The sequence below is a fragment of the Oncorhynchus mykiss genome, chromosome 9 (genome assembly GCF_057628025.1).
Source record: "Oncorhynchus mykiss isolate SJ-2025 chromosome 9, ASM5762802v1, whole genome shotgun sequence".
NCBI lineage: Eukaryota > Metazoa > Chordata > Actinopteri > Salmoniformes > Salmonidae > Oncorhynchus > Oncorhynchus mykiss.
Genome location: NC_143030.1, coordinates 11,037,830 through 11,109,918, shown reverse-complemented (window position 1 = coordinate 11,109,918; position 72,089 = coordinate 11,037,830). Strand labels below are relative to the sequence as shown.

Here is a 72,089-nt window from a genome sequence, read left to right as displayed (position 1 = left end):
CAGCAGCACTGTGAGTAGGTGTGGAGCCCCAGTCTGGGGCAGGAGGACCCAGAGACCAAACAGATTAAAGAGGAACAGGAGGAAGTCAGGACGAGTTAGGAGGAAGAGCAGCTTCAAGGGGTGGAGGCTGATATCATATAGTTCATATTCACTCCTTCCTGTGTGTGTGAATGTGAATGTGATCAGGAGGAACCATTTCAGTCCTTGACTCTTCCCCAAACCCAGACTGTGGAGAACAGAGAGAGTGACTCTAAACCATTGGATCTCAAACCTTTTGGCACTGTGACCCACAGTGCCAAAAGTGCCAGGGTTTTGACATTCCCTGTGACCTTCCATATAATTCATACAGCCACAGCTCAGCCGTAAGCAGCAACCCAGTTGGACTTGACAGCAGACCACCATTAGATCCCAACCCCACATCAGATTCCAACCCATCAATGGGGGAACACTGTTCCCGAATCCAGCATCACATCTAGACAATCTCACCGCTGCAGTGTCGGTGGTGAAACGTTTCCTCTGAGTGCTCACTATCAGAGACATGTAGCTCTCACACAGAAGAAGAAACTCGGCGAACTCTACAATCACCTGTAAACTGAAGGCCTCATGTCCGACTCTGTCATGGTGGTAAACCCTGAACCCTGCCCTGTTTGTGGAAAGACCTTCAAACAAAAAGGACATCTGTCCAGACACATGAGTATTCACACAGGAGAGAAATCATTTTACTGTGGTGACTGTGGGAAAAGCTTCAGTCTCAGGGGTAACCTAACCAGGCATAAGCTGACTCACACAGGAGAGAAACCTTTTAGATGTGGCGACTGTGGGAAAAGCTTCAGTCTCAGGGGTAACCTAACCAGGCATAAGCTGACTCACACAGGAGAGAAACCTTTTATCTGTGGTGACTGTGGGAAAAGCTTCAATCAGAAGGAGAACCTAACCAGGCACAAACTGACTCATACAGGAGAGAAACCATTTAGCTGTGGTGACTGTGGGAAAAGTTTCAGTCTCAAGGGGAACCAAATGAAGCATAAACTGATTCACACAGGAGAGAAAGCATTTAGCTGTGGTGACTGTGACAAACGCTTCAATCAGAAAGGGGACCTAAGGAGGCACAAACTAATTCACACTGGAGATAAACAACATGGCTGCTCAGTCTGTGGGAAAAGATTCATTCAGAAGACTAATCTGCTGAGGCATGTGGATAAAGTCCACAAAGGAAGAAAACAGGACAGAAACTGAAAGAGAGAAGAACATTAGGACAAAGAGATTGTCTGTCAGGTTAGTGAATAAAAAGGCAGGATGTGGACAAATCTCTTAGGAATCAACAGCGATATGGCCCTCATCAAATATGCAGACGACATGGCTCTGGTTGGTTGCTTGCCTGGAGGTCAAGTCCATCTCCAGCTACTCCCAGTTCATTGAATGCCTCTTGATGTGGTTTGACAGTAGTTTTCTTGACCTCAACGTCACCAGGAATAAAAAACTGTGCCTTGGAGGAAAGAAAGCTGGGAAATGGAAGCCCTTCTCTGGAGCTTGTCACCGTGTAAGGATGTGGAGCAAGTCACACATATTAAATACTTGGGGACAATTTTCGACCACAAACTTAGCTTCCAGTAAAACATTCCCTCATCTACAAAAAGGCAAGGCAGCTTATTTCCCTACTTAAGAAACAATTCAGTTTTAATGCAAGCAACACACTGATCATGGTGTACAAATCCCCGATCGAGTGTTCTCAATTACAACATCCCCTTCGGGTATGGGAACCTCTCAGTGAGAAACAGGAGTTAACTGGCACAAGTTGTCCCAGGCCAGCAAAACTGCTGCAGTAAACGGCCACAACTCCAAGAACTGTAAACACAAAGCATCACAAGGAAAACTGCAAGCATCCTTCCAAATGCTGCCGTCAGGTCGGAGACGACAGGTGGAACTCACAAAGAAGAAAGTGTATCCCCTCTGCAGTGACAATCCTTATTAAGACTGATGAACGGACATGTGAATGTTTGTGAATTTGAATTTGACCGCTTCACGTCAAAGTAGAAAAAAATAACCAGCCATGTATCTATCGTAATTTAAGAGAAATCGTACAATGTACAATTGGTGATGTTCAAAAAAATGTTTTTTTCCCCCAAAAAAGTTACAGATCCACTTGCAGCGTGTTCAGACAAATATTTTTTTAAGTGGGTTTCGGAGGTCTGCGAGATTTCTGTGATTTTCTGAAATAACACACAATAATTCAACCCTCTGTAAATAAGTCCGTTCTTAACATAAAGACTTAAAACTCAATATTCTATAAGAGCCTACCCCAAGGAGGATATGTGTTCCCTTTCAGCTTCCTGTGTCAACGGGAAGTACCTTAAAATGGTGTCTTAGTGGCTGTTTTGAAGGGTTAAAAAGGTCAGATCTTTTCAAAACTTTATATGTGTGATTAGGCAACCCTCATGAACTGTAAATCAGTCATTTCCCCCAACAGATGTAAAAGAAAAGCTCTCACACACACACACACACACACACACACCCACACACACACACACACACACACACACACACACACACACACACACACACACACACACACACACACACACACAGAGAGAGAGCAAGGATGGAGTGACACAGTGCGAGGTGTAAAGACACACAGAACCTGCAATGGCATTACCATAATCTCTAGGCTGTGCCGAGTTCAACGAGATGCCCCGCTTGACCGTAGCTTGCTCGGTCTGAGCTCAGCGACCATGAAAAAAGTAGGCCCATAATGAAGTCTGGCCCTACATTTCAGGTGCTTTTGGGTGACAGAGGGAGAACATTTAGGGTTAGAAGCACAATTTGACTGCAGGAACATTCCTGAGGTCCTCCCGATCTATGCATGCCTAACCTTGACCATGTGGCATTAACCTATATATCCATTCAAATACCCCTCTGTATACCCCTCCATATACCCCTCCCTATAGCCCTCTATATACCCCTCTATATACCCATTCATATCACCCTCTATATACACATTCATATAGCCCTCTATATACCCCTCTATTAAAGTGACTAGGCACAGGATAGGCAATAGACAGTATAGGAAGGGTTAAAGTGACTAGGCACAGGATAGGTAATAGACAGTAGCAGCAACGTATGTGGGTGTGTAGCGAGTGTGAAAGTGCGTGTGTTGGGGCGTCTGAGTAGAGTCCAGTGTGTGGGTAGAGTCCAGTGTGTGGGTAGAGTCCAGTGTGTGGGTAGAGTCCAGTGTGTGGGTAGAGTAAGTGTGTGGGTAGAATCCAGTGTGGGTAGAGTCCAGTATGTGGGTAGAGTCCAGTGTGTGGGTAGAGTCCAGTGTGTGGGTAGAGAGTCAGTGTGTGGGTAGAGTCAGTGTGTGGGTAGAGTCCAGTGTGTGGGTAGAGTCCAGTGTGTGGGTAGAGTCCAGTGTGTGGGTAGAATCCAGTGTGGGTAGAATCCAGTGTGGGTAGAGTCCAGTGTCTGGGTAGAGTCCAGTGTGGGTAGAGTCCAGTATGTGGGTAGAGTCCAGTAGGTGGGTAGAGTCCAGTGTGTGGGTAGAATCCAGTGTGGGTAGAGTCCAGTATGTGGGTAGAGTCCAGTGTGGGTAGAGTCCAGTGTGGGTAGAGTCAGTGTGTGGGTAGAGTCCAGTGTGGGTAGAGTCAGTGTGTGGGTAGAGTCAGTGTGTGTAGAGTCCAGTGTGTGGGTAGAGTCAGTGTGTGTAGAGTCCAGTGTGTTTAGAGTCCAGTGTGTGGGTAGAGTCCAGTGTGTGGGTAGAGTCCAGTGTGTGGGTAGAGTCCAGTGTGTGGGTAGAGTCCAGTGTGTGGGTAGAGTCCAGTGTGGGTAGAGTCCAGTGTGTGGGTAGAGTCCAGTGTGGGTAGAGTCCAGTGTGTGGGTAGAGTCCAGTGTGTGGGTAGAGTCCAGTGTGGGTAGAGTCCAGTGTGTGGGTAGAGTCCAGTGTGTGGGTAGAGTCCAGTGTGGGTAGAGACCAGTGTGTGGGTAGAGTCCAGTGTGTGGGTAGAGTCCAGTGTGTGGGTAGAGTCCAGTGTGTGGGTAGAGTCCAGTGTGTGTGTAGAATCCAGTGTGTGGGTAGAGTCCAGTGTGTGGGTAGAGTCCAGTGTGTGGGTAGAGTCCAGTGTGTGGGTAGAGTCCAGTGTGTGGGTAGAGTCCAGTGTGGGTAGAGTCCAGTGTGTGGGTAGAGTCCAGTGTGGGTAGAGTCCAGTGTGTGGGTAGAGTCCAGTGTGTGGGTAGAGTCCAGTGTGGGTAGAGTCCAGTGTGTGGGTAGAGTCCAGTGTGTGGGTAGAGTCCAGTGTGGGTAGAGACCAGTGTGTGGGTAGAGTCCAGTGTGTGGGTAGAGTCCAGTGTGTGGGTAGAGTCCAGTGTGTGGGTAGAGTCCAGTGTGTGGGTAGAGTCCAGTGTGTGTGTAGAGTCCAGTGTGTGGGTAGAGTCCAGTGTGTGGGTAGAGTCCAGTGTGGGTAGAATCCAGTGTGTGGGTAGAGTCCAGTGTGTGGGTAGAGTCCAGTGTGGGTAGAGTCCAGTGTGGGTAGAGTCCAGTGTGTGGGTAGAGTCCAGTGTGTGGGTAGAGTCCAGTGTGTGGGTAGAGTCCAGTGTGGGTAGAGTCCAGTGTGTGGGTAGAGTCCAGTGTGTGGGTAGAGTCCAGTGTGTGGGTAGAGTCCAGTGTATGGCTACACCATGGTGCTACCCTACAGAGTGCTGTTGAGGCTACTGTAGACCTTCATTGAAAAACAGTGTGTTTTAATCAATTATTTGGTGACGTTAATATTTTTTGTATAGTTTTATCTAAAAAGGATAACTTTTTTAATGTTTCACAATTTTCATTTTTCTGAAATTCACCTAGGAGGATGGTTCTCCCCTTTCTCCTCTGAGAAGCCTCTGCTGATGTTAATCATATGCCATGGCTGTCTCAGTCACCAGATCTCAAACCAATTGAACACTTCTGGGAGATTCTGGAGCAGCGCATGAGACAGCGATTTCCAACACAAAATAATGGAATAATTATTTAATATATAACTGGGCAAGTCAGTTAAGAACAAATTCTTATTTACAATTACGGCCTACCGGCACAGGGGCAGAAGGACAGGTTTTTACCTTGTCAGCTTGGGGATTTGATCCACCAACCTTTCAGTTACTGGCCTAACGCTCTAACGCTCTAACCTCTAGGCTACTTGATGCCCCACAATCCTGCCAAGAGGGTTCCAAACACTTGTAGAATCTCTGCCAAGAGGGTTCCAAACACTTGTAGAATCTCTGCCAAGAGGGTTCCAAACACTTGTAGAATCTCTGCCAAGAGGGTTCCAAACACTTGTAGAATCTCTGCCAAGAGGGTTCCAAACACTTGTAGAATCTCTGCCAAGAGGGTTCCAAACACTTGTAGAATCTCTGCCAAGAGGGTTCCAAACACTTGTAGAATCTCTGCCAAGAGGGTTCCAAACACTTGTAGAATCTCTGCCAAGAGGGTTCCAAACACTTGTAGAATCTCTGCCAAGAGGGTTCCAAACACTTGTAGAATCTCTGCCAAGGTGCATTGAAGCTGTTCTTGCTCAACGCCCTATTAAGACATTTTATGTTGGTGTTTCCTTTATTTTTGCAGTTACCTGTAATTTCTATAACGAAAAAGAAGAAGAATCTTTGTGTTCTTAGATCGTAATTATAGTTGATATGGTGCTCTTCCATGTCCAAGGTCTGTGGCATTGATGAATAAATAATATAATTTTTACTTTAAGTCAGATGTTTATATGTTATGTATAACCTCGTCCCCAGCCTTGAATTGCTGGCGTATAGAGCCTTGTGACACTGTGGGACAGTTTGGAATTTAGGGGGTGTGGATCTACTGAGTGACATGCTAATCAATTCCGATTCTGAGCGAATCACACGACTATGAGGTGCGGCTCTAAATCGAGGCGGTAGAGGGACAGTTGCATTAAATGGGACTTTATATGTGAAAACTATTTCTAAGATGCGCACTTCCGGATTTTCCGAACTCACTTCATGTTTAAATCACTTGAAACTCCCCAATGGGAATAAATGAATAGTGAACAAACGATGGGAACCATTTCTGTGTTTGACCACTTTCAATCAATAGAATAAAATAAGATGAGTAAAAAAAAAAAGAAGATGGGTATCGGAATACAAACGTCAACAACATTCAACAATAACAAAAAGTTAATTTTGAGTATGAGTATGAGTATGATTTGACCGCTTATGACAACATCACTGTGGCACAATATTGTAGGAAGCTCACAGGTCTGTTGTTCAAAGTCTGTGGATGTTTTCACGTCATTAGGAGCAGGAATGTGCCGGTTGTTTTTGAAGTCTCTCAGGGGTGATGACAGAATGTTCTGACTGATGTTACATGCATATAAAGAAATCTTTCTTTCCACCCGTCTTCTCATCCATTTCCACCTAATGCTGCTCGTTCATAGTATTGGTTGAATATTTGGGGAAATAACGATATACATTTGAATCCCGATGAGTGCATTTCAAAATATATATATAAATGCAAACTCTGTTTAAGTGAGCAACAGTGTTTTTCCAGTCCCAATTCAATATCATTCTTCATAATATCCTCTTGATAACTGCATTCTCTGGTTTTGCGCACGCTGTCACATCAGTCCCAAGCAAGTACTGTTGTCAGGAGTGTTACAATGTGTTGTCTTTCCATTCAGTTCATACAAGAAATTAACATCTTAGATCACCCTATTACGTATTCTAAACACCCCCCCCCCCCCCCCCCCCCCCATGTAGTTATCTATTTCCATTATCACTTGTCTGTACCTCGAAGTAAAACCCGTGGTTGTATACATAAATAATATTGATACATTTCAAATATACTTTCAAGAAAACATCTCCTTGCATTTTTGTCCAAGATTATTTATCATAAATTCTGTCCTATAATGGTGCTCATTCATTATTATTCATGTAATGCTGTATAGAGTAATGATATACAGACGACTCCTCATGATGAATTGAGATAACCCTATACTTATGAACACCACTGTCTGTCAACATGTAGTTATCGTTTCTCTTTACCACTAGTCTGTAGGCTGTTTTGCACAGTATTAAACTCCCATTCAGCTGGCGGCGCTGTTGTGCGTTCCCAAGTGTGCCACCCACTAGAGCGAAGGAGTTTTTAAAAAATCCTTGACTTAAACACGGAAGTAGGATTGGAAACGAGTTTACATTACAAACACATACTGACTGAACTGAATAGGCTACACAAAGCTAATTTGTCTGAAAATGTCTGAACTACAATTGTTGCGTGTGTTTTTGAATGATCGTTTAACGGCGGCTGCTGTGGAGATTTTCGGGGCAGTTGAGAAAACGGTAGTGGAGTACCAGGAGGAGAATGATCGGCTACGGAGAATGCTGCGGATCACACCGGAGATACAACTATGTAAAATAGGTAAGACTCAGTGGCTGTCGGTGCCATTTAAGATGAGGGAGGACTATTATTGGGATTTATGCGCATTGGCTTATTTCTGTTACAGCATATTGGATGACTCATTCATATTCCATTCACCCAGCTCAATGTAACATCGATATGTTTTAGCTACTACATAATACTCAAATGTCACCTATACCCATCATGAGGTTGCTACAACCTAGCCTATGAATGAATGGAAGTTGACAAAATAGGTGCACACAGATCTAGAGAAAAAAATTGAGGCGACACGTGGACAGACAGTGACACATAAAATACGACCTTGCCTGCATCTACCTTATCTAGGTTGTAATCATTAGTCCAACAGTTGAAAACGAGAGTTTCTATTGGGCAAATTCAGTTAAGTTTATCCTTGTTCCATTTAAGAAACGTTTTTCAACCGAGTCGGCGGAATGAATAAACTGTTGATCACACACAAACACTGTTTACTTTCATAACAGCCACATACAAACAGCTCGTGGTATTCCTTCTCGCAACTATGAGCTCTCCTCCTCTCACCTTTTCCCTTCGCTTGTGGACTTCAATGCACAACACCAGCTTTCTGTGACCAGGTGAGAAAAACCTTACCAAGCCAAACCATCATATCATAGCCTCTACACACAGCCTTCATCGTTGTCACCTTATTATAACGTCATTGTCAACTTTACTAATAGAACTAACACGTTAGTAAACCTGCTACCATCATACAATATAGTGTACAGTCATTAAGCATTTTAGCAGTTACTCCGGCGGGCCCCGGTGGCAATACATTCGTAAAACCAAAAGCTTACCTTCACTTGGAAGAGTTCCTGTATTGGAAAGCCATAGCCAGCTAGCTAACATAGCATCCTTCTCTGTTGGATAGCCATAGCCAGCTAGCTAACATAGCATCCCTCTGTTTGAGCCAGGTGTTTGAGTAGACTAAACTAGCTAGCAACATTAGCAAGCTATGTAACTGAAGTTAAATAAATAAATAATGAAATATAGCTAGCTCTCTCTCTCTTGCTTCTCCATTTAAGAAAATAATTTGTTAAAAACTGTTAAACTACTGTCTCTCTCTCTCTTTGAGTCAACTATTCACCACATTTTATGCACTGCAGTGCTAGCTAGCTGTAGCTTATGCTTTTAGTACTAGATTCATTCTCTTATCCTTAGACTGGGTGGACATGTCAATTCATGCTGCAGAACTCTGATAGGTCAGAGGACGTCCTCCGGAAGTTGTCACAATTACTGTGTAATTATATGGAATAGGGTGAGAACCATGAGCCTCCTAGGTTTTGTATTGAAGTCAATGTACCCAGGGGAGGACGGAAGCCAGCTGTCCTCCGGCTACACCATGCTGAGGCTACTGTAGACCTTCATTGCAAAACAGTGTGTTTATATCAATTATTTGGTGACGTAAATATATTTAGTATAGTTTTATATAAAAAGGATAACTTTTTAAATGTTTCACCATTTTTATTTTTATGAAATTCACTGAGGAGGACGGCCTTATAATAGGTTAGTATGGGCTCCCGAGTGGCGCAGCGGTCTAAGGCACTGCATCTCAGTGCTAGAAGCATCACTACAGGCCCTGGTTCGATTCTAGGCTGTATCACAACCCGGCCGTGATTGGGAATCCCATAGGGCGGCGCACAATTGGCCCAGCATTGTCCAGGTTTGGCCGGGGTAGGCAGTCCTTGTAAAATAAGAATTTGTTCTTAACGGACTTGCCTAGTTAAATTCAGGTTGAATACAATAAAGTATGTAAATCTACTGGTACGTATATAATTCTGCTCAATTAGTAAACTGGTTAGGCAAATAGAGATCACCATTTAACAACAAAAAATGTAATCATTTGTTTTTTAATGTTTCTAACGCTCATTTATCTACCTAGCTAGCTAAACAACTAATTGCTCTCTCTCCATTTATTTATCTTTATAAATAATATATACGGCAATTCGGCTTTAAGCTGTGTAGCCTTTAAGATAAAATGAACCAATAAACAATTCATATGTATGATTAAATTGTGGTCTGTGTCATGCAATTTGAAATGGCTAGCTGAGAGAACTCGACTCCACCATATATACATCAGTTGTGTTGAGTGCTGGCGGAGTCTACCTCCGATTACGTCGTCACTTACTGTATCAGTCCAAACTGTAAACATTTCCGTTCTTTAATGCCTTGTACCTGTGTTTGACCTCGTACCTGTGTTTGACCTCGTACCTCGTGTTTGACCTCGTACCTCGTGTTTGACCTCGTACCTCGTGTTTGACCTCGTACCTCGTGTTTGACCTGTGTTTGACCTCGTACCTGTGTTTGACCTCGTACCTGTGTTTGACCTCGTACCTGTGTAACTGTGTTATTTTTCTTTGTGTGCTTTAATCCGTAGTTCAAACGTTAATAAATGTATAATAAATATAGTTAAGACCACCATTATGTGGTTTAAAAATCTTGGAATGTAATCATTTCAAAGAAGAAGCATTTTTAGATTTGACATTCAATTAAATGCATGAAGTCCCACCAAAATGTCTGAATTCCATGGATTTTCTTATTATACAATTGTTTACGTGTAATTGTTGACCTTTTATCAATTTTAACTACTTTTTGCTACTGTATAGATGACCTCTGCTCCTCCTCTCCTTCCCTCCAGACTCACTGCAGCTGTCTGTCTCTGTCTCTGAAGAGGACGTTCCCCCTGAGCAGCAGCATTGTGAGCAGGAGTGGAGCCCCAGTCTGGGACAGAAGGACCCAGAGATCACACTGATTAAAGAAGAACAGGAGGAACTCAGGACCAGTGAGGAGGAAGAACAGCTTCAAGGACTCTTTGATACGAATTACTCCATATTCACTACTTCCTGTTTGAAAAATGAATGTGATCAGAAGGACCCACTTCCGTCCTTGACTCTTCCCCAAAACCAGACTGTGGATAACAGAGAGCGTGAATCTGAACCAGTGGATCCTAAACCTTTTGGCACTGTGACCCACCTAAGGGGTCTGGACATTCCCTGTTACCCTCCAGATAATCAGAACAATGCCTCCAGCTACAGTACAGCCATAAGCAGCGACCCAGTAGAACTTGACAGTAGTCTACCATTTGATCTCAACCCACCATTCGGGGAACTCTCTTCCAAACTCAGCACCACATCTAGAATAACTCACCACTGCCGTGACTGTGGTGAAATGTTTGCTCTGAAAGCTGACCTGCAGAGACATGTGACTCTCCCCAAGAAGAGACCCTGCGAATGCAGCTTCTGCAAAAAACGCTACAACTCCACCTGTAAACTGAAGGCCCATGTCCGACTCTGTCATGGTGGGAAACTCTGCACCTGCCCCTTTTGTGGCAAGACCTTCAAACAAAAAGGACATCTGTCCACTCACATGAGAATCCACACAGGAGAGAAACCATTTACCTGTGGTTACTGTGGGAAGAGCTTTATTCAGAAGGGGGACCTAAGGAGGCATATACTGACTCACACAGGAAAGAAACCATTTAGCTGTGGTTACTGTGGTAAAGGCTTCATTCGCAAAGAGCACCTAACTGCACATGTACGGACTCACACTGGAGAGTAATCATATGGCTACTTACATGGTCTGTGGTAAAAATATTAATTCAGAAGGTAAACCTGCTGACGCATGTGAAAAACAGAATGAAAACGCAAAGGAGAAAGAAAATTAGGACAAAGATCTCCTATCAGAAGATGGGGATTAAAATGGAGGATGTGAACAACACTCTTAGGAAAGCAAAGAAAGACAGGACAAAGATCTCCTATCAGAAGATGGGGAATAAAAAGGGAGGATGTGAACAACACTCTTAGAAAAGCAAAGCTACTCTGGATCATTCCTGCTGTGGGTTTCAGATAAATAGATACGTGATGGATTTACTTTAGTAAAATGTTTTGTGTAAATAAAGTTTGATGTCAATTAAAACATTTGATAATGAACAAACCATAGTGCCTGTATCATGGGAATCTCACAGATCTGCTGTTCAGAGTCTTGCTGTTTTCACGTCATTAGAAACCGGAATATCTGGTTATGTGTAGTAGGGTTGTTATGGTGACCATATTACCGCCACACCAGCAGTCACGAGTCACGAAGGCAGTCAAATTCCACCTGACCGCTTAGTCACGGTAATTAGGCTTCTCCAAGCTCTGATGCTGCTGATAGTTATTAGTAGCCTACCAAACTTGCTAACTGCCGGGTACTCAAGCACTCTATTGTCCCTCTAATCACCATGACATCAATGCAAATGTATTTGAAAATCGAATCAAACACTTTATGAGAGCCCATGTTGCGCAATATGTCAATAAGCTAAGCAATTGTGGGACAAAACGGAGTGATTGCCTCTACTAAAAAGAGGAGGATCCCATCAGCTTTCCATAGGATAGGCCTACTATATTTATTTTTTAAACTTTCCTAATATTAACCACATTGCTTATATTTACAACGGGAGTATAGCCTACCTGGCTGCCATGAAAATAAACCCCTCGCTATTTAAGGGCATAGATGATATGTCATTTTTCCATCTGCCCCTGTTTCGATACAGGTGCATGTTAATGGTCCATTCTAAATCAAAACAAATGTCACACATATTACTTAGTATATGCAAAGACAAGATCAAATCAAGAATAGTCTGATGGGTGACAAAATTAGCCCAACACTTGTGAATTATACACTGCTCAAAAAAATAAAGGGAAACACTTAAACAACACAATGTAACTCCAAGTCAATCACACTTCTGTGAAATCAAACTGTCCACTTAGGAAGCAACACTGATTGACAATAAATTTCACATGCTGTTATGCAAATGGTATAGACAACAGGTGGAAATTATAGGCAATTAGCAAGACACCCCCAATAAAGGAGTGGTTCTGCAGGTGGTGACTACAGACCACTTCTCAGTTTCTATGCTTCCTGGCTGATGTTTTGGTCACTTTTGAATGCTGCCGGTGCTTTCACTCTAGTGGTAGCATGAGACGGAGTCTACAACCCACACAAGTGGCTCAGGTAGTGCAGCTCATCCAGGATGGCACATCAATGCGAGCTGTGGCAAGAAGGTTTGATGTGCCTGTCAGCGTAGAGTCCAGAGCATGGAGGCGCTACCAAGAGACAGGCCAGTACATCAGGAGACGTGGAGGAGGCCGTAGGAGGGCAACAACCCAGCAACAGTACCGCTACCTCCGCCTTTGTGCAAGGAGGAGCAGGAGGAGCACTGCCAGAGCCCTGCAAAATGACCTCCAGCAGGCCACAAATGTGCGTGTGTCTGCTCAAACGGTCAGAAACAGACTCCATGAGGGCCCGACGTCCACAGGTGGGGGTTGTGCTTACAGCCCAACACTATGCAGGACGTTTGGCATTTGCCAGAGAACACCAAGAGTGGCAAATTCGCCACTGGCGCCCTGTGCTCTTCACAGATGAAAGCAGGTTCACACTGAGCACATGTGACAGACGTGACAGTCTGGAGACGCCGTGGAGAACGTTCTGCTGCCTGCAACATCCTCCAGCATGACTGATTTGGCGGTGGGTCAGTCATGGTGTGGGTTGGCATTTCTTTGGGGGGCCGCACAGCCCTCCATGTGCTCACCAGAGGTAGCCTGACTGCCATTAGGTACCGAGATGAGATCCTCAGACCCCTTGTGAGACCATATGCTGGTGCGGTTGGCCCTGGGTTCCTCCTAATGCAAGACAATGCTAGACCTCATGTGGCTGGAGTGTGTCAGCAGTTCCTGCAAGAGGAAGGCATTGATGCTATGGACTGGCCCGCCCATTCCCCAGACCTGAATCCAATTGAGCACATCTGGGACATCATGTCTCGCTCCATCCACCAACGCCACGTTGCACCACAGACTGTCCAGGAGTTGGCGGATGCTTTAGTCCAGGTCTGGGAGGAGATCCCTCAGGAGACCATCCGCCACCTCATCAGGAGCATGCCCAGGCGTTGTAGGGAGGTCATACAGGCACGTGGAGGCCACACACACTACTGAGCCTCATTTTCCCTTTATTTTTTTGAGCAGTGTATATCACTTGTGAATGATGCCCAGCATAAGAAACAATGCCTTTCTTTTGTGACTTGCTCAATCATAGTCACACAACCTCATGTAGCCTAGCCCATAGGCCTATATGTTTTAATAAGGTTTGTATCGCAACTAAAGTGGTCAAATAACTAATAAACTAATAAAAATAAAGCCTAATAAGCAGCGCGCGTGAGTTTCAAGTTTGCAGAAGATCATTTTCACCATTAAAAAATGCACCTTTATAATAAAAGTATTACATGCATAATTGCATTTTTGCGGTCCCTTTTGATAATGGTGTTTTCTGCTAATGGAACATTTGCGCTTATAGCCTACTACCATGTGCGCATTGCAGCACTTACAATGTGAAGAAACAGCCTCATAGTTTATTAAACATTTTAAGCTCAACGTTCTGATCTGTTGTGTCAGCCACATTGCATAAAAAAAAACATATTTGATGCTAGTCGTTGTATTAATGTGGGATCTATCATCCCACAGCTGTCCCAGACTATGTTTGGAATATTTATGTCTCGCACAGAATAGAATAGGTCGACTTTTGTACTATGGGAGATAATAGATTGACATAGACTAGTGCTTTTGCTGTTTGTTAGGTCTACTCATCTTGTTGGCTGACTTAAAGTGGACAGTTCTTCCAATATCTTCAATATGCACCTCGGAATTGGAAAAGGACTCGCGCAGTTGCGTCCCCGATGTGTCTGTCTTCACTTGTAGCCTGTGAGAAAGACCCGATCACGTGATGGAGAGCCATGTGAGCTGTGATTCAGAGCTAGTAGCACTCAGGGAGAAGGGCACAACGGCCACTAGCCACAAAAGGCATGGATTTTTTTAGGGTGTGTTACGGCCACACAAAGGGGATGCCGCTGTGGAATTCGAGGCATTATCAAACGCTTGTCCAATTGTGAATGAGAGACTGATGTAGTGTTTGCAGTCTGTGCAAAAAAACAAAGAGAGCTCATGCCTTTTCAAGCAAATTTTTTCAAATCATCATTAGTCGCATCATGTAGCCTTAAAATACATTAAACATATAGCCCAATGTTTGTAGAACTAAAGTTACATAAATAACTCTAAAGTAAGCACATACAGTTGAAGTCGGAAGTTTACATACACTTAGGTTGGAGTCATTAAAACTAGTTTTTCAACCACTCCACAAATTTCTTGTTAAGAAACTACAGTTTTGGCAAGTCGGTTAGGACATTTACTTTGTGCATGACACAAGTAATTTTGCCAACAATTGTTTGCAGACAGATTATTTCACTTATTATTCACTGTATCACAATTCCAGATGGTCAGAAGTTTACATACACAAAGTTGACTGCCTTTAAACAGCTTGGAAAATTTCAGAAAATTATGTCATGCCTTTAGCAGCTTCTGATAGGCTAATTGACATAATTTCAGTCAATTGAAGGTGCACCTATGGATATATTTCAAGGCCTGCCTTCAAAGTCAGTGCCTCTTTGGTTGACATCATGGGAAAATCAAAAGAAATCAGCAAAGACCTCTGAAAATAATTGTAGACCTCCACAAGTCTGGTTCATCCTTGGGAGCAATTTCAAAATGCCTGAAAGTACCACGTTCATCTGTACAAATAATAGTACGCAAGTATAAACACCATGAGACCACGCAGCCGTCATACCGCTCAGGAAGGAGACGCGTTCTGTCTCCTAGAGTTGAACGTACTTTGGTGCGAAAAGTGTACCGGTATATCAATCCCAGAACAACAGCAAAGGACCTTGTGAAGATGCTTGAGTAAACAGGTACAAAAGTATCTATGTCCACAGTAAAACGAGTCCTATATCAACATAACCTGAAAGGCTGCTCAGCAAGGAAGAAGCCACTGCTCCAAAACCGCCATTAAAAAAAGCCAGACTACGGTTTGCAACTGCACATGGGGACAAAGATCGTACATTTGGAGAAATGTCCTCTGGTCTGATGAAACAAAAATAGAACTGTTTGGCCATAATGACTATCGTTATGTTTGGAGGAAGAAGGGGGAGGCTTGCAAGCCGAAGAACACCATCCCAACCTTGAAGCACAGGGGTGGCAGCATCATGTTGTGGGGGTGCTTTGCTGCAGGAGGGACTGGTGCACTTCACAAAATAGATGGCATCATGAGGTGGGAAAATGATGTGGATATATTGAAGCATCATCTCAAGACATCAGGAAGTTAAAGCTTGGTTGCAAATGGGTCTTCCAAATGGACAATTTATTTATTTAACTAGGCAAGTCAGTTAAGAACAAATTCTTATTTTCAATGACAGCCTAGGAACAGTGGGTTAACTGCCTTGTTCAGGGGCAGAACGACAGATTTGTACCTTGTCAGTTCAGGGATTTGATCTTGCAACCTTTCAGTTACTAGTCCAACACGCTAACCACTAACCACTATATAGAGGCAACATCATTGGGTATATAGAGGCAACATCATTGGGTATATAGAGGCAACATCATTGGGTATATAGAGGCAACATCATTGGCTATATAGAGGCAACATCATTGGGTATATAGAGGCGACATCATTGGCTATATAGAGGCAACGTCATTGGGTATATAGAGGCAACATAATTGGGTATATACAGTGCCTTGCGAAAGTATTCGGCCCCCTTGAACTTTGCGACCTTTTGCCACATTTCAGGCTTCAAACATAAAGATATAAAACTGTATTTTTTTTGTGAAGAATTGGATATTTCAAACTTTTTTAACAAATCAAAAACTGAAAAAGTGGGCGTGCAAAATTATTCAGCCCCTTTACTTTCAGTGCAGCAAACTCTCTCCAGAAGTTCAGTGAGGATCTCTGAATGATCCAATGTTGACCTAAATGACTAATGATGATAAATACAATCCACCTGTGTGTAATCAAGTCTCCGTATAAATGCACCTGCACTGTGATAGTCTCAGAGGTCCGTTAAAAGCGCAGAGAGCATCATGAAGAACAAGGAACACACCAGGCAGGCCCGAGATACTGTTGTGAAGAAGTTTAAAGCCGGATTTGGATACAAAAAGATTTCCCAAGCTTTAAACATCCCAAGGAGCACTGTGCAAGCGATAATATTGAAATGGAAGGAGTATCAGACCACTGCAAATCTACCAAGACCTGGCCGTCCCTCTAAACTTTCAGCTCATACAAGGAGAAGACTGATCAGAGATGCAGCCAAGAGGCCCATGATCACTCTGGATGAACTGCAGAGATCTACAGCTGAGGTGGGAGACTCTGTCCATAGGACAACAATCAGTCGTAGATTGCACAAATCTGGCCTTTATGGAAGAGTGGCAAGAAGAAAGCCATTTCTTAAAGATATCAATAAAAAGTTTTGTTTAAAGTTTGCCACAAGCCACCTGGGAGACACACCAAACATGTGGAAGAAGGTGCTCTGGTCAGATGAAACCAAAATTGAACTTTTTGGCAACAATGCAAAACGTTATGTTTGGCGTAAAAGCAACACAGCTGAACACACCATCCCCACTGTCAAACATGGTGGTGGCCGCATCATGGTTTGGGCCTGCTTTTCTTCAGCAGGGAGAGGGAAGATGGTTAAAATTGATGGGAAGATGGATGGAGCCAAATACAGGACCATTCTGGAAGAAAACCTGATGTAGTCTGCAAAAGACCTGAGACTGGGACGGAGATTTGTCTTCCAACAAGACAATGATCCAAAACATAAAGCAAAATCTACAATGGAATGGTTCAAAAATAAACATATCCAGGTGTTAGAATGGCCAAGTCAAAGTCCAGACCTGAATCCAATCGAGAATCTGTGGAAAGAACTGAAAACTGCTGTTCACAAATGCTCTCCATCCAACCTCACTCAGCTCAAGCTGTTTTGCAAGGAGGAATGGGAAAAAATTTCAGTCTCTCGATGTGCAAAACTGATAGAGACATACCCCAAGCGACTTACAGCTGTAATCGCAGCAAAAGGTGGCGCTACAAAGTATTAACTTAAGGGGGCTGAATAATTTTGCACGCCCAATTTTTCAGTTTTTGATTTGTTAAAAAAGTTTGAAATATCCAATAAATGTCGTTCCACTTCATGATTGTGTCCCACTTGTTGTTGATTCTTCACAAAAAAATACAGTTTTATATCTTTATGTTTGAAGCCTGAAATGTGGCAAAAGGTCGCAAAGTTCAAGGGGGCCGAATACTTTCGCAAGGCACTGAAGAGGCAAAGTTATTGGCTATATAGAGGCAAAGTCATTGGCTATATAGAGGCAACATCATTGGCTATATAGAGGCAACGTCATTGGGTATATAGAGGAAACATCATTGGGTATATAGAGGCAACGTCATTGGTTATATAGAGGCAACGTCATTGGGTATATAGAGGAAACATCATTGGGTATATAGAGGTAACGCCATTGGGTATATAGAGGCAACGTCACTGGGTATATAGAGGCAACATCATTGGGTATATAGAGGCAACGTCATTGGGTATATAGAGGCAACGTCATTGGGTATATAGAGGCAACGTCACTGGGTATATAGAGGCAACATCATTGGATATATAGAGGCAACGTCATTGGGTATATAGAGGCAACATCATTGGGTATATAGAGGTAACGTCATTGGGTATATAGAGGCAACGTCACTGGGTATATAGAGGCAACATCATTGGGTATATAGAGGCAACGTCATTGGGTATATAGAGGCAACGTCACTGGGTATATAGAGGCAACATCACTGGGTATATAGATGCAACGTCATTGGGTATATAGAGGCAACGTCATTGGGTATATAGAGGCAACATCATTGGGTATATAGAGGAAACATCATTGGCTATATAGAGGCAACGTCATTGGTTATATAGAGGCAACGTCATTGGGTATATAGAGGCAACGTCATTGGGTATATAGAGGAAACATCATTGGGTATATAGAGGTAACGTCATTGGGTATATAGAGGCATTGTCACTGGGTATATAGAGGCAACATCATTGGGTATATAGAGGCAACGTCATTGGGTATATAGAGGCAACGTCACTGGGTATATAGAGGCAACATCATTGGGTATATAGATGCAACGTCATTGGGTACATAGAGGCAACATCATTGGGTATATAGATGCAACGTCATTGGGTACATAGAGGCAACATCATTGGGTATATAGAGGCAACGTCATTGGGTATATAGAGGCAACATCATTGGGTATATAGAGGCAACATCATTGGGTACATAGAGGCAACGTCATTGGGTAGTATGCTGCAAAGGTTTTAAAGACATTACATTTACTGTTAGATTAAATCATTACACTGCTAACTAGCAGTACAAAGCAATCTGGCTCATGGGTTTTGAGTTTCCACTTGGTGATTAGCCTCAAGTGGTTGAGCCTGTGTAATATGTGTACCCCAAAAATATGTAAGCAAATTCATTCTATTGAATTAAATAAATATGCTATCTGGAGCCCTATTTTGACAATAGCCTAATTGCACCCAACATTAATTCCTAACACTGGTTTATGTGACACACCAAAATATCGTTACCTTCCATTCCTGTTTGGACATGTTAAATGAAACAACATATTTATTGAATCCTACCGTCTCAATAACTGTTTATATATTTTTTCTTCTATTGCCTACCATTCTACGACAGCTCTGAAAGATTCCAAAAAGAGGCCAATTATTTTAGGTCCGGTACCATCGCTCTGAAATATTCTGCAGGCTACTGGCATTACGCACCTGGCTAGAAGACTACTGTAGCTCTGTTGGCATAACTTTTATAGACAATTTTGATACCTTTTGGAAACCGAAGATGCTCTACGCCGGGAATGATCCAAACCTTGGCTCCTGGACTCTGTACGCGCATTTCAAGGCTGCGTCGAGACAATGACTTATCAGTGACCCAAGTCCTGCTCAGATAATCCCTACCATTGTGTTGCTGAGCTGTCGTAGTGCTGCTGCAAATGTACATTGTCCCAGGGGCATTGGCAGTCATAACGTAAGAAACCTAATTTATGTCCCTCCATCTCCCCTAAATACCTATGCCAATCATATAGCTATCCTATAGCTATTGTATGCAGTAATCATGAACCTGAGTTAATACTGTTAGCACTGATGTGGTTTGCCCTAATAGGAAGTCCACTGTGTGCAGCTCACCTGCAATTACTTGAATGTTTTTTAGCAAATTTAGGCTTGACATGCCAACAACAAATTCTGAACCTATACATCCATGAAAGACAAGCATTGCAATTTAGAATTTTGTAAAGTGAGTGTGGAACAGGTGAAAAAATGATAGTTGTCTATCAACAATGACAAGCCACCTGGATTTGACAACTTGGATGGATGATAGTGAACTATATTGCCACTCCTATTGGCCATCTCTTCTATCTAAGCCTACAGGAAAGTGTGTTCCCTCAGGCCTGGAGGGAAGAAAACGTTATTCCGCTACCCAAGAATAGCACGTACCCTTTACTGGCTCAAACAGCCAACCAATCAGCCAATCAGCTTGTTACCAACCCTTAGTAAACTGTTGGGGAAAGTTTGACCAGATACAATGCTTTTTCACAGTAAACAAATTATCAACAGATTCTCAGCAGGCTCATAAGGAAGGGCATTCAACATGTACAGTGCCTTTGGAAATTATTCAGACCGCTTGACTTTTTCCACATTTTGTTACGTTACAGCCTTATTCTAAAATCGATTAAAGTTTTTTTCCCCCATCATCAATCTACACAAAATACCCCATACTGACAAGATGTTCGATCGGGTTCAAGTCTGGGCTCTGGATGGCCACTCAAGGACATTGAGTCTTGTCCTGAAGCCAGTCCTTGGCTTGTGTGCTTAGGGTTGTTGTCCTGTTGGAAGGTGAACCTTCGCCCCAGTCTGAGGTCCTGAGCCTCTGGAGCAGGTTTTCATGAAGGATCTCTCTGTACTTTGCTCTGGTAAATTTTGCCTTGATCCTGACTAGTCTCAGTCTCTTCCGCTGAAAAACATCCCCACAACATGATGCTGCCACCACTAGGGCTGTGACGGTCACGAAATTTCGTCAGCCGGTAATTGACCGTTAATAAACATAAAAGTGCAAATCAAAGCCTACAAACCATTTAAAAAAGTATAATAAATCCATGTAATATAGCCTACACCTTCACAATATATCCATGATTTATTTTAGACAGGTTTAAAGAAACATGATATGAAGAAAATGTAGTCTATTTCAGAAGAACAGAATAGCATACTCTGTGTTGTCTTATGTTAGGTCCTGATCTGACTGTGCCAAATGGCTGTGGGCTACAACTAGTTCATTTAGCAGACAAGATTTGCTAATCATTCCGAGGCATTATTTTATAGTAGGAAGAATACTTCATACTAAACAAAGCTGAATAAATATTTTCTCCAAACGATTTGAGTGCGCACATGCAGCTAGCCATTATATGTTGAACGGTTAACAACGAAATAGGTATTCCTATATGCTTCATTTATAGTTGTTCTACAAACTTTGGGCTATATGTCGTGTTTAATATATTTTAAGGCTACATGATGCGACTATAATGATGATTTGAAAAAAGTTGCTTGAAAAGGCATGAGCTCTGCCTGGTTCTTTGCGCAGGCTGTACACACTCCAAAAGTCTCTCATTCACAATTTGACAAGCACTTCAAATTTCACAGCCGTAATGCACCCTAAAAAAAATCCATGCCTTTCGTAGTAGCCCTGAGTGCTGTGTTGTGCCATCCTTCCTCACTGTGCTGTGCGATCGAGGCACTGCTCTCTGTCATGTGATCGGGTCTTTCTCACAGGCTACATGTGAAGACAGACACATCCGGGACGCAACTGCGCGCATCCTAAACACTAGTCTACAACAAAAGCACTAGTCTATGTCAATCTCCTATCCCCTATAGTACAAAAGTCGACCTATTCCATTCTGTGCGATAAATAAACATTCCAAACATAGTCTGGGACAGTTGTGGGATGATAGATCCCAAATTAATACAACGACTAGCATCAAATATGTTTTTTTTTATGCAATGTGGCTGACACAACAGATCAGAACGTTGAGCTTAAAATGTTTAATAAACTATTAGGATATTTCTTCACATTGTAAGTGCTGCAATGCGCACATGGTAGTAGGCTATAAGCGCAAATGTTCCATTAGCGGAAAACACCATGACCGCTGGTCATTATCAAAAGGGGCCGCAAATGCAAGTAATGCTCTTATTATAAAGGTGCATTTCTATGGTGACATGTATTTTCCCCAAACTTGAAACTCACACACTGCTTATATAGGCCAGTTAGGCTCAACACCCGTTGTAACGCCGAATTATGTGGTCACTTCAGTTGTGATTTAATTTTTATTTATTTAACGAGTCAAGTCAGTTAAGAACAAATTCTTATTTACAATGAAGGCCCTACCCGGACGACGCTGGGCCAATCACGACCGGATGTGACTCAGCCTGGATTCGAACCGTCTCTTGCACTGAAATGCAGTACCTTAGACCGCTCACGCCACTCGGGAGCACCTGTTATAACATGCCTTATTAAAACATATTGGTCTAGGCTAAATGAGCTGTGCGACTATGATTGAACAAGTCGCATAAAAAAAAAGTCCTTGTTTCTTATGTTGGGCATCATTCACAAGTGATAATGTATATATGCGGATTTGAGGGTTTAAGTGAGCTGTCAGCTGGACAGTTGTGCTGTAGTTAAATGTTGGTGTTTGTGTAATTATCTAGCTTGTTATTGTCTTCAACGGTACTGTGTATATGTACAGCAGGGTTGGGGTCGATTCCATTTCAAATCCAGTCATTTCAGAAAGGAAACCAAATTCCAACTCAAAATGTTCTTTGTTGAAGAGAATTTTAATTCCTGTGTACTTCCTGAATTGACTGGCGTTGAAATGGGATTGACCCCAACCCTGCTGTAGCTACGTGCCTCCATTTCCTTGACTGTGTCCATTTCATAATACTGTCTGTATAACCTGTAGTACAGGGGTGTCAAATTCATTCCATGGAGGGCCGAGTGTCTTTCCTTTTTTATGAACCTCTGCGGGATCGGCGTCCCTATACCGGGACAGTTGAGCTAGCATGCGCTAATGTGATTAGCATGACGTTGTAAGTAACAGCAAACTTTCCAGGACATAGACATGTCTTATATGGGCTGAACGTTTAAATTCTTGTTAAAATAACATGCTTTTGTTTGAGGAGAGTGCACAACGACAGAGAACTTATCACGGCACCTGGTTTGATACATTCACCTCTGAAGGTAAATAATGTACTTACATTCAGTAATCTTGCTCTGATTTGCCATCCTGAAGGACCCAGAGATAAAATGTAGCATAGTTTTGTTTGATAAAATCAATTTTATATTCAAATGTAGGAACTGGGATCTGAAGTTTGAGCCCCTGCTGTGTTTCCTTTCAAATGGTATGAAGAATCAGCATATCAAATGGTATGAAGAATCAGCATATCAAATGGTATGAAGAATCAGCATATCAAATGGTATGAAGAATCAGCATATCAAATGGTATCAAGAATCAGCATATCAAATGGTATCAAGAATCAGCATATCAAATGGTATGAAGAATCAGCATATCAAATGGTATGAAGAATCAGCATATCAAATGGTATGAAGAATCAGCATATCAAATGGTATGAAGAATCAGCATATCAAATGGTATCAAGAATCAGCATATCACATGGTATCAAGAATCAGCATGATAAACAATCATACAGGCAATAAATAACACAACAAGCATTTGTCCAAGAGTGTTTGCCATCAATTCTGACCTAATTCTGCTCATTCATGACATCTTACCTTGGATCTTGTATAGAGTAATGCTGTACAGTTGACCCCCATGATGAAGAATTGATTATCTCAGATCATTCCATGCTTATGATAACCACTGTGTGTGTACATGTAGTTACAGTGATGTGTATTCATGGATGCCAAGGGTAGCCAGGCTTCCCCCCAAAAAAATGACCACGAGAAAAATACATACAAAATATTTTTTTATTTCGTCTCTCTGTGTTTAATATTTTTTTTATAATTTCAATAATTTAGCAGACACTCATATCCAGAGCGACTTACAATTAGTGCATCTTACGAATTTGAACGAATTGCAAAAATCTCTGAAGCTGGAGACTTATATCTCCCTCACTAGCTTTAAGCACCAGCTGTCAGAGCAGCTCACAGATCACTGCACCTGTACATAGCCCATCTGTAAACAGCCCATCCAACTCCCTCATCCCCATACTGGTATTTATTTATTTTGCTCCTTTGCACCCCAGTATCTCTACCTGCACATTAATCTTCTGCCGAGCTACCATTCCAGTGTTTAATTGCTATATTTGTAATTACTTCGCCACCATGGCCTATTTATTTCCTTAACTTACCTCATTTGCACTCACTGTATATAGACTTTTTGTTTTCTTTTGTTCTACTGTATTATTGACTGTATGTTTTGTTTATTCCATGTGTAACTCTGTGTTGTTGTATGTGTCGAATTGCTACGCTTTATCTTGGCCAGGTCGCAGTTGCAAATGAGAACTTGTTCTCAACTAGCCTACCGGGTTAAATAAAGGTGAAATAAAAAATAAATAAACAATAAATTTCCTTCGATTTGCAAGTGGCTTAATGTGTCTCACCGGAGAAAGCATCCGAGCTAACAAAACAGCGCCCCTCTGTCTCAGTATGTGAAGCGTATCTATCTGATGCTGTTTGGTCAGAAAGAGTATGACATTGTTGCCGCCCGTAGCAATGAATGCAAGGGAAGCCAGCGAGCATTTGACCTCCCTTCTTAAAAATAATAGCTCATCAGCGATGAGCTAAACTGAGTTAGCTCAGCTCTGATTGGTCCTGGCGCACCAAAAAAAAGTGTAAAGGGAAGCCAGTTTGGATTTGGCTTCAGACCAATCACATCACAAGCTAAACGTCATTATTGACAGAAAAAAAAATTGAATTGTTGCATCTCCTCGTGTTGTTGTCCTCTATTGGCTAGCTAAATTTGTCCCTTTCCTAAATTTGCCATTGATGGAGGTAGGGATTTGGACTTGTTGTTTAACTTTAATTATTTGTTCTGGCCAATGATTATAACAGCGTTTCTGATCCAACCATAAATGTATACATTGTGCCCTTGGGCAGAGAGGATGGAAGTTCAGCATGGAGCTAGATGTAGTGTGCTAATGTTAACTAGCTGGCCTTGGTGCATTGTTGCCCATGAAAGGAAGTTAGGCTAGTATTTTAGTAAGGTAGCCTAAGACAACAAAACCTGACTGCATGACAGAGCGTTAGAGCATTGGGCAACATGAAAGGGGAGGATGATATTGGCGTTTCTCTGCAAGTAGGGTGAGTCAACATGTTTTTTTTCTACTTGCACGCACTAGGCACACACAGAAATCAATGTCATAGACAGCCACATCATATTTAGCTTAAGCTGATTGGACTAAATTGTTTTTGTTTTATATTTTAGTTGTCACTGTGTAGTGTCTTAACACTTAGTACTTATTTATGTAATAAGAAAGACTCTGAATACAAGCAATTGAACTGGAGCTTCACATTTACTCAAACGAGTTAGTACTGGAATAACATAGAACAACACTGGGCATGACCAAGGGTGCTCCATCCTTAAAGGGGACATCAATAATTAACAGATGTGATGTGATTGGTCTGTAGTTGAAATGGTGCTGGAATAGTGCAGGCAGCTCCTGTGTTCGTTGCAACTTGCAGTAATGCTGTGTAGTTCGAAATCAATAGTTGTTTAGTGGTCCGAAAATGTCGGAAACATTAACTTGCTTGACCATGCTGAAGGTCAGGTAACTGTTTGTAACATTCAATATTCTTTGAGGACTTTACCAGACAGAGGTTGCTCTGTTTTTTTTAATGAATCATAGTTGTGGTTGAATTTATTCTGCCACTGTATCTTCTTATTGTCTGGGCCTTTAGACCTATATATCACTATCGCAAGGCATATGAACTATAAGGTTATAGAGCAAACAACTTAATTATCACCACACACCGGTTGTAATATGGCTTTTTCCCCCCTGGATTGGCTTCCCATGTGATTTTACCCACGCACCGCTACTGTGTAGTTATCGTTTTCCTTTTCAACTGGTCTGTAAACTGCTTTGCACTGGATTCAACTCCCAGCTAGCTGGCGGCGCTGTTGTGTTTTTCTGGGCTCGCCAGCCATTAGAACAAACGATTTTGTAAGATTTCTTGACTAGAACACGGAAGTAGAATTAGAAACGAGTTTGTTTTGGCAATCATTTAGTGGAGTAAAAATAAGACATACTGACTGAACTAAATAGGCCACCCAACTCTCATTCGACTGAAAATGTCTAAACTACAGTTGTTGCGTTTGTTTTTAAATGAGCGTTTAACGGCGGCTGCTGTGGAGATTTTCGGTGCAGTTGAGAAAACGGTGGTGGAGTACCAGGAGGAGAATGATCGGCTACGGAGACTGCTGCGGAATCGAATCACACCGGAGATTAAACTATGTAGAATAGGTTAGTATGCAGATCTACTGATAGCTAGTTGTAGTTGAAGGCCCGGTTTTGCAAAAGCGATGGAATTTTAGCTTACGAGTGTTTTTAAGATGCATCGTTCCAATAAGGTTTATACTAGTTACCACAGCCACAAAGTAAAAATTGGCTATATCGTAAAAATTCATGAAAATCAACATTTTATTTTTGGTCTTCATTTAAGGTTAGGCATAAGGTTAACACTGTGGTTAATGTTAGGTTTAAAATAACGTTTTTAAGAAGGTAAATTTAAGAAATGGGCGGGGTTTAGTACTTTGTGGATGTGGTAACTTGTGACAACCTTCCTATAACAAACGTTTCCAAAAACACCAAGCAGAGAGAACATTCACTAGTGTGTCGTTGGAGTGGTTGTCGATAGGACTACATATAGGATCGAAAGAAAGTCAGCCCTGCTCTCAGATCAGCTTTCTCTATTCATATCTTACTTTAATATTAAAATTGTTTCACAATACGGACGACGGGTCAGCTTCTAGAGAGATATTACCACCTAGGGCAGAGTGGGTTAAATTAAGCCGCCCTTGTTTAGAGGCTTCTTGAAGCTTGTCTCTAAACCGAAGTTGATAATTGGAAGATTGTATATTTAATCGGTTGGGTTTTCTGAGTTTCAATATGAGGTCTTAAACCTGGCTTGAAAGTGGACCCTTGTAGCTGTGTGGGCTAATATAGAGGGGGTTTGATTAATCTGGCCCGGGGTACACCGGGCTATGGCCTGTCGTCATCGTGCGAAAGCGGGGAGGGAAGAGTGACCTTAAATTCGAACAGTAATCTGCACCATTCTGAGATGTTGTCAACGAGGCAGCATGGTAGGGTACTAAGGTGTAACTAGACCCCATAAGAACAATGTCTAATTGCTGACACAAAAAAAGCAATGTTTGGGGGGGATAGTATGTGGAGGAAGCTCACACTTAGGTGTGGGGGGGCAGGGTAGTCTAGTGGTCAGAGTGTTGGACTAATAACCGAAAGGTTGCAAGTTCAAATCCCTGAGCTGACAAAGTACAAATCTGTCGTTCTGCCCCTGAACAGGCAGTTAACGTCATTGAAAATAAGAATTTGTTCTTAACTGTTAAATAAAGGTGAAAAAAAGGGTGAATAAACTATTAATGGAGATAGTTACAGTTTACACTTTTTAGTTACCCCCCCTTCAAAAATAAGAGACTGAAATATCACATTTACATGGTCACAAATAAAGCAATTCCCAGTCAAATTGGAGCAAATCATGAGCCCATCTCCTGCACTACCCACACTCCAGTCCCCACCTGTGACTGAAAACAGGGAGCGATGCCAATTTAAAAGCTCTCTCTTAAAAACATAGCTAGCTAGTGGAAACATTTGCAACTGCAATTAAGTTACATTATCTTTTTAATGTATTTTTACCTCAGATGATCTGGTAGTAAGGTTGCTAGCTAACTATCTGGCTAGCATTTACTGCTTGTGAAGTTGCTCGTCCAACATATTACTACTTTACACACAAATAAACAAGTGGATTATTTATCTTAAGGGTTTCCTACAAAATTATAGATCAAACTTCATAGGAATATGTCTACAACTTTTTCAAAATGTCAAAAAACTAGGTCAATTTACCACACAATTGTTTTGTTAAAACATCTCCAAATGCTGTGATTACACAGAGGATTTTTTTTGGAACTAGGCCTAATCAATCAACAACAAAAACGTGGAAGAAGCCTTAGACTCTATTCTCGACCTTCCACTGTAGGCTTACACAGCACAGCCATTGGTTAAGCAGCACACGATAAAACTGTTTTTATCAGCAAGAGCAGAGCAGGCCGGGACTCAGGGTGGGAATATCCATTGCCGTGTGTAATGCAGCCTCGTTTTATTTACAATCTGGTTCAGTCTGCTTTTCAAGGGCGGTTCGTTGCTCCAGTGCCTTTCCGTTCACCTTCACACTCATGGGCCAGACTACACACAATCATAGGACCTACTGAAGAAGAGAAGAGTCTTCAATCCTTAAAGGTTGAGACCGAGTCTGCGTCTCTCACATGGGTTGGCAGACCATTCTATAAAAATGGAGCTCTATAGGAGAAAGCCCTGCCTCCAGCTGTTTGCTTAAAAGTTCTAGGGACAATTAGGAGGCCTGGGTCTTGTGACCGTAGCGTACGTGTGGGTATGTACGGCAGGTCCAAATCGGAAAGATAGGTAGGAGCAAGCCCATGTAATGCTTTGTAGGTTAGCAGTAAAACCTTTAAATCAGCCCTTGCCTTAACAGGAAGCCAGTGTAAAGAGGCAAACACTGGAGTAATATGATCACATTTTTTGGTTCTAGTCAGGATTCTAGCAGCCGTATTTAGCACTAACTGAAGTTTATTTAGTGCTTTATCCGGGTAGCCGGAAAGTAGAGCATTGCAGTAGTCTAACCTAGAAGTGACACAAGCATGGATTAATTTTTCTGCATAATTTTTGGACAGAAAGTTTCTGATTTTTGCAATGTTACGTAGATGGAAAAAAGCTGTCCTTGAACCAGTCTCGATATGTTTTTCAAAAGAGAGATCATGGTCCAGAGTAACGCAGAGGTCTTTCACAATTTTATTTGAGACAACTGTACAACCATCAAGATTAATTGTCAGATTCAACAGAAGATCTCTTTGTTTCTTGGGACCTAGAACAAGCATCTCTGTTTTGTCAGAGTTTAAAAGTTGAACATTTGCAGCCATCCACTTCCTTATGTCTGAAACACAGTTTTCCAGGGAGGGCAATTTTGGGGCTTCACCAGGTTTCATCGAAATGTACAGCTGTGTGTCATCCGCATAGCAATGAAAGTTAACATTATGTTTCTGAATGACATCACCAAGAGGTAAAATATATAGTGAAAACAATAGTGGTCCTAAAAACGGAATCTTGAGGAACACCGAAATTTACAGTTGATTTGTCAGAGGACAAACCATTCACAGAGACAAACTGATATCTTTCCGACAGATAAGATCTAAATCAGGCCAGAACTTGTCCGTGTAGACCAATTTGGGTTTCAAATCTCTTCAAAAGAATGTCCATACTGTCTCTACACACCACCATATGCATACTGTATATAGTTACACTGAGTGCACAAAACATTAGGAACACCTTGCAATATTGAGTTGCCTTCAGAACAGCCTCAATTTGTCGGGACATGGGCTCTACAAAGTGTCTAAATTGTTCCACAGGGATGCTGGCCCATGTTGACTCCAATGCTTCCCACAGTTGTGTCAAACTGGCTGGATGTCCTTTGGATGGTGGACTATTCTTGATACACACGGGAAACTGTTGAGTGTGAAAAAAATAGCAGTATTGCAGTTCTTGACTCAAACCAGTGGTCTTGGCACCCTACTACCATACCCTGTTCAAAGGCACTTCAATATTTTGTCTTGCCCATTCACCCTCTGAATGGCACACATACACAATCCATGTCTCAATTGCCTCAAGGCTTAAAAATCCTAATTTAACCTGGCTCCTCTCCTCAATATTAGGAAGGTGTTCCTAATGTTTTGAATACTCTGTTTATTTATCTGCTGATGATTTGTCTATCTGGTAAAAAAATCACTAATACAGGTCCCCTCCTCCCTCTGGTGGTATGGATAACCTTGTAATGATGTCTCCAAAGAAACCTGGAGTCAAATGAAGGTCCTATTTATCAAATTACTATAGGCGGAATTAGATGTTTTGCCTGGGGTCAAAATGACCCCAACGGACCTATTTTTACAAAGTCCATATTGATACAGAAACATTAAACAATGATTAAGATTCATTAAGAACAAGTTGATTGACAAAGTCATGAAACATTTGAAGAATTAAATAAACCTTTGGACTATGATAAAAAATATTCCTCAAGGTAAAAAAAAAAATAGCCACTACTACCACTTTAACTGCATTAAATAGTTGTCTTTGTCACAAAAAGCTGATTGAAATGGGATATAGGCAGGGGCATAACTTAGTCCAGCTTCTCGACAGACATTGTATTTGCTTCAGACAGGAAGTAGAACGAAGAGAGTGGGCGCAAACTAGGATTGCACATTTTGGGGAATATACAGAAAACTTTCCATGTGAATTAATGGGAATATATGGGAATTAATATTATTACCACTTAAATGTAGATGTTTTTTGCATTCGATATATTTATCATATCATATGGAGACAGAAAAATAAACCTTTTATCTTGTCATAAATAGACATAATTACAAATGATTAAATCCTTCCAGTAGAAATTTAAAAAATACTATTTGAACTTCAATTAAATGAGTTGACTCTTCACATGGGACGATTTCACAGAACAACAAAAGAAAGGGAATATTGAATGATCCCCAATGATACATCACGTCTCCCAAAAACATTTTCAACATACATTTGTTGTAAAATGATAGTCTAGAAACTAAAGCTTTGGTTGTCTTCCTCTCAGGCTTTCATGTCTTCTCCCTGGACCTTCTCAATGTCCACCTCTTGAACATCAGACTCTGAGGCCTCTTCTTCACTGTCACTTTCCAACCTTGTTGAGGATGGCTCGTTGTCAGGCTCAAAAAGACTCAAATTTGCCCGAATGGCCACCAATTTCAACCCTTGTATTGGTCCGCATTTTGCGTGCTTTGGTGTGTGTGTGTGTCCCCACACAAGGACCAATTGCGCTGGTGGGATTTGGAGGATGATGTTGGCAACAGGGGGAAGAGCCTCAGATCCACAAAGTCCCTTCCACCAGGTGGCTGATGAGATATGTTGGCAAGACTGCCATATTGCATCTCCATCCCAAAGCCCTTGCTTGAAAGTGTACTTCACCAGACTGTCAAGAACCTTGCCCTCATCCAGGCCAAGGTGGCGAGACACGGTAGTGATGACACCATAGGCTTTGTTGATCTCTGCACCAGACAGGATGCTCTTGCCAGCAGACTTGGGGTCCAACATGTACGCTGCAGCGTGTTTGGGCTTCAGGCAGAAGTCTGGACACTTTCTGATGCATTTCAGAACTGCAGTTTCCTCTGCTTGGAGCAACAGTGCAGTGGGCAGGGCAGTTTCTTCTCTTACATCTGCAAGCAGAGTCTGAACATCAGATAGGATGGCATTGTCTCCCTCAATCCATGCAATGGCTACTGCTATAGGTTGCAGGAGTTTCAGGCTGCTTACCACTCTCTCCCAAAATACATAATCCATGAGGATCCTCTTGATAGGGCTGTCCATATCGGCAGACTGTGATATGGCCATTTCTTGGAGAGACTCCTTCCCCTCCAGGAAACTGTCAAACATGATGACAGCACCATCCCAACGGGTGTTGCTGGGCAGCATCAATGTGGTGCTCTTATTCTTCTCACTTTGCTTGGTGAGGTAGATTGCTGCTATAACCTCATGACCCGTCACATACCAAACCATTTCCTTGGCTCTCTTCAATGCTTGAGTAGCACAGCCAACGATTGGATGTGAGGGTAGGACTCCTCCACTTTAGACCAAGCAGCCTTCATGTTCGCAGCATTGTCTGTCACCAGCGCAAATACCTTCGGTGGTCCAAGGTAATTGATGACTGCCTTCAGCTCATCTGCAATGCAGAGACGGGTGTGTCTTATGTCCCTTGTGTCTGTGCTCTTGTAGAATACTGGTTGAGGGGTGGAGATGATGTAGTTAATTATTCCTTGCCCACGAACATTCGACCACCCATCAGAGATGATTGCAATACAGTCTGCTTTCCCTATGATTTGCTTGACCTTCACTTGAACTCTGAAGCACGTGGTTCTTGGCTCAGACAGTGTAGTAGTGTGGGCTCAATAGCATCTCATTAGTGTGCAAGATCTTGAGAATCAGCTGTACATGTGATGGAAGAATGCACAGCGCATGCAGAGGGTTGCAATTCCATTGAATTGGGGATAGTTTAACCAAAATATGCCACAAGATCTAGAATTGCCTTGTGTATTCCACAAAAAAAAGATTCACTGTTATAAGCTAACTTTTCTTTATGAATTTAAGCAAAATTCCCAGAATTCCCAGGGCTTAACTCCCCATGGAAAATTTCCGGGAAGTTTCCGACCCTTTGCAACCCTAGTGTAAACGTTAACATCCATGTTTGGTTTTGGTTTGGAGGAGGGGGAGAGGGGTGTGTTAGCATCTAATAATTTATTATTTCCTGGGCACCACTCTGCAATTAAAACTACACTTTCCTTATCAGAAACGTCCATCAACCACAGATATACCCTCCAACGGGGGAAAAGGGTTGCCAAACAGGCGGTAAATACGTCCCACAGTGGGCTAGTGTTATAGTGCTAGACTGAGATACAGTCTGTCTAGAAGGTGGCCCTATCTATCTGCTAGGCTGTATAGAATACAGTCTGTCTAGAAGGTGGCCCTATCTATCTGCTAGGCTGTATAGAATACAGTCTGTCTAGAAGGTGGCCCTATCTATCTGCTAGGCTGTATAGAATACAGTCTGTCTAGAAGATGGCCCTAGCTATCTGCTAGGCTGTATAGAATACAGTCTGTCTAGAAGGTGGCCCTAGCTACCTGCTAGGCTGTATAGAATACAGTCTGTCTAGAAGCTGGCCCTATCTATCTGCTAGACTGAGATACAGTCTGTCTAGAATCTGGCCCTATCTATCTGCTAGGCTGTATAGAATACAGTCTGTCTAGAAGCTGGCCCTAGCTACCTGCTAGACTGAGATACAGTCTGTCTAGAAGCTGGCCCTATCTATCTGCTAGGCTGTATAGAATACAGTCTGTCTAGAAGATGGTCCTAGCTATCTGCTAGGCTGTATAGAATACAGTCTGTCTAGAAGGTGGCCCTAGCTACCTGCTAGGCTGTATAGAATACAGTCTCTGTCTAGAAGCTGGCCCTAGCTATCTGCTAGGCTGTATAGAATACAGTCTGTCTAGAACCTGGCCCTAGCTATCTGCACTCAGGCATTTCTCAAGAGATACAGTCTCAGTCTAGAAGATGGCCCTGGCTATCTGCTAGGCTGTATAGAATACAGTCTGTCTAGAAGGTGGCCCTAGCTATATGTTAGGCTGTATAGAATACAGTCTGTCTAGAAGCTGGCCCTATCTATCTGCTAGGCTGTATAGAATACAGTCTGTCTAGAAGGTGGCCCTAGCTATCTGCTAGGCTGTATAGAATACAGTCTGTCTAGAAGCTGGCCCTATCTATCTGCTAGGCTGTATAGAATACAGTCTGTCTAGAATGTGGCCCTATCTATCTGCTAGGCTGTATCGAATACAGTCTGTCTAGAATGTGGCCCTATCTATCTGCTAGGCTGTATAGAATACAGTCTGTCTAGAAGGTGGCCCTAGCTATCTGCTAGGCTGTATAGAATACAGTCTGTCTAGAATGTGGCCCTATCTATCTGCTAGGCTGTATAGAATACAGTCTGTCTAGAAGGTGGCCCTAGCTATCTGCTAGGCTGTATAGAATACAGTCTGTCTAGAATGTGGCCCTATCTATCTGCTAGGCTGTATAGAATACAGTCTGTCTAGAATGTGGCCCTATCTATCTGCTAGGCTGTATAGAATACAGTCTGTCTAGAATGTGGCCCTATCTATCTGCTAGGCTGTATAGAATACAGTCTGTCTAGAATGTGGCCCTATCTATCTGCTAGGCTGTATAGGTTACAGTCTGTCTAGAAGCTGGCCCTAGCTATCTGCTAGGCTGTATAGAATACAGTCTGTCTAGAAGCTGGCCCTGGCTATCTGCTAGGCTGTATAGAATACAGTATGTCTAGAATGTGGCCCTATCTATCTGCTAGGCTGTATAGAATACAGTCTGTCTAGAAGGTGGCCCTAGCTATCTGCTAGGCTGTATAGAATACAGTTTGTCTAGAATGTGGCCCTATCTATCTGCTAGGCTGTATAGAATACAGTCTGTCTAGAAGGTGGCCCTAGCTATCTGCTAGGCTGTATAGAATATAGTCTGTCTAGAAGGTGGCCCTAGCTATCTGCTAGGCTGTATAGAATACAGTCTGTCTAGAAGCTGGCCCTAGCTATCTGCTAGGCTGTATAGAATACAGTCTGTCTAGAAGGTGGCCCTAGCTATCTGTTAGGCTGTATAGAATACAGTCGGTCTAGAAGATGGCCCTATCTATCTGCTAGGCTGTATAGAATACAGTCTGTCTAGAATGTGGCCCTATCTATCTGCTAGGCTGTATAGAATACAGTCTGTCTAGAATGTGGCCCTATCTATCTGCTAGGCTGTATAGAATACAGTCTGTCTAGAATGTGGCCCTATCTATCTGCTAGGCTGTATAGAATACAGTCTGTCTAGAATGTGGCCCTATCTATCTGCTAGGCTGTATAGAATACAGTCTGTCTAGAATGTGGCCCTATCTATCTGCTAGGCTGTATAGAATACAGTCTGTCTAGAAGGTGGCCCTATCTATCTGCTAGGCTGTATAGAATACAGTCTGTCTAGAAGGTGGCCCTAGCTATCTGTTAGGCTGTATAGAATACAGTCGGTCTAGAAGATGGCCCTATCTATCTGCTAGGCTGTATAGAATACAGTCTGTCTAGAATGTGGCCCTATCTATCTGCTAGGCTGTATAGAATACAGTCTGTCTAGAATGTGGCCCTATCTATCTGCTAGGCTGTATAGAATACAGTCTGTCTAGAATGTGGCCCTATCTATCTGCTAGGCTGTATAGAATACAGTCTGTCTAGAATGTGGCCCTATCTATCTGCTAGGCTGTATAGAATACAGTCTGTCTAGAATGTGGCCCTATCTATCTGCTAGGCTGTATAGAATACAGTCTGTCTAGAAGGTGGCCCTATCTATCTGCTAGGCTGTATAGAATACAGTCTGTCTAGAATGTGGCCCTATCTATCTGCTAGGCTGTATAGAATACAGTCTGTCTAGAAGGTGGCCCTATCTATCTGCTAGGCTGTATAGAATACAGTCTGTCTAGAATGTGGCCCTAGCTATCTGCTAGGCTGTATAGAATACAGTCTGTCTAGAATGTGGCCCTATCTATCTGCTAGGCTGTATAGAATACAGTCTGTCTAGAATGTGGCCCTATCTATCTGCTAGGCTGTATAGAATACAGTCTGTCTAGAAGGTGGCCCTATCTATCTGCTAGGCTGTATAGAATACAGTCTGTCTAGAATGTGGCCCTAGCTATCTGCTAGGCTGTATAGAATACAGTCTGTCTAGAAGGTGGCCCTATCTATCTGCTAGGCTGTATAGAATACAGTCTGTCTAGAAGGTGGCCCTATCTATCTGCTAGGCTGTATAGAATACAGTCTGTCTAGAAGGTGGCCCTAGCTATCTGCTAGGCTGTATAGAATACAGTCTGTCTAGAAGGTGGCCCTATCTATCTGCTAGGCTGTATAGAATACAGTCTGTCTAGAAGGTGGCCCTATCTATCTGCTAGGCTGTATAGAATACAGTCTGTCTAGAAGGTGGCCCTATCTATCTGCTAGGCTGTATAGAATACAGTCTGTCTAGAAGGTGGCCCTATCTATCTGCTAGGCTGTATAGAATACAGTCTGTCTAGAAGGTGGCCCTATCTATCTGCTAGGCTGTATAGAATACAGTCTGTCTAGAAGGTGGCCCTATCTATCTGCTAGGCTGTATAGAATACAGTCTGTCTAGAAGGTGGCCCTATCTATCTGCTAGGCTGTATAGAATACAGTCTGTCTAGAAGGTGGCCCTATCTATCTGCTAGGCTGTATAGAATACAGTCTGTCTAGAAGGTGGCCCTAGCTATCTGCTAGGCTGTATAGAATACAGTCTGTCTAGAAGGTGGCCCTAGCTATCTGCTAGGCTGTATAGAATACAGTCTGTCTAGAAGGTGGCCCTATCTATCTGCTAGGCTGTATAGAATACAGTCTGTCTAGAAGGTGGCCCTAGCTATCTGCTAGGCTGTATAGAATACAGTCTGTCTAGAAGGTGGCCCTAGCTATCTGCTAGGCTGTATAGAATACAGTCTGTCTAGAAGGTGGCCCTAGCTATCTGCTAGGCTGTATAGAATACAGTCTGTCTAGAAGGTGGCCCTATCTATCTGCTAGGCTGTATAGAATACAGTCTGTCTAGAAGGTGGCCCTAGCTATCTGCTAGGCTGTATAGAATACAGTCTGTCTAGAAGGTGGCCCTAGCTATCTGCTAGGCTGTATAGAATACAGTCTGTCTAGAAGGTGGCCCTATCTATCTGCTAGGCTGTATAGAATACAGTCTGTCTAGAAGGTGGCCCTAGCTATCTGCTAGGCTGTATAGAATACAGTCTCTGTCTAGAAGGTGGCCCTATCTATCTGCTAGGCTGTATAGAATACAGTCTGTCTAGAAGGTGGCCCTAGCTATCTGCTAGGCTGTATAGAATACAGTCTCTGTCTAGAAGGTGGCCCTATCTATCTGCTAGGCTGTATAGAATACAGTCTGTCTAGAAGGTGGCCCTATCTATCTGCTAGGCTGTATAGAATACAGTCTGTCTAGAATGTGGCCCTATCTATCTGCTAGGCTGTATAGAATACAGTCTGTCTAGAATGTGGCCCTATCTATCTGCTAGGCTGTATAGAATACAGTCTGTCTAGAAGGTGGCCCTATCTATCTGCTAGGCTGTATAGAATACAGTCTGTCTAGAAGGTGGCCCTAGCTATCTGTTAGGCTGTATAGAATACAGTCGGTCTAGAAGATGGCCCTATCTATCTGCTAGGCTGTATAGAATACAGTCTGTCTAGAATGTGGCCCTATCTATCTGCTAGGCTGTATAGAATACAGTCTGTCTAGAATGTGGCCCTATCTATCTGCTAGGCTGTATAGAATACAGTCTGTCTAGAATGTGGCCCTATCTATCTGCTAGGCTGTATAGAATACAGTCTGTCTAGAATGTGGCCCTATCTATCTGCTAGGCTGTATAGAATACAGTCTGTCTAGAATGTGGCCCTATCTATCTGCTAGGCTGTATAGAATACAGTCTGTCTAGAAGGTGGCCCTATCTATCTGCTAGGCTGTATAGAATACAGTCTGTCTAGAATGTGGCCCTATCTATCTGCTAGGCTGTATAGAATACAGTCTGTCTAGAAGGTGGCCCTATCTATCTGCTAGGCTGTATAGAATACAGTCTGTCTAGAATGTGGCCCTAGCTATCTGCTAGGCTGTATAGAATACAGTCTGTCTAGAATGTGGCCCTATCTATCTGCTAGGCTGTATAGAATACAGTCTGTCTAGAATGTGGCCCTATCTATCTGCTAGGCTGTATAGAATACAGTCTGTCTAGAAGGTGGCCCTATCTATCTGCTAGGCTGTATAGAATACAGTCTGTCTAGAATGTGGCCCTAGCTATCTGCTAGGCTGTATAGAATACAGTCTGTCTAGAAGGTGGCCCTATCTATCTGCTAGGCTGTATAGAATACAGTCTGTCTAGAAGGTGGCCCTATCTATCTGCTAGGCTGTATAGAATACAGTCTGTCTAGAAGGTGGCCCTAGCTATCTGCTAGGCTGTATAGAATACAGTCTGTCTAGAAGGTGGCCCTATCTATCTGCTAGGCTGTATAGAATACAGTCTGTCTAGAAGGTGGCCCTATCTATCTGCTAGGCTGTATAGAATACAGTCTGTCTAGAAGGTGGCCCTATCTATCTGCTAGGCTGTATAGAATACAGTCTGTCTAGAAGGTGGCCCTATCTATCTACTAGGCTGTATAGAATACAGTCTGTCTAGAAGGTGGCCCTATCTATCTGCTAGGCTGTATAGAATACAGTCTGTCTAGAAGGTGGCCCTATCTATCTGCTAGGCTGTATAGAATACAGTCTGTCTAGAAGGTGGCCCTATCTATCTGCTAGGCTGTATAGAATACAGTCTGTCTAGAAGGTGGCCCTATCTATCTGCTAGGCTGTATAGAATACAGTCTGTCTAGAAGGTGGCCCTAGCTATCTGCTAGGCTGTATAGAATACAGTCTGTCTAGAAGGTGGCCCTAGCTATCTGCTAGGCTGTATAGAATACAGTCTGTCTAGAAGGTGGCCCTATCTATCTGCTAGGCTGTATAGAATACAGTCTGTCTAGAAGGTGGCCCTAGCTATCTGCTAGGCTGTATAGAATACAGTCTCTGTCTAGAAGGTGGCCCTATCTATCTGCTAGGCTGTATAGAATACAGTCTGTCTAGAAGGTGGCCCTATCTATCTGCTAGGCTGTATAGAATACAGTCTGTCTAGAAGGTGGCCCTATCTATCTGCTAGGCTGTATAGAATACAGTCTGTCTAGAAGGTGGCCCTATCTATCTGCTAGGCTGTATAGAATACAGTCTGTCTAGAAGGTGGCCCTATCTATCTGCTAGGCTGTATAGAATACAGTCTGTCTAGAAGGTGGCCCTAGCTATCTGCTAGGCTGTATAGAATACAGTCTGTCTAGAAGGTGGCCCTAGCTATCTGCTAGGCTGTATAGAATACAGTCTGTCTAGAAGGTGGCCCTATCTATCTGCTAGGCTGTATAGAATACAGTCTGTCTAGAAGGTGGCCCTAGCTATCTGCTAGGCTGTATAGAATACAGTCTCTGTCTAGAAGGTGGCCCTATCTATCTGCTAGGCTGTATAGAATACAGTCTGTCTAGAAGGTGGCCCTATCTATCTGCTAGGCTGTATAGAATACAGTCTGTCTAGAAGGTGGCCCTATCTATCTGCTAGGCTGTATAGAATACAGTCTGTCTAGAAGGTGGCCCTATCTATCTGCTAGGCTGTATAGAATACAGTCTGTCTAGAAGGTGGCCCTAGCTATCTGCTAGGCTGTATAGAATACAGTCTGTCTAGAAGGTGGCCCTAGCTATCTGCTAGGCTGTATAGAATACAGTCTGTCTAGAAGGTGGCCCTATCTATCTGCTAGGCTGTATAGAATACAGTCTGTCTAGAAGGTGGCCCTATCTATCTGCTAGGCTGTATAGAATACAGTCTGTCTAGAAGGTGGCCCTATCTATCTGCTAGGCTGTATAGAATACAGTCTGTCTAGAAGGTGGCCCTAGCTATCTGCTAGGCTGTATAGAATACAGTCTGTCTAGAAGGTGGCCCTATCTATCTGCTAGGCTGTATAGAATACAGTCTGTCTAGAAGGTGGCCCTAGCTATCTGCTAGGCTGTATAGAATACAGTCTGTCTAGAATGTGGCCCTAGCTATCTGCTAGGCTGTATAGAATACAGTCTGTCTAGAAGGTGGCCCTAGCTATCTGCTAGGCTGTATAGAATACAGTCTGTCTAGAAGGTGGCCCTATCTATCTGCTAGGCTGTATAGAATACAGTCTGTCTAGAAGGTGGCCCTATCTATCTGCTAGGCTGTATAGAATACAGTCTGTCTAGAAGGTGGCCCTATCTATCTGCTAGGCTGTATAGAATACAGTCTGTCTAGAAGGTGGCCCTAGCTATCTGCTAGGCTGTATAGAATACAGTCTGTCTAGAAGGTGGCCCTATCTATCTGCTAGGCTGTATAGAATACAGTCTGTCTAGAAGGTGGCCCTAGCTATCTGCTAGGCTGTATAGAATACAGTCTGTCTAGAATGTGGCCCTAGCTATCTGCTAGGCTGTATAGAATACAGTCTGTCTAGAAGGTGGCCCTAGCTATCTGCTAGGCTGTATAGAATACAGTCTGTCTAGAAGGTGGCCCTAGCTATCTGCTAGGCTGTATAGAATACAGTCTGTCTAGAAGGTGGCCCTATCTATCTGCTAGGCTGTATAGAATACAGTCTGTCTAGAAGGTGGCCCTATCTATCTGCTAGGCTGTATAGAATACAGTCTGTCTAGAAGGTGGCCCTAGCTATCTGCTAGGCTGTATAGAATACAGTCTGTCTAGAAGGTGGCCCTATCTATCTGCTAGGCTGTATAGAATACAGTCTGTCTAGAAGGTGGCCCTAGCTATCTGCTAGGCTGTATAGAATACAGTCTGTCTAGAAGGTGGCCCTAGCTATCTGCTAGGCTGTATAGAATACAGTCTGTCTAGAAGGTGGCCCTATCTATCTGCTAGGCTGTATAGAATACAGTCTGTCTAGAAGGTGGCCCTATCTATCTGCTAGGCTGTATAGAATACAGTCTGTCTAGAAGGTGGCCCTAGCTATCTGCTAGGCTGTATAGAATACAGTCTGTCTAGAAGGTGGCCCTATCTATCTGCTAGGCTGTATAGAATACAGTCTGTCTAGAAGGTGGCCCTATCTATCTGCTAGGCTGTATAGAATACAGTCTGTCTAGAAGGTGGCCCTAGCTATCTGCTAGGCTGTATAGAATACAGTCTGTCTAGAAGGTGGCCCTAGCTATCTGCTAGGCTGTATAGAATACAGTCTCTGTCTAGAAGGTGGCCCTATCTATCTGCTAGGCTGTATAGAATACAGTCTGTCTAGAAGGTGGCCCTATCTATCTGCTAGGCTGTATAGAATACAGTCTGTCTAGAATGTGGCCCTATCTATCTGCTAGGCTGTATAGAATACAGTCTGTCTAGAATGTGGCCCTATCTATCTGCTAGGCTGTATAGAATACAGTCTGTCTAGAAGGTGGCCCTATCTATCTGCTAGGCTGTATAGAATACAGTCTGTCTAGAAGGTGGCCCTAGCTATCTGTTAGGCTGTATAGAATACAGTCGGTCTAGAAGATGGCCCTATCTATCTGCTAGGCTGTATAGAATACAGTCTGTCTAGAATGTGGCCCTATCTATCTGCTAGGCTGTATAGAATACAGTCTGTCTAGAATGTGGCCCTATCTATCTGCTAGGCTGTATAGAATACAGTCTGTCTAGAATGTGGCCCTATCTATCTGCTAGGCTGTATAGAATACAGTCTGTCTAGAATGTGGCCCTATCTATCTGCTAGGCTGTATAGAATACAGTCTGTCTAGAATGTGGCCCTATCTATCTGCTAGGCTGTATAGAATACAGTCTGTCTAGAAGGTGGCCCTATCTATCTGCTAGGCTGTATAGAATACAGTCTGTCTAGAATGTGGCCCTATCTATCTGCTAGGCTGTATAGATTACAGTCTGTCTAGAAGGTGGCCCTATCTATCTGCTAGGCTGTATAGAATACAGTCTGTCTAGAATGTGGCCCTAGCTATCTGCTAGGCTGTATAGAATACAGTCTGTCTAGAATGTGGCCCTATCTATCTGCTAGGCTGTATAGAATACAGTCTGTCTAGAATGTGGCCCTATCTATCTGCTAGGCTGTATAGAATACAGTCTGTCTAGAAGGTGGCCCTATCTATCTGCTAGGCTGTATAGAATACAGTCTGTCTAGAATGTGGCCCTAGCTATCTGCTAGGCTGTATAGAATACAGTCTGTCTAGAAGGTGGCCCTATCTATCTGCTAGGCTGTATAGAATACAGTCTGTCTAGAAGGTGGCCCTATCTATCTGCTAGGCTGTATAGAATACAGTCTGTCTAGAAGGTGGCCCTAGCTATCTGCTAGGCTGTATAGAATACAGTCTGTCTAGAAGGTGGCCCTATCTATCTGCTAGGCTGTATAGAATACAGTCTGTCTAGAAGGTGGCCCTATCTATCTGCTAGGCTGTATAGAATACAGTCTGTCTAGAAGGTGGCCCTATCTATCTGCTAGGCTGTATAGAATACAGTCTGTCTAGAAGGTGGCCCTATCTATCTGCTAGGCTGTATAGAATACAGTCTGTCTAGAAGGTGGCCCTATCTATCTGCTAGGCTGTATAGAATACAGTCTGTCTAGAAGGTGGCCCTATCTATCTGCTAGGCTGTATAGAATACAGTCTGTCTAGAAGGTGGCCCTATCTATCTGCTAGGCTGTATAGAATACAGTCTGTCTAGAAGGTGGCCCTATCTATCTGCTAGGCTGTATAGAATACAGTCTGTCTAGAAGGTGGCCCTAGCTATCTGCTAGGCTGTATAGAATACAGTCTGTCTAGAAGGTGGCCCTAGCTATCTGCTAGGCTGTATAGAATACAGTCTGTCTAGAAGGTGGCCCTATCTATCTGCTAGGCTGTATAGAATACAGTCTGTCTAGAAGGTGGCCCTAGCTATCTGCTAGGCTGTATAGAATACAGTCTGTCTAGAAGGTGGCCCTAGCTATCTGCTAGGCTGTATAGAATACAGTCTGTCTAGAAGGTGGCCCTATCTATCTGCTAGGCTGTATAGAATACAGTCTGTCTAGAAGGTGGCCCTAGCTATCTGCTAGGCTGTATAGAATACAGTCTCTGTCTAGAAGGTGGCCCTATCTATCTGCTAGGCTGTATAGAATACAGTCTGTCTAGAAGGTGGCCCTATCTATCTGCTAGGCTGTATAGAATACAGTCTGTCTAGAAGGTGGCCCTATCTATCTGCTAGGCTGTATAGAATACAGTCTGTCTAGAAGGTGGCCCTATCTATCTGCTAGGCTGTATAGAATACAGTCTGTCTAGAAGGTGGCCCTATCTATCTGCTAGGCTGTATAGAATACAGTCTGTCTAGAAGGTGGCCCTAGCTATCTGCTAGGCTGTATAGAATACAGTCTGTCTAGAAGGTGGCCCTAGCTATCTGCTAGGCTGTATAGAATACAGTCTGTCTAGAAGGTGGCCCTATCTATCTGCTAGGCTGTATAGAATACAGTCTGTCTAGAAGGTGGCCCTAGCTATCTGCTAGGCTGTATAGAATACAGTCTCTGTCTAGAAGGTGGCCCTATCTATCTGCTAGGCTGTATAGAATACAGTCTGTCTAGAAGGTGGCCCTATCTATCTGCTAGGCTGTATAGAATACAGTCTGTCTAGAAGGTGGCCCTATCTATCTGCTAGGCTGTATAGAATACAGTCTGTCTAGAAGGTGGCCCTATCTATCTGCTAGGCTGTATAGAATACAGTCTGTCTAGAAGGTGGCCCTAGCTATCTGCTAGGCTGTATAGAATACAGTCTGTCTAGAAGGTGGCCCTAGCTATCTGCTAGGCTGTATAGAATACAGTCTGTCTAGAAGGTGGCCCTATCTATCTGCTAGGCTGTATAGAATACAGTCTGTCTAGAAGGTGGCCCTATCTATCTGCTAGGCTGTATAGAATACAGTCTGTCTAGAAGGTGGCCCTATCTATCTGCTAGGCTGTATAGAATACAGTCTGTCTAGAAGGTGGCCCTAGCTATCTGCTAGGCTGTATAGAATACAGTCTGTCTAGAAGGTGGCCCTATCTATCTGCTAGGCTGTATAGAATACAGTCTGTCTAGAAGGTGGCCCTAGCTATCTGCTAGGCTGTATAGAATACAGTCTGTCTAGAATGTGGCCCTAGCTATCTGCTAGGCTGTATAGAATACAGTCTGTCTAGAAGGTGGCCCTAGCTATCTGCTAGGCTGTATAGAATACAGTCTGTCTAGAAGGTGGCCCTATCTATCTGCTAGGCTGTATAGAATACAGTCTGTCTAGAAGGTGGCCCTATCTATCTGCTAGGCTGTATAGAATACAGTCTGTCTAGAAGGTGGCCCTATCTATCTGCTAGGCTGTATAGAATACAGTCTGTCTAGAAGGTGGCCCTAGCTATCTGCTAGGCTGTATAGAATACAGTCTGTCTAGAAGGTGGCCCTATCTATCTGCTAGGCTGTATAGAATACAGTCTGTCTAGAAGGTGGCCCTAGCTATCTGCTAGGCTGTATAGAATACAGTCTGTCTAGAATGTGGCCCTAGCTATCTGCTAGGCTGTATAGAATACAGTCTGTCTAGAAGGTGGCCCTAGCTATCTGCTAGGCTGTATAGAATACAGTCTGTCTAGAAGGTGGCCCTAGCTATCTGCTAGGCTGTATAGAATACAGTCTGTCTAGAAGGTGGCCCTATCTATCTGCTAGGCTGTATAGAATACAGTCTGTCTAGAAGGTGGCCCTATCTATCTGCTAGGCTGTATAGAATACAGTCTGTCTAGAAGGTGGCCCTAGCTATCTGCTAGGCTGTATAGAATACAGTCTGTCTAGAAGGTGGCCCTATCTATCTGCTAGGCTGTATAGAATACAGTCTGTCTAGAAGGTGGCCCTAGCTATCTGCTAGGCTGTATAGAATACAGTCTGTCTAGAAGGTGGCCCTAGCTATCTGCTAGGCTGTATAGAATACAGTCTGTCTAGAAGGTGGCCCTATCTATCTGCTAGGCTGTATAGAATACAGTCTGTCTAGAAGGTGGCCCTATCTATCTGCTAGGCTGTATAGAATACAGTCTGTCTAGAAGGTGGCCCTAGCTATCTGCTAGGCTGTATAGAATACAGTCTGTCTAGAAGGTGGCCCTAGCTATCTGCTAGGCTGTATAGAATACAGTCTGTCTAGAAGGTGGCCCTAGCTATCTGCTAGGCTGTATAGAATACAGTCTGTCTAGAAGGTGGCCCTATCTATCTGCTAGGCTGTATAGAATACAGTCTGTCTAGAATGTGGCCCTATCTATCTGCTAGGCTGTATAGAATACAGTCTGTCTAGAAGGTGGCCCTATCTATCTGCTAGGCTGTATAGAATACAGTCTGTCTAGAATGTGGCCCTATCTATCTGCTAGGCTGTATAGAATACAGTCTGTCTAGAAGGTGGCCCTATCTATCTGCTAGGCTGTATAGAATACAGTCTGTCTAGAATGTGGCCCTATCTATCTGCTAGGCTGTATAGAATACAGTCTGTCTAGAAGGTGGCCCTATCTATCTGCTAGGCTGTATAGAATACAGTCTGTCTAGAAGGTGGCCCTATCTATCTGCTAGGCTGTATAGAATACAGTCTGTCTAGAAGGTGGCCCTATCTATCTGCTAGGCTGTATAGAATACAGTCTGTCTAGAAGCTGGCCCTATCTATCTGCTAGGCTGTATAGAATACAGTCTGTCTAGAAGCTGGCCCTAGCTATCTGCTAGGCTGTATAGAATACAGTCTGTCTAGAAGCTGGCCCTATCTATCTGCTAGGCTGTATAGAATACAGTCTGTCTAGAAGGTGGCCCTATCTATCTGCTAGGCTGTATAGAATACAGTCTGTCTAGAAGATGGTCCTATCTATCTGCTAGGCTGTATAGAATACAGTCTGTCTAGAAGGTGGCCCTAGCTATCTGCTAGGCTGTATAGAATACAGTCTGTCTAGAAGGTGGCCCTATCTATCTGCTAGGCTGTATAGAATACAGTCTGTCTAGAAGGTGGCCCTATCTATCTGCTAGGCTGTATAGAATACAGTCTGTCTAGAAGGTGGCCCTATCTATCTGCTAGGCTGTATAGAATACAGTCTGTCTAGAAGGTGGCCCTAGCTATCTGCTAGGCTGTATAGAATACAGTCTCTGTCTAGAAGGTGGCCCTATCTATCTGCTAGGCTGTATAGAATACAGTCTGTCTAGAAGGTGGCCCTATCTATCTGCTAGGCTGTATAGAATACAGTCTGTCTAGAAGATGGTCCTATCTATCTGCTAGGCTGTATAGAATACAGTCTGTCTAGAAGGTGGCCCTAGCTATCTGCTAGGCTGTATAGAATACAGTCTGTCTAGAAGGTGGCCCTATCTATCTGCTAGGCTGTATAGAATACAGTCTGTCTAGAAGGTGGCCCTATCTATCTGCTAGGCTGTATAGAATACAGTCTGTCTAGAATGTGGCCCTATCTATCTGCTAGGCTGTATAGAATACAGTCTGTCTAGAATGTGGCCCTATCTATCTGCTAGGCTGTATAGAATACAGTCTGTCTAGAAGGTGGCCCTAGCTATCTGCTAGGCTGTATAGAATACAGTCTGTCTAGAAGGTGGCCCTATCTATCTGCTAGGCTGTATAGAATACAGTCTGTCTAGAAGGTGGCCCTATCTATCTGCTAGGCTGTATAGAATACAGTCTGTCTAGAATGTGGCCCTAGCTATCTGCTAGGCTGTATAGAATACAGTCTGTCTAGAAGGTGGCCCTATCTATCTGCTAGGCTGTATAGAATACAGTCTGTCTAGAAGGTGGCCCTATCTATCTGCTAGGCTGTATAGAATACAGTCTGTCTAGAAGGTGGCCCTATCTATCTGCTAGGCTGTATAGAATACAGTCTGTCTAGAAGGTGGCCCTAGCTATCTGCTAGGCTGTATAGAATACAGTCTGTCTAGAATGTGGCCCTAGCTATCTGCTAGGCTGTATAGAATACAGTCTGTCTAGAATGTGGCCCTATCTATCTGCTAGGCTGTATAGAATACAGTCTGTCTAGAAGGTGGCCCTATCTATCTGCTAGGCTGTATAGAATACAGTCTGTCTAGAATGTGGCCCTATCTATCTGCTAGGCTGTATAGAATACAGTCTGTCTAGAATGTGGCCCTATCTATCTGCTAGGCTGTATAGAATACAGTCTGTCTAGAATGTGGCCCTATCTATCTGCTAGGCTGTATAGAATACAGTCTGTCTAGAAGGTGGCCCTATCTATCTGCTAGGCTGTATAGAATACAGTCTGTCTAGAAGGTGGCCCTATCTATCTGCTAGGCTGTATAGCTCTTATAAATGTATAGTTCAAATGAATGATTCAAGTGTTCTATTTAATTATGTGGTATATACAGTGCCTTCACCCATCTATCTACACACAATTAAAACATGTTGTTTGAAATGTTTGTAATTTTTTAGAAAATGAAAACAGATCTCATTTACATAAGTATTCACACCCCTGAGTCAATACATGTTAGGACCACCTTTGGAGGCGATTACAGTTGAGAGGCTTTCTGGGTAAGTCTCTAAGAGCTTTGCACACCTGGATTGTACAATATTTGCACATTATTCTTTCTTTTTTTTTAAGTATTCAAACTCTATAAATTTGATTGTTGATAGTTGCTAGACAGCCATTTTCAAGTCTTGCCACAGATTTGCAAGTGTTTCAGGTTATTGTCCTGCTGAAAGGTGCATTCGTCTCCCTGTGTCTGGTGGAAAGCAGACTGAACCACGTTTTCCACTAGGATTTTGCCAGTGCTTAACTCTATTCCGTTTATTTTTATCCTAAAAAACTCCCTAGTCCTTGCTGATGACAAGCATACCCATAGCATGATGCACCACCGTGCTTGAAAATATGGTGTGATGTGTGTTGGATTTGCTCCAAACATAACGCTTTGTGTTCAGGACATAAAGTTCATTTCTATGCCTCGTTTTTTGCAGTATTACTTTAGTGCCTTGTTGTTGCAAGCAGGATGCATGTTTCTGAACATTTGTATTCTGTACGGGCATTCTTCTTTTCACTCTGTCAATTAGGTTAGTATTGTGGAGAAGCTACAGTGCTGTTGATCCATCCTCAGTTTTTTTTTTTTTTTATCACAGCCATTAAAATCTGTAGCTGTTTTAAAGTCACCATTGGCCTCATGGTTAAATAACTAAGTGGTTTCCTTCCTCTCCGGCAACTGAGTTAGGAAGGACGCCTGTATCTTTGTAGTGACTGGGTGTATTGATGCACCATCCAAAGTGTAATTAATAACTTCAAAAAAGGGAAAGGGATATCCAACATCTGTTTTTTAAACTGTTTTACTCATCTACCAATAGGAGCCCTTCTTTTGCTAAGCTTTGGAAAACCTCCCTGGTCTTTGTGGTTGAATCTGTGTTTGAAATTCACTGCTCGACTGCGGGACCTTACAGATCATTGTATGTGTGGGGTACAGAGATGAGGTAGTCATTAAAGAATCATATTAAACACTATTACTAATGCACAAAGGGAGTCCATGCAACTTATTATGTGACTTGTGAAGCACATCTTTACTCCTGAACATATTTAGTTTTGCTGTAACAAAAGGGTTGAATACTTATCGATATTTCAGCTTTTCAATTCTAATTCATTTGTTTATTAAAAACATCCACTTTGACATGATGGGGTATTGTGTGTAGGCCACACAAAATCTCAATTAAATCAATTTTAAATTCCGGCTGTAACACAACAACATTTGGGGGGAAAAGAAGGGATGTGAATACTTTCTGAAGCCACTTCAGATGACCTCTGACCCTCCTCTCCTTCCCTCCAGACTCCCTGCAGCTCTCTGTCTCTGAAGAGGAGGTTCCCCCTGAGCAACAGCACTGTGAGCGGGAGTGGAGCCCCAGCCTGGGGCAGGAGGACCCAGAGCCCACACTGATTATAGACGAAGAGGAGGAAGTCAGGACCAGTCAGGAGGAAGAGCAGTTTCAAGGGCTGGAGCCTGATATAGAGTTCATATTCACTCCTTCCTGTGTGAAAAGTGAATGTGATCAGGAGGACCCACTTTGGTCCTTGACTCTTCCCCAAACCCAGACTGGAGAGAACAGAGAGAGTAATTCTAAACCAGTGGATCTCAAACCTTTTGGCACTGTGACCCACTTAAAGGGTCTCGACATTCCCTGTGACCTTCCATATAATCGTAACAATGCCTCCAGCCACAGCTCAGCCGTAAGCAGCGACCTAGTAGGGCTTGACATCAGCCCACCATTTGATCCCAACGCACCAATGGGGGAACCCTGCATCTGCCCCTTTTGTGGCAAGACCTTCAAACAAAAAGGAAATCTGTCCATGCACATGAAGATTCACACAGGAGAGAAACCTTTTAGCTGTGGTGACTGCGGGAAACGCTTCAATCGCAAGGAGCACTTAACCAGACATATACGCATTCACAGAGGAGAGAAACCATTCAGCTGTCATTTTTGCTGTAAAAGCTTCAATCAGAAGGGGGATCTAAGGAGACACATCCTGACTCACACAGGAGAGAAACCATTCAGCTGTGGTGACTGTGGGAAAGGCTTCATTCGCAAGGAGCATCTAATTGCACATGTACGGACTCACACAGGAGAAGTGTCGGTGTCAAGCAGAGCCTAACCATGCAGAAACTGGCAAATAGATCTCTGATGGATTTACTGTCGTAAAAACATTGTATGTAAATAAAGTTTGATTTGAATGATGAGGTAATGATCACACTAGGGGTGCACCGATATGAAATTTTTTGGCCGATACCGATAACCAATATTACCATTTTTTTGCGGACTTTTAAGCATTCTAGTACAGTTAAAGAGTTCACACACACACACACACACACACACGGACTCAGTGGTCTAAGGCACTGCATCTCTGTGCAAGAGGCGTCACTACAGTCCCCGGTTCGAATCCAGGTTGTATCACATCCGGCCGTGATTGGGAGTCCCATAGAGAGGTGCACAGTTGGCCCAGCGTCGTCCGGGTTTGGCCGGGGTCGGGCCGTCATTGTGAATAACAATTTGTTCTTAACTGACTTGCCTAGTTAAATAAAGGTGACACTGACCAAAAAGTTATTTATTTGGCATTTACGTATGTCCCCATTACCAGTAAAACATCATCAGAACCTATTTCTTTCACTTACTTGCTGTGCTGATTTGTTAATTTGTTCAGTAGTTTCATTCTAAACCAGAATTTCATCATTTGTGTATTATGTATTATCATGTATACATGATTATGAGAATGAAACGACTGAAGTGTAGTTTCAGCTGTCTGTCCGTGGCCTCTCTTCCTCGGTGCGCAATGTCACTGTGTCTGTTTCCATCTTGTCCAGCTGTGTATGTTACATTTCACATAAACCCTGTTTCTTGTCTGCACCGAGGTAGCGGTCCTTGTACCTACACATCCAGCATGGTGGCAACACAGTAAAGAGGCTCAGAGAGAATGCCACCGAATCCATTGTTCACAGCCTCTAGTAGAGTATTTTTCCAAATTTTAACCCCACGGTCTGTGTTGGCAGTTTTGTTGAGCGGGCATTTCAATACCATGACCGAGGGTATCACGTCTGCTGCAGAGGCAGTTGATGAGCTTATTTCTCCAGTCAGTTGTTTCGAATGGAGCTAGAAGTGTGTTCCTGTTTCAAACATGTTCTCAAATGCCATTGAAATGGCAGCAGCGGTATGACAACCAGCACATTCTTTAAGCATGCAATAAGACTTTCCTCAGTACGAAATCCTCATCGACTCACTGTGCTGTCAGACTCGGCATGCTCATGGGACTGAGATCGCTGGTCCAAATGTCAGTCGTGAAGCTAATAGCAGTGACGCCCATAGCAAGTAGCTCATAGATGTACGTTTCACAAAACTGTGTAACTCCGGTAGGGCAACATCTGAAAGATGGCGAGTACCGGGGCTCAACCAGTCGGGGGAAAAGCCAACATCATCCACGACAGAGAACGATTCATTGTCAAGGGCAATGAATGCCATTATCTTGGCGTTAATGGATTTCACCTTTTGAGTTGTCTCGCTGAAATGTTCTTACTCTTTCAAATGACTGCTGGACTTGAACTTGTTTAGTTGTTGGAAGTGTGCGCTTAGTATTTTTCTGCGTTTGTTCTGTGTAGCGCTGTATTTTTTCGTGGTGTCATATCAGCTACCTATGTATATTAGGTATTCACGTCAGCGTTGACATCGGTTTTACACATCGGCGATAAACTAGACTTCGGGCCGATGTTGGCCTTTTTAGCTAATATTGGCTTGTGTGGCGTAAATAAAGACCCACTGACCAACTAGTAGGCAACCCAACTCTCATTCGACGAAAAATGGCTAAGCCTACAATTGTTGCGTGTGTTTATTAAATGAGCGTTTATCGGCGGCTGCTGTGGAGATTTTCGGTGCAGTTGAGAAAACGGTAGTGGAGTACCAGGAGGAGAATGATCGGCTACGGAGACTGCTGGGGATCACACCGGAGATGCAACTATGTGGAATAGGTACGTATGTAGCTCTACTGATAGCTAACTATAGTTCTACTCAATAAACTGTTTAGGCAAACAGTGATCACCATTTTTTAAAGAAGAGTAAATTCACCATACATGTTTAAAAAGTTGTCTGTCACAAAAACCTTTGTCTTTCTGACTTCAATACATTTCATTGGAGACATTGAATCTTATTTTTGTTTAGTTGAGGAAATTTTGTCTAAGTATAAAACGGTCTATCTAAAAACAAATTATCCTTGATGGCTGTACGGTTTTGGAAACCTCAACACTCGACTTAATTATCATCCCAAAATAACTTTATAAATACAAAAGATTCGAGCCAACGTTTTAATTCCCTCTCTTTTTTCCATTAGCTCAGAAAGTGTCATAGTTCAGGACAGGGTTGCCAGGTCAAGTAAACATTTATAGGCCAATGACGACTGAAAACCCGCCCAAAAGGCCTGCAAACTAGCCTCAATTTTTTTCACATAACATTGTCGAGCCAAGTAAGAAGGAATATCGTACGTAGTAAATGCAAAATTCGGTTTTCCTCAAAATAATTATTGGGAGCTATGTCATGACGTAATAAAGACATTTTGAATATGGCAAGAGAAAGGATAAATCGTCCTTATTAAACTCGTCAGATCATTTTCCACCAATGGATGTCGACTTAACTTGTTCTGACTGTTCTGATGAAGCAATAAGGCCCTAGGAGGGGTGGTATATGGTCAATATACCACGGCTAAGGGCTGTTCTTATACATGACGTAACACGGAGTGCCTGGATACACCACTTAGCCGTGGTATATTGTCCATATACCACAAACCCCATATACCACAAACCCCGGGGGTGCCTTATTGTAATAAGGCAGCCTACAGACCAGTCGTAAAGGGAAACGATGACTGTGTGTAGAGAAAACAGTGGCAGGGTTGAGCGGAATACTTTAACAATTGAATCTGTTGTTGATTACAGTTGTATTGAAAAATAAAGTAATCAGTAACAATCCTTTGGCTTCCTCAAAATGAGTAATGTAATCCAATTACTTATGGAATACTTTCACTTCTAACACCGAGGCATTAAAAGCCACTAATTATTTCATTTAGTAACATGACTATTTCCTATTTAGGGACTGGCGTTAAAGCATACAGATCCTATAGTTTACATGTTCCATATTCTGCGTGTGATAACATACACAGGCTACTTCCTAACGTTTTCAGTTGGTGGCAGAAGCCTATGCCAGCTACTTGTCTATTGTTATATGTTAATATTTTTACTGATACAAACTTATATTGTGTGCCTTAGTGATAAATCTGAGCGTACAGATTTATGAGCCGCTTGCATGCGACCTCAGTATGTGACCTCCTGTATTTACGATCGGCAGGAATTTAGCTTTATGGGAAGTTCAGGGATTCAGGGATTCAGAGTTGTGGCGATATCAACTATCTTGATCTGCACAGATGATCTAAAATAATTTTTACAACTCTGTTCCCTTGGGGCATGTTTCTGCACATCTGTCACAAAGATAAAATGATGTACTTTCTATGAAAAGGAGAGAGACAGCTCTGTTCAGAGAGCTTTCAACTCTTGACTATTCTAAGTGATGGTTGGTTGCTTCATTCGTGCAAATCTTATTTTGTTTGAAAACAAATCTGTCGTCTCTTCTGATAGAATTTCTCTGACAATTTGGTGACAGGAGGGGGGGGGGCTAACTCCGCTTGCTGATTGTTCCCGGGGAGACCGAGGTTAACTCCGCTTGCTGATTGTTCCCGGGAAGACCGAGGTTAACTCCGCTTGCTGATTGTTCCCGGAGAGACCGAGGTTAACTCCGCTTGCTGATTGTTCCCCGGGGAGACCGAGGTTAACTGCACGCACGGGCTGTGTTAGATGTGGCAGGGAGCCCCACACTCTGACTAAAAAGGAGCAGAAGGGGACTCACCTTGGAACTGGCAGTGAATGTCAGAGAGTGGATACGCCATTCCGAACAGACAAGATAAATTAAGGGTGAGACTGATTTTCTTATAAACATCATAGAAAATCCTGTTCTGGGAACAGGTTGTGCACATTAAGATCTTTCGTTGGAACAAAAGATTCCCCTAGTTATAAACTTTCCTGGAGCAGTTATTTCTAGAATCTTTAATTAGGAACTCTGTTGAAACAGGGATATTTTTAATTAAAGGAGAAATTCTAGAGTAAACACCCTGTTGGAGCAGGGTGATCTCCAACTGGGATCTTTTTGTCAAAGCAGAAGTATCCTGGTTGGAGACAGGGGTTGTGTTTCTCTGTTGAAGCAGACATTGGATGATATGATACGGTTACGAGTTATGTGATCCCAGGGCACAATCCTGAGATGGAAAAAATAAAATATCCCTGCAGGTAAAAAAAAAAACATTGTAAAAGAAAACGAATTAATCAATTATTAATTAATTATTATTATTAAGCTATAAATGTAAACCCTACACGGAAATTTACATAGGAGAAACTACCATGTGGGTAAATTACATATAATAATTAAGAATACATTTATTTTTTTCATCTTTTCTCTTTATTAAAAAAAAAATATATTTTTTGAATTATAAGAAATGAAGACGTTCCTAATTAAACAATGTTATTTTGTGTGTCTGAGTGTGAATGTGTTTATAGTGGAGTTTCACAATGGGAGACAAAAGCAGTAAGGGAGAACCTTGCCTGCCCGATCTGTTGATTGGACTGTTGAAGGCCATGGCAGATGAATAGGGACATTCTGGAACAGGTAGGGTTCCGGCACAAAGCATCAGAATTTCCTTTAAAAAGGCACATTGAGTCACCACTGCCTATTGATATTAGATGAAGACAAGTCAATCCAAAAATATAATCAGCTGTTTTTAAGAATGTAACTGTAAACCCGATTACACTTTTTTTTTAAAATGTATTAGTTACTTTATTGTTGTAATTTGGATGAACTATTTATTCCCCGTTACATGTAATCCGTTACTACCCAACCCTGAACAATGGTTATCATAAATACAGGATGATCTGGGATAATAAATTCTTCATCAGGAGTCGACTGTATATCATTATTCAATACAAGATCAAATCAATACCATTAATAAGATGCATTAGGTCAACATTTATTAATAATACACTAGGACAAAAAGATGAAGATTTTTTTCAGACATAATTTTTTTTTTAAATGTATCAATAACATGTCATGTATTGTCATGTTGTGTCTCTGTCCTTTCCTTTCACCCTGTCTCCCTCTGCTGGTCGTATTAGGTTACCTTTTCTCCCCCGCTTTCCCCCAGCTGTTCCTTGTCTCCTCCTGACTACCTCGTCACCCCGTTTCCCACCTGTTCCCCTCTGATTAGTCCCCTATATCTCTCTCTGTTTTTGTTCCTGTCCTTGTCGGATTCTTGTTTGTTGTGTTTCATGCCTGAGCCAGACTATCGTCATGTTTGCTGTAACCTTGTCCTGTCCTGTCGGAATCTGCCGGTCTATCTGAGCCTACCTATGTTTGGTTATTAAAGAAGCTCTGTTTAAGTTAGTTCGCTTTTGGGTCCTCATTCACTCACCGTAACATAACACCAGTCAGATAATTCTCTCCACCCTGAGAGACATTCCAAAACAAACAGATAAAATATATATATATTTTTTTAATGAAAACATCAACAGACTTTAGACAGGATCGGCAGGTAGCCTAGCTGTTAAGGGGGTTGGACCAGTAACCTAAAGGTCGCTGGTTCAAATCCCAGAGCCAACAAGGTGAAAAAGCTGTTGAAATGCCCTTTGAGCAAGGCACTTAACCCTAATTGCTCCTGTAAGTCGTTCTGCATAAGAGCGTCTGCTAAATGACTAACAGGTAATAGCAGAGGGGTCTACTACAAAGTAGAATCAAGGATTTAGCTATTGATCTTTGATAAGCAACCAGAAATAACTGGTTCATGGTTCACAGAAATTCTGGTTCATTTTAGAAAAAAATCTAAATGTGTTTTTTTGTTTGTTTGTTGAATCAATTAGACCATGCCCATTTCAAGATCTGTCTAAAAAATATATATATTTTTAAATGATAGAATATTTAGGCATGTTAGCTGGCGAACTCCTGCTTTGTAGTACATCCCTCAGATCTGTGAGATTCCCATAATACTGGGATGCTACTCTTAGAACCTCATCGTTCAAATGAAACTTTATTCGTATAAAACGTTTCACAAAAAGTAAATCCATCACACATTCATTTATTTGAAAAACCACAGCGTCAATAATCCAGAGTTGCTTTGTTTTTCTAAGTGTCCACATCCTGCCTTTTAAATTCCCATCTGCTAACGCGCAGATCCTCTTTGTCCTAACTAGATTTTAATCCTAATTTTCGTTGTTCTTGTTTTCATCCCGTTTTCTTTCTTTGTGGACGTTATTCACATGCTTCAGCAGATGAGCCTTACGAATGAATCTTTTACCACAGACTGAGCAGCCATGTTGTTTCTCTCCTGTGTGAGTCTGTCTGTGCCTACTTAGGTCCCCCTTCTGATTGAAGCTTTTCCCACAGTCACCACAGCTAAATGGTTTCTCTCCTGTGTGAGTCAGTATGTGTCTCCTTAGGTCCCCTTTCTGTCTGAAGTTTTTCCCGCAGTCACCACAGCTAAATGGTTTATCATCTGTGTGAGTCAGTTTGTGCCTCCCTAGGTCCCCTTTCTGACTAAAGTTTTTTCCACAGACACCACAGCTAAATGGTTTCTCTCTTGTGTGAATCAGTTTATGCCTGGTTAGGTTATTCTTGAGACTAAAGCTTTTCCCACAGTCACCACAGCTAAATGGTTTCTCTCCTGTGTGAATCAGTTTATGCCTGGTTAGATTATTCTTGAGATTGAAGCTTTTCTCACAGTCACCACAGCTAAATGGTTTCACCCCAGTGTGAGACAGTTCATATAAGTTTAGGGCACCCTTGTGACTGAAGCTTTTCTCACAGTCACCACGGCTTAAAGATTTCTCTCCTGTGTGAATCCTCATGTGCTTGGGCAGAACTCCTTTGTATTTGAAGATCTTGCCACAAACAGGGCAGGTGCAGGGTTTACCACCATGACAGAGTCGGACATGGGCCTTCAGTTTACAGGTGGAGTTGTAGCGTTTCTTGCAGAAGCGGCATTCACTGAGTCTCTTATTGGTGAGAGTCATATGCCTCTGCAGGTCAGCTTTCAGAGCAAACGTTTTACCACAGTCACGGCAGTGGTGAGTTCTTCTAGATGTGGTGCTGAGTTTGGAACAGTTTTCCTCCAATGGTGAGTTGAGATCCAATAGTGGACTGGGATCCAATGGTGGACTGGGATCCAATGGTGGGCTGGGACCCAATGGTGGACTGGGACCCAATGGTGGACTGGGACCCAATGGTGAGCTGCTGTCAAGTCCTACTGTGTCTCTGCTTACAGCTGAACTGTGTCTGAAGGCATTGTTTTGATTATCTGGAGGGTCACAGGGAATGTTGAGACCCTTAATGTGGGTCACAGTGACAAAAGGTTTGAGATCCACTGGTTTAGAGTCACTCTCTCTGTTTTCCTCATTCTTGGTTTGAGGAAGAGTCAAGGACCAAAGTGGGTCCTCCAGATCACATTCACCTTTCACACAGGGAGGAGTGAAATCTAAATCTATGATATCAGGCTCCACCCCTTGAAGCTGCTCTTCCTTCTGACTGGTCCTGACTTCCTCCTGTTCCTCTTTAATCTGTGTGGTCTCTGGGTCCTCCTGCTCCAGACTGGGGCTCCACTCCTGCTCACAGTGCTGCTGCTCAGGGGGAACCTCCTCTTCAGAGACAGAGAGCTGCAGGGAGTCTGGAGGGAAGGAGAGAAGGAGCAGAGGTTACCTATACCAGAGAGGAAGAAGAGAAGCGAGAGGGTTTACTCCGCACAAAATCTTTCCACGTTAAGCAGATCATTAATTATTACTGAGTGGCTGCAGGATCTTTTCAGATCTTTTCCAGCATCATCGCCTCCTACTGTACTGGAGCGGCCCCGCCGGTCTTAGCTTAAACATTTTAAATTTACCAAAATATAATGCCCACATGCAACAATGCCCCAAATTGCACCATTCTCAGTATCTCTGCCTATACAAACTTTAGAGTCAATTTGAACCTTTAAGCCAGTTAAATCAGGACTACGTGAACTATAATTCTAAATCAATATTTGAAAACTAGAATCTATTTTTTTAATTTCTCAATAAAATTGAAGAGAATAAGCTACTTATTTTTTTATAATCCTTTTTTGAATTAAATTCAAATCACTTCTTGGTTTTCATGACAATGTTTTTCTCCTAAAGATTAAAAACAACTTAATTAATGAAATGATGATCAGTTAGTTAACAGTTTATCAATAAAATACAGTGGTGTAAAGTTGAGGTCGACCGATTAATCGGAATGGCTGATTAATTAGGGACGATTTCAAGTTTTCATGACAATCGGTAATCGGTATTTTTGGAAACCGATTTGCAGAATTAAAAAAGTATTGTTATTTTAAAAAAGTACACCTTTATTTAACTAGGCAAGTCAGTTAAAAACACATTCTTATTTTCAATGACGGCCTTGGAACGGTGGGTTAACTGCCTGTTCAGGGGCAGAACGACAGATTTTTACCTTGTCAGCTCGGGGATTTGTTTTTGCAACCTTCCGGTTACTAGTCCAACGCTCTAACCACCTGCCTCTCATTGCACTCCACAAGGAGCCTGCATGGCAGGCTAATTACCTGTTACGCGACGGCAGCAAGAAGCCAGGGTAAGTTGCTAGCTAGCATTAAACTTATCTTATAAAAAAACAATCAATCTTAACATAAATCACTAGTTAACTACACATGGTTGATGATATTACTAGTTTATCTAGCGTGTCCTGCGTTGCATTTAATCAATGCAGTGCCTGTTCATTTCTCATTGAATCACAGCCTACTTCGACAAACGGGTGATGATTTAACAAGCGCATTTGCGGAAAAAAACAGTCGTTGCACCAATGTACCTAACCATAAACATCAATGCCTTTCTTTAAAATCAATACACAAGTATGTATTTTTAAACCTGTATATTTAGTTAATATTGCCTGCTAACATGAATTTCTTATAACTAGGGAAATTGTCACTTCTCTTGCGTTCCGTGCAAGCAGTCAGGGTATATGCAGCAGTTTGGGCCGCCTGGCTCGTTGAAAACTGTGTGAAGTCCATTTATTCCTAACAAAGGCCGTAATTAATTTGCCAGAATTGTACATAATATTGAAGGTTGTACAATGTAACAGCAATATTTAGACTTAGGGATGCCACCCGTTTGATAAAATACGGAACGGTTCAGTATTTCACTGAAAGAATAAAGGTTTTGTTTTCGAAATTATAGTTTCCAGATTCGACCATATCAATGACCAAAGGGTCGTATTTCTGTGTGTTATTACGCTATAATTAAGTCTATGATTTGATATTTGATCGAGTAGTCTGACTGAGCTATGGTAGGGAGCAGCAGGCTTGTAAGCATTCATTCCCATCAAATCAAATTGTATTTGTCACATACACATGGTTAGCAGATGTTAATGCGAGTGTATCGAAATGCTTGTGCTTCTAGTTCCGACAATGCAGTAATAACCAATGAGTAATCTAACCTAACAATTCCACAACTACTACCGTATACACACAAGTGTAAAGGGATAAAAAATATGTACATAAAGATATATGAATGAGTGATGGTACAGAACGGCATAGGCAAGATGCAGTAGATGGTATAGAGTACAGTATATACATATGAGATGAGTAATGTAGGGTATGTAAACATTATATTAAGTGGCATAGTTTAAAGTGGCTAGTGATACATTGTTTTACATAAAGATGGCAAGATGCAGTAGATGGTATAGAGTACAGTATATACATATGAGAGTAGTAATGTAGGGTATGTAAACATTATATTAAGTGCCATTGTTTAAAGTGGCTAGTGATACATTTTTACATCAATTTCCATCAATTCCCATTATTAAAGTGGCTGGAGTTGAGTCAGTGTCAGTGTGTTGGCAGCATCCACTCAATGTTAGTGGTGGCTGTGTAACAGTCTGATGGCCTTGAGATAGAAGCTGTTTTTCAGTCTCTCGGTCCCTGCTTTGATGCACCTGTACTGATCTCGCCTTCTGGATGATAGCTGCTGCGCCTTCTTCACAACGCTGTCTGTGTGGGTGGACCAATTCAGTTTGTCCGTGATGTGTACGCTGAGGAACTTAAAACTTTCCACCTTCTCCACTACTGTCCCATTGATGTGGATAGGGGGGTGCTCCCTCTGCTGTTTCCTGAAGTCCACAATCATCTCCTTAGTTTTGTTAACGTTGAGTGTGAGGTTATTTTCCTGACACTACACTCCGAGGGCCCTCACCTGTAGGCCGTCTCTTCGTTGTTGGTAATCAAGCCTACCACTGTAGTGTCGTCCGCAAACTTGATGATTGAGTTGTGGGGCCCCAGCGTTGAGGATCAGCAGGGTGGAGATGTTGTTACCTACCCTCACCACCTGGGGGCGGCCCGTCAAGAAGTACAGTACCCAGTTGCACAGGGCGGGTCGGGACCCAGGGTCTCGAGCTTGATGACGAGTTTGGAGGGTACTATGGTGTTAAATGCTGAGCTGTAGTCGATGAACAGTATTCTCACATAGGTATTCCTCTTGTCTGAGATTTGGAGTAGTTGTTTGGAGTAGTTGTTCCCCCGAGTGTGGCTGTTGTCGATGTGTTCCTGGTTCGAGCCCAGGTAGGGGCGAGGAGAGGGACGGAAGCTATACTGTTACACTGGCAATACTAAAGTGCCTATAAGAACATCCAATAGTCAAATGTATATGAAATGCAAATGCTATAGAGAGAAATAGTCCTATAATTCCTATAATAACCTCAACCTAAAACCTCTTACCTGGGAATATTGAAGACTCATGTTAAAAGGAACCACCAGCTTTCATATGTTCTCATGTTCTGAGCAAGGAACTTAAACGTTAGCTTTCTTACATGGCACATATTGCACTTTTACTTTCTTCTCCAACACTTTGTTTTTTTCATTATTTAAACCAAATTGAACATGTTTCATTATTTATTTGAGGCTAAATTTATTTTATTGATGTATTATATTAAGTTAAAATAAAAGTGTTAATTCAGTATTGTTTTAATTGTCATTATTACAAATAAATAAATACATTTAAAAATGAATAATCATCCAATTAATCGGTATCGGCGTTTTTTGGTCCTCCAATAATCGGTATCGGCATTGAAAAATCATAATCGGTCGTCGACCTCTAGTGTAAAGTACTTAAGCAAAATACTGTAAAATACTACTGAAGTAATTTTTGGGGGTAAGTATTTATATGTTTGACAACTTTTACTTTTTACATCCCTAAAGAAAATAATGTTATTTCTACTGCAAACATTTTCCCCGACACCCAAAATGACTCGTTACATTTTGAATGTTTAGCAGAACAGGAAAATGGTCCAAAGCTCATGAAGATAAAATCCCTGGTCATCCCAACAACATCTGATCTGGCGGACTCACTAAACACACATGCTTTGTTTGTAAATTATGTTGGGAGTGTGGCCCGGGCTATCCGTAAACTTTTGATACTTAAGTATATTTTAGCAATTACATTTCCTTGTGATACTTAAGACAAGTGTATTTAAAACCAAATACTTTTAGACTTTAACTCAAGTAGTATTTTACTGGGTGACTTTTACTTGAGTCATTTTCTATTAAGGTATCTTTACTTTTACTCAAGTATGACAATTGGCTACTTTTTCCACAACTGATAAAGCATAGCTATAGCTAGCTATCAGTAGATCTACATACGAACCTATTCGACATAGTTGTATCTCTGGTGTGATCCCCAGCAGTCTCCGTAGCCGATCATTCTCCTCCTGGTACTCCACTACCGTTTTCTCAACTGCCCCGAAAATCTCCACAGCAGCCGCCGTTAAACGATCATTTAAAAACACACGAAACAACTGTAGTTTAGACATTTTCAGTCGAATTAGAGTTTGGTAGCCTATTTAGATCAGTCAGTATGTATTTGTTAACTCCACACAAGGAATGCAAAATCAAAACAAACTCGTATCTAATCCTACTTCCATGTTCTAGTCAAGGAATTTGATAAAGTCCTTTGTTCAAGTCGGTGACGAGCCCAGAAACTCACAACAGCGCCGCCAGCTGGATGGGAGTTTACTACTGTGCAAGGTAGCCTACAGGCCAGTAGGAAAGGGAAACAATAACTACATGTAGACAAACAGAGGTTATCATAAATTATTAATCAGGAGTCGACAGTATATCATTACTCTATACAATATATAATCATGAATGAGCAGCATTAGGTCAGAATTGATGAGAAATACTCTTTGACAAATGAAAGGAGTCCTTTTCTGGAATTGTATTTAATATAAAGTATAAATTACTACATCCTGACCATTATGTCATCACCTTAAATACATTCCAAATCCAACAACCAGATATTCCTGTTTCTAATGAAGGGAAAAATTCTACAGACTTTGTACAGCAGACCATTGAATTTCCCACAATACTATATGCTGCTTAATCATTACCTCATCATTCAAATCAAACTTTATTTACATACAATGTTTTACGACAGTAAATCCATCATGGATCTATTTACCAGTTTATGCATGGTAAGATTCTGCTTGAGACTGAAACTTATCCTGTGTCAGTCTTTATATGTGCAATTAGGTGCTCCTTGCAAATGAAGTTTTTAGCGCAGTCACCTGCACCTCTGCTGCAGAGTATAAATTAATTAGAGTTACCAGCCTCAGAAATTCTAGCCCAAATAAATGCTTCACAGAGTTCAAGTAGCAGACACATCTCAACATCAACTGTTCAGAGGAGACTGCGTGAATCAGGCCTTCATGGTCGAATTGCTGCAAAGAAACCACTACTAAAGGACACCAATAAGAAGAAGATACTTGCTTGGGCCAAGAAACACGAGCAATGGGCATTAGACTGGTAAGAATCTGTCCTTTGGTCTGATGAGTCCAAATTTGAGATTTGGTTCCAACCACCGTATCTTTGTGAGATGCAGAGCAGGTGAACGGATGATCTCCACATGTGTGGTTTCCACCGTGAAGCATGGATGAGGAGGTGTGATGGTGTAGGTGGTGACACTGTCAGTGATTTATTTAGAATTCAAGGCACACTTAACCAGCATGTCAAGGCACACTTAACCAGCCATTAACTTACACCATCTCATCTGGTTTGCACCTAGTGGGATTATCTTATATTTTTCAACAGGACAATGACACAACACACCTCCAGGCTGTGTAAAGGCTATTTGACCAAGAAGGAGAGTGATGGAGTGCTGCTTCAGATGACCTGGCCTCCACAATCACCCGACCTCAATCCAATTGAGATGGTTTGGGATAAGTTGGACCGCAGAGTGAAGGAAAAGCAGCCAACAAGTGCTCAGCATATGTGGGAATTCCTTCAAGACTGTTGGAAAAGCATCCCTCTTGAAGCTGGTTTAAAGAATGCCAAGACTGTGCAAAGCTGTCATCAAGGCAAAGGGTGGCTACTTTGAAGAATCTAAATCTTGATTTGTTTAACACTTTTTTGGTGACTACATGATTCCATGTAGTTATTCCATGTGTTATTTCATAGTTTTGATGTCTTCACTATTATTCTACAATGTAGAAAATAGTAAAAATAAACAAAAACCCTTGAATGAGTTGGTGTGTCCAAACTTTTAACTGCTACTGTATAGATGGTGGAGTTGAGTTTTCTCAGCGACTCTAAAGGCTGTATAACCCCTACACTCCTCTCCTTCTCTCCAGACTCTCCTTGCAGCTCCCCCTCACCGTCTCTGAAGAGGAGGTTCCCCCTGAGCAGCAGCACTGTGAGCAGGAGTGGAGCCCCAGTCTGGGGCAGGAGGACTCAGAGCCCACACTGATTAAAGAGGAAGAGGCGGAACTCAAGACCAGTCAGGAGGAAGAGCAGCTTCAAGGGGTGGAGCCCCGGGGAAGGCACTTTGTGGCTGGGGAGCTGGTCTGGGTCTACAGCCCCCTAAGGAAATAAGGCAGATGCCCCAAGTTGGACAGTCACTGGGTGGGACCCTGCAGTGTCCTGGAGAGGGTAGGGGTTGTTTACTGGGTGCAGCTTCCTCCCAGGGGGAGAAAGGTGACACTGCACCGGGACAGGTTAGCCCCATGCAGAGGGGCCTCTTCTCCCCAAACCCCAGGAACCCCCACAATTCCCCTCTCTGGCAATAACATTCTCCAGGCACCCACCCCCAGGTGCCGCAGACAAGGCTCCAGAGAGCCCACTCCCCCTGTCTCCCCCCTGTGTCACCGTGTGGTTCCCCAGAGCCACGGACTGTATTCCCCGTTCCCCCTTCCTTGTCCCCCATATCCCTGCCTTCAACCCCTGGGTCCCAGAGGGGCACTCTGCGACCATCACGGCCACGCAGGCAAAGGAGACCTCCGGGTCGCTTCAGAGACTTTGTTCCCTCGGGGATGAGGGACTTTGTGGTGGGGGGGCTGTGTAGCGACCCGCACAGACAGCTGTGTGTTATGTGTTAGGCTAGTAGGTGGTTGTGTTGTACTTACCAGAACCCATTATTCGCAGGGTCCGACAGGCCAATCAACCTGCTATCTGCCAATCACAGGAATGTCTGGAATGTTCTGATGCCGGGTATCCTGGCGGTTGGCGGAGTGGCGTGGAGGGGGGTTGGGCAGGGGGATGGAGCATTGGAAGTTAAGACCAGGTTTAGCCTTTGTTCTCTCTTACGTCTGGGCTTCACAGGAGAAGGTCACGATTGGCTTGTGGGTTATCTTTCATTTATTTGGCGTGGGCTACGGCCAAACAGTAGCCTGTGTAAAGTTGGTTTAATAAACCGTCAATTCGTAAACTCAATCCTCCGTCTGGACAATTGTTCCTTTATGATCTAGTCAGGTCATTACAATACATTATATTAAATACCATTCCAGAAAAAGACTCCTTGCATTTGTTCAAGAGTATTTCTCATCAATTCTGACCTGATGCTGCTCATTCGACCGACTCTCTTCTCTGTATATATCAATGATGTCGCTTTTGCTGCTGGTGAGTCTCTGATCCACCTCTACGCAGACGACACCATTCTGTATACTTCTGGCCCTTCTTTGGACACTGTGTTAACAACCGTCCAGACGAGCTTCAATGCCATACAACTCTCCTTCCGTGGCCTCCAGCAGCTCTCAAATAAAAGTAAAACTAAAACACCCATGCTGACAAACATACCCTCGTAAAACTGACCATCTTGCCGATCCTCGAATTTGGCAATGACATTTACAGAATAGCCTCCAACACCCTACTCAACAAATTGGATGCAGTCTATCACAGTGCCATCCGTTTTCTCACCAAAGCCCCATATCCTAACCATCACTGCGACCTGTACGCTCTCGTTGGCTGGCCCTCGCTTCATACCTGGAGCCAAACCCACTGGCCATCTACAGGTCATCTACAAGACCCTTCTAGGTAAAGTCCCGCCTTATCTCTGCTCACTGGTCACTATGGCTGCACCCACCCGTAGCACGCGTTCCAGCAGGTATATCTCACTTGTAACCCCCAAGCCAATTCCTCCTTTGGCCGCCTCTCCTTCCAGTTCTCTGCTGCCAATGACTGGAACGAACTACAAAAATCTCTGAACCTGGAAACACTTATCTCCCTCACTAGCTTTAAGCACCAGCTGTCAGAGCAGCTCACAGATCACTGCACCTGTACATAGCCCATCTATAAATAGCCCAAACAACTCCCTCTTCCCCTACTGTATTTATTTATTTTGCTCCTTTGCACCCCAGTATTTCTACTTTGCACACTCATCTACTGTCAAATCTACCATTTCAGTGTTTAATTGCTATATTGTATTTACTTCGCCACCATGGCCTATTTATTGCCTTAACTCCCTTATCTCACCTCATTTGCTCACATTGTATATAGACTTATTTTTCTACTGTATTATTGACTGTATGTTTGTTTTACTCCATGTGTTGTTATATGTGTCAAACTGCTTTGCTTTATCTTGGCCAGGTCGCAGTTGTAAATGAGAATTTTTGTGATGAATTAACTGAAATTGAGATAAAAGACTGTATTAAAAGCCTTAAGGGCAATGGGTCCCCTGGAAATGATGGTTTGATAACAATAAAGCATTCAACGATGAATTGATTCCTTTCATTCTTGCTATGTTTCAAGAATCAATAGAAAAATTGTATTTACTGGCTTCCTTAAAACAAGGTGTAATTACTTTGATTCCCAAACCTAATAAGGATACTCTTTGTGTAGACAACTGGAGACCCATTAGCCTGTTGAATAATGATGGGAAATGATTTGCCCTTGTGTTTGCTAAGAGGTTGAAACGAGGCTTGCATCATATCTTTGACGAAGAGCAATCTGGTTTTATGCACATTCAACACATTAGTAGTAACATCAGGTTGATCTTAGATATGATTGACTATAATGACCTTATCCTTGATAGTTTTCTTATGTTTGTTGGTTTTTATAAACTCATGTTCTACAGTGTCAAAAGCTTTATGTTCAAAGCAATACGTTTTTGGGGGGTTTGGTTAGCTCACGGGACACCCTAAAGATTTAATATTGGCCGTGGCATTAGGCAGGGCTGCCCAATTAGTCCATTTTTATTGGTTACTCAAATTATGTCTCTTCATATCAATAAAGGGAATTTTCAAGGTGTTTCAGCACTTGGCAATGCATTTAAACTACGTCAACTGGCTGATGATACCACCCTATTTTTAAGAGACAGGAATGAGGTTTCTAAAGCAGTTTCCTGTATTGAAGACTTTTCCTTAGTTTTGGGTTTGAAAATGAAGTCAGTCTTACTTCCACTCAAGGATTGTGTTTTACAGGAAGTATATGGTATCCCAGTTAAAGAAAAGGTAACTTATCTTGGAATAGTTATATGCAAGGATTCAAAACAAAGGAGTGAATTAAACTTTAACCCCATTATTGAGAAAACAAAGAAGAAATTCAACCTCTAGTTGCTGAGAGATATTTCGTTATACGGTCGGGTTTTATTGTCCGAAGCTGAAGAGTTATCCAGATCGGTTTATGTCTCGTTATCACTTGAATTATGCCCTAAAATTGTAAAGGACTTAGATAAGATTTTGTATAATTTTATTTGGAGGAACAAGCCTCACTATTTCCGAAAATATATTCTCACTAATACCCAATAACAAGGAGGTCTTGAGGTTTTAGATTTCAATACTCTAAATAATACTTCAGAATCCAATGTATTTTAAAAGTATGTTAAGAACCAGAACAGTATTTGGAATGTCTTCCCTAAGCATTTATTTGACTGTTGGTTTAAAAATTTTTGCTTCGATGTAATTTTGATGTTGATAAAATCCCAGTAAAGTTGGCCAAATTCCATAAACAGGAAATTTTAGCTTGGATGTTAGCATATAAACACAATTTTCCCCCCACAGATACTTTATATGGAACAACAAAGATATACAAATTTTAAAAAATAAGCCTTTTTTTGTAACTGCTTTGAAAGAATATGCAATTGTTTTTGATGCGATTCCAAGGGGGGTTGTGCCTCTTTTAAATTCCTCTGTGGTTGATGTAAGTAACATTGATTTACATGAAAATATATTCATTGGCAATATTACCATCAAAGATAAATGTAGTAATAAACAGATTAGGAATATTGTTTGATACTACAATTCCCTCAGCAAGATTATTTTGGTTAAATATCTATGGTGATATACAATGGGCGAAAGCATGGAAAATTGCTAACAAATCAGTAACAGTAACAAGGTAAAGGAAGTTTAATTTAACATGTTACATAGAATTTATCCTGTTAAACATGTTTTGGAATGATTCAAGCTGAATATTGACTATAAATGTGATTTCTGTGAAATGGAGGAGACCATTTTGCATTTATTTTTTGCCTGTATTTATAGTAGAATGTTTTTGGATTGACATACAGAATTTTGTTACAAAAAAAATAGGGCCGGTTGTACTATTTAATGGTTTTGATATGATTTATTTCAGAAATTCTGACATAGATAAAGATGTAGTATATTTAATTCAACTGCTAATGATACTAGGTAAATTTCATGTTTGCAAATGGTCTAATTCAAAACCTAACTTTTTTTCACTTTATAAATTAATTTAAACATTATGGCACTACTTTAACTAAAATGAAAAACGAAAAGGCAATTAAAACTTGTATTATTAATGAATACGATTTGTTTGTTTAGGATTCCTGGCAATGTAAATAGTTTGTTTGCATGTGACTAATCCTCTTTTGTTTGTTTAGGATTCCTGGCAATGTAAATAGTTTATGTTTGCATGTGACTAATCCTCTTTTGTTTGTTGATATTTGTTTAATAAAATGTTTTAAATTAATGTTATGTTTTAATAAGAAAATGGAAAAACATTACTAATAAATAGCTTCTTCTCTACAATTTATTGAGAAGTAATTGAACATAGATTATAGCTTTTTGGTATTATAGTTTACCTAGTCTTGAATTTACTGGTTTATAAATTCAAGTTGACCACAACCCTGATATCTAAAGTCTCTATATAGATAACCTCTGCTCCTCCTCTCCTTCCCTCCAGACTCCCTGCAGCTCTCTGTCTCTGAAAAGGAGGTTCCCCCTGAGCAGCAGCACTGTGAGCAGGAGTGGAGCCCCAGTCTGGGGCAGAAGGACCCAGAGACCACACAGATTGAAGAGGAACAGGAGGAACTCAGGACCAGTCAGGAGGAAGAGCAGCTTCAAGGGGTTGAGCCTGATATCATAAAGTTTATATTCACTCCTTCCTGTGTGAAACGTGAACGTGATCTGGAGGACCCACTTCGGGATCTGAAACATTTTGGCACTGTGACCCATCTAAAGGGTCTCAACATTCCCTGTTACCTTCCAGATAATCAAAACAATGCCTCCAGCCACAGTTCAGCTGTAAGCAGCGACCCAGTAGGACTTGACAGCAGCTCACCATTGAAGAAACACTGTTCCAAACCCAGCACCACGTCTAGAATAACTCACCACTGCCGTGACTGTGGAGAAACTTTTGCTCTGAAATCTGACCTGCAGAGACATGTGACTCTCCCCAAGAAGAGACAAAGTGAAAGCTGCTTCTGCAAGAAACGCTACAACTCCACCTGTAAACTGAAGGCCCATGTCCGACTCTGTCATGGTGGTAAACCCTGTATCTGCCCTGTTTGTGGAAAGACCTTCAAATACAAAGGAGATTTGTCCAAGCACATGAGTACTCACACAGGAGAGAAACCATTTAGCTGTGGTGACTGTGGGAAGAGCTTCAATCGCAAGGAACATCTAACCATGCATAAACGGACTCACACAAGAGAGAAACCTTTTATCTGTGGTGACTGTGGGAAGAGCTTCACTCAGAAGATTAACCTGCTGACTCATGTCAAAAACATCCACAAAGGAAGAAAACAGGATGAAAACTGAAAGGAAAAAAAATTACATTAGAACTAAGATCTTCTGTCAGAAGATGGGAATAAAAAAGCAGGATGTGAGCAGAGCAACTTCCTGTTGCGCTCAGATAATTGGATGTGAGAAAGTTATGTAAACATTTTTAGGAAATTAAGTTTGATTTGAATGATGAGGTAATGATCAAACACTACTGTAGGAAAATCGCAGCTCTGCTGTTCAGTGTCGATATTTTCACGTCATTATAAGAGGAATTCTTGATCGTTTGTTTTGGAATGTCTCCCAGGGTGATGACAGGCGAATGCCTGAGTGAGTGTGCAAAGCTGTCATCAATGGAAAGGGTGGCTACTTTGAAGAATCTCAAATATAAAACATATTTAGCTTTATTTAACACTTCTTAGGTTACGACATGATTCCATATGAGTCATTTCATAGTAACTGAAAGGTTGCTAGTTCAATGCTAGTTCAAATCCCCGGGCTGACAAGGTACAAATCTGCAGTTCTGCCCCTGAAAAAGGCAGTTAACCCACTGTTCCTAGGCTTTCATAAGAATTTGTTCTTAAATGACTTGCCTAGTTAAATAAAATAAAAATATTACCACTGGTCTGTAGCGTGTAGTAGAACTCCGTCCACCAGGGGGCACTGTGTTTTTTAAAATATAGATTAACATGACACAAACGGAAGAAGAAAATGCAGTTTTGTTTTGCGTTGTCACTAGTTACAACAATAACAAAGTCAAAATTGGCTATATCGTAAAAATAAACGAGAACCAAAATGGCTTTTTTGGTCTTAATTTAAAATTAGGATTAGGCAATAGGTTAACGGTGGGGTTAGGGTTATGTTTAAAAATGTGAGTTTAAGAAGTAGAAACAGGTGTGGTTAACTTTGTGGCTGTGGTAACTAATGAGTGACAACCTTTGTTTTTCTTTCTAAATCAAATCAAATTTATTTTATATAGCCCTTCGTACATCAGCTGATATCTCAAAGTGCTGTACAGAAACCCAGCCTAAAACTCCAAACAGCAAGCAATGCAGGTGTAGAAGCACGGTGGCTAGGAAAAACTCCCTAGAAAGGCCAAAACCTAGGAAGAAACATAGAGAGGAACCAGGCTATGTGGGGTGGCCAGTCCTCTTCTGGCTGTGCCGGGTGGAGATTATAACAGATCATGGCCAAGATGTTCATAAATGACCAGCATGGTCGAATAATAATAAGGCAGAACAGTTGAAACTGGAGCAGCAGCACGGTCAGGTGGACTGGGGACAGCAAGGAGTCATCATGTCAGGTATTCCTGGGGCATGGTCCTAGGGCTCAGGTCCTCCGAGAGAGAGAAAGAAAGAGAGAATTAGAGAGAGCATATGTGGGGTGGCCAGTCCTCTTCTGGCTGTGCCGGGTGGAGATTATAACAGAACATGGCCAAGATGTTCAAATGTTCATAAATGACCAGCATGGTCGAATAATAATAAGGCAGAACAGTTGAAACTGGAGCAGCAGCACGGTCAGGTGGACTGGGGACAGCAAGGAGTCATCATGTCAGGTAGTCCTGGGGCATGGTCCTAGGGCTCAGGTCCTCCGAGAGAGAGAAAGAAAGAGAGAAGGAGAGAATTAGAGAACGCACACTTAGATTCACACAGGACACCGAATAGGACAGGAGAAGTACTCCAGATATAACAAACTGACCCTAGCCCCCCGACACATAAACTACTGCAGCATAAATACTGGAGGCTGAGACAGGAGGGGTCAGGAGACACTGTGGCCCCATCCGAGGACAGCCCCAGACAGGGCCAAACAGGAAGGATATAACCCCACCCACTTTGCCAAAGCACAGCCCCCACACCACTAGAGGGATATCTTCAACCACCAACTTACCATCCTGAGACAAGGCTGAGAAATTCTTTCTCCAAAAGAATGTGGTGATCGATGGTATCAAAAGCAGCACTAAGGTCTAGGAGCACGAGGACAGATGCAGAGCCTCGGTCCGATGCCATTAAAATGTAATTTACCACCTTCACAAGTGCCGTCTCAGTGCTATGATGGGGTCTAAAACCAGACTGAAGCATTTCATATACATTGTCTTCAGGAAGGCAGTGAGTTGCTGCGCAACAGCCTTTTCTAAAATTTTTGAGAGGAATGGAAGATTCGATATAGGCCGATAGTTTTTTATATTTTCTGGGTCAAGGTTTGGCTTTTTCAAGAGAGGCTTTATTACTGCCACTTTTAGTGAGTTTGGTACACATCCGGTGGATAGAGAGCCGTTTATTATGTTCAACATAGGAGGGCCAAGCACAGGAAGCAGCTCTTTCAGTAGTATGCAGCTTGAAGGTTTAGAGGCCATGATTATTTTCATCATTGTGTCAAGAGATATAGTACTAAAACACTTGAGCGTCTCTCTTGATCCTAGGTCCTGACAGAGTTGTGCAGACTCAGGACAACTGAGCTTTGAAGGAATACGCAGATTTAAAGAGGAGTCCGTAATTTGCTTTCTAATAATCATAATCTTTTCCTCAAAGAAGTTCATGAATTTATCACTGCTAAAGTGAAAGTCATCCTCTCTTGGGGAATGCTGCTTTTTAGTTAGCTTTGCGACAGTATCAAAAAGGAATTTCGGATTGTTCTTATTTTCCTCAATTAAGTTAGAAAAATAGGATGATCGAGCAGCAGTAAGGGCTCTTCGGTACTGCACAGTACTGTCTTTCCAAGCTAGTCGGAAGACTTCCAGTTTGGTGTGGCGCCATTTCCGTTCCAATTTTCTGGAAGCTTGCTTCAGAGCTCGGGTATTTTCTGTGTACCAGGGAGCTAGTTTCTTATGAGAAATGTTTTTAGTTTTTAGGGGTGCAACTGCATCTAGGGTATTGCGCAAGGTTAAATTGAGTTCCTCAGTTAGGTGGTTAACTCATTTTTGTCCTCTGGCGTCCTTGGGTAGACAGAGGGAATCTGGAAGGACATCAAGGAATCTTTGTGTTGTCTGTGAATTTATAGCACGACTTTTGATGTTCCTTGGTTGGGGTCTGAGCAGATTATTTGTTGCAATTGCAAACGTAATTAAATGGTGGTCCAGGATAGTCCAGGATTATGAGGAAAAACATTAAGATCCACAACATTTATTCCATGGGACAAAACTAGGTCCAGCGTATGACTGTGACAGTGAGTGGGTCCAGAGACATGTTGGACAAAACCCACTGAGTCGATGATGGCTCTACTAGCTTCTCTAGGCATAAAGTCAGATTCCACAGCCACAAAGTCAAAAGGAGTTTTTTGGTCTTAATTTACGGTTAGGGTTAGGCATAAGGTTAGCAGTGTGGTTAAAGGGATAGTTCACCCAAATTACAAATAACACATTGGTTTCCTTGTAACTTGTCTATGGACAAGGGTATGACAACAAACCATGCTTTGGTTTATTTTCCCTGGGACTGTTTCCACATGCTAATGTTTTAGCATTTTTGGCACAAATACCAATTGATTTCATGGGACCGATATTGGCATTTTTCGCACATCATGTCCAAATCATCTGAAAGTATCTAAAATGGATTTTGAAGCTCAAAAAAAGTCACTTATAGATGTTAGAATACAACATGACGTGCGATAAATGCCAGTATTGCTCCCAGTACCAATATTATACGTTATTTATTGCGTAGGCTGTGAGGACATTTTCTGTTTAACCTTACTAATGCTTGTGTACTAAAATATCGTTATTTAAGACTAGGCATTGTGCTTGAGATAGTTCCTTTAACAAACTCCTTTAAGGTAGTAAAGTGTGTGTGCATAAGTAGAGGTCTGTTCTAACTGTTCTGTGGGTGTGTAGAATGACCTCATGATATCTGGGGAAACTGACTGGTTCCTCTTAGCTTAACTGGAGACAGAGTAAAGGCTATATCTTACTCACTAGTGATAAAGCTGTTGTTCTGTTCTGTTGTTCTGTTTGGAGCCTGTTTCCGGGCAAAAGGTGTGTGTGTGTGTGTGTGTGTGTGACACCAATAGGACCATACATCATCTGGGTCCACGGTCAAAGGCGCTTGCTTGCCCAACTTTGGGGAACCGTTGAGCTACTGTTAGAGGAAGTATGTCTGGAGTGACTTCCTGTCACTTTGGGCGCCTATTGTCCTCAATCAGTTGTGATGGACTGAGACAACCTCTCTATTATAGTCTGTACCCTGTAACCTAGTTTCGTGTCTCTCCACATACACATACATAAGGTCACGTGTTTTGCAGGTGCTTGTACTCTTTTTGTGGGGGCTCTCACTCCGTTCACTCTGTTTGTGATTACAACCAGCTTCCTTATTGCAATACGTTTTTGATAAAAGTAACACCTTGATTTAATTATTGACTTTGCCTCTCCTCATTATTAGTAAATAAAGGTAGAATTTCCACCACAGTGT

General features: G+C 42.3%; 3 protein-coding genes and 1 pseudogene across 4 annotated transcripts; 3 read left to right on the top strand and 1 right to left on the bottom strand.

The window, feature by feature from the left end:
- Nucleotides 1-472: 472 nt before the first annotated feature.
- Nucleotides 473-2,292, top strand: LOC149980758 (uncharacterized). The gene has a single exon (XM_090183433.1). It carries the CDS (start codon nucleotides 604-606, stop codon nucleotides 1,234-1,236), a length of 633 nt encoding a protein of 210 aa, XP_090039559.1. The 5' UTR covers nucleotides 473-603; the 3' UTR covers nucleotides 1,237-2,292.
- A 4,817-nt stretch (nucleotides 2,293-7,109) lies between these two features.
- LOC118936450 (uncharacterized) lies at nucleotides 7,110-11,349 on the top strand. The gene is made up of 2 exons (XM_036987237.2): nucleotides 7,110-7,399; nucleotides 10,050-11,349. The coding sequence occupies exons 1-2, from the start codon at nucleotides 7,234-7,236 to the stop codon at nucleotides 10,967-10,969; spliced, it is 1,086 nt and encodes a 361-aa protein (XP_036843132.2). The 5' UTR covers nucleotides 7,110-7,233; the 3' UTR covers nucleotides 10,970-11,349.
- A 14,299-nt stretch (nucleotides 11,350-25,648) lies between these two features.
- Nucleotides 25,649-67,734, top strand: LOC110531390 (uncharacterized). The gene is made up of 3 exons (XM_090183431.1): nucleotides 25,649-25,850; nucleotides 47,658-48,454; nucleotides 67,435-67,734. Exons 1-3 carry the CDS (start codon nucleotides 25,679-25,681, stop codon nucleotides 67,732-67,734), a joined length of 1,269 nt encoding a protein of 422 aa, XP_090039557.1. The 5' UTR covers nucleotides 25,649-25,678.
- On the bottom strand, nucleotides 54,687-60,391 carry LOC110531386 (uncharacterized; annotated as a pseudogene). The gene is made up of 2 exons (XR_016483077.1): nucleotides 60,114-60,391; nucleotides 54,687-56,116 (listed from the first exon to the last, which is right to left on the bottom strand). The product of XR_016483077.1 is annotated as an uncharacterized LOC110531386 (transcript).
- Nucleotides 67,735-72,089: the final 4,355 nt, after the last annotated feature.

Bases quoted from the DNA above. Each gene is read 5' to 3' on its own strand.
- LOC149980758 (XM_090183433.1), top strand. From the start codon at position 604: ATGTCCGACTCTGTCATGGTGGTAAACCCTGAACCCTGCCCTGTTTGT.
- LOC118936450 (XM_036987237.2), top strand. From the start codon at position 7,234: ATGTCTGAACTACAATTGTTGCGTGTGTTTTTGAATGATCGTTTAACG. The intron at 7,400-10,049 runs GTAAGACTCAGT...CCTTCCCTCCAG, and splicing joins GATACAACTATGTAAAATAG to ACTCACTGCAGCTGTCTGTC.
- LOC110531390 (XM_090183431.1), top strand. From the start codon at position 25,679: ATGTCTAAACTACAGTTGTTGCGTTTGTTTTTAAATGAGCGTTTAACG. The intron at 25,851-47,657 runs GTTAGTATGCAG...CCTTCCCTCCAG, and splicing joins GATTAAACTATGTAGAATAG to ACTCCCTGCAGCTCTCTGTC. The intron at 48,455-67,434 runs GTGTCGGTGTCA...TGTAAACTGAAG, and splicing joins TACGGACTCACACAGGAGAA to GCCCATGTCCGACTCTGTCA.